The following is a 72,089-nucleotide window of genomic DNA, read 5'->3' on the forward strand; positions in this document are numbered from 1 at the left end:
AATATTACCTAACATCAAAACCAACTTAAATGTTAGTTTTGACAACATATAAACAAGTATAATCAAGTTCCAATATCAAACAATGAAAATAAAAATAAAATTTCCAAAATCATGCCTCCCGCGTGTCGCGGAAGGCGTCCTTTAACCTGTCGCGTGTCGCGCCCCAACTATGGGATCCTGTCGCGTGTCGCAGGGAAACAGGTTTTCCAGCGGGTCCGGTTCCTGGACTTGCATATTTGCCCAGCACTAAATTTTCCAACAATTTCAACTTTAAAAGTTGTTAGTGCACTTACGTCTGTCGACTACGTCTTACATCGAGTCTTAGAGATGAAGAGATCAGACATGGCACGGAAACCTAGAAATACATGTTTGTAATAGGTCCGCTTTTATGTACACTTCTAGGTTCGCTTTTATGTCAGTGTCTTGATTAGGTTCGCTTATTGGTCATGCTGCTAGGTCCGCTTTTATGTCATGATGTAGGTTCGCTTATACGTGCATGTATGTATAAGCGAACCAGGCTTGTCTATATATAGTGGAGCGAACCAAACACATAGTGACGGTGTAATTTTCCGGTTGAGCCACGAAGTGCTGCCGAAGTGCTGTCAAACCTTGTAATCGTGCAATTGATCAATAAAACAGCAATATTAAAGTGAATCAAGCTAGAATAGCACCAAATCATTAGTTTCCGCCTCTTGATTTGGATAGGAATTTCTCTGATCGACTCAAACAGGGCCGAGAACGATCCTACAAGTGGTATCAGAGCTCAAGTTTAGGAGTTCTTGCCATTTTAGCTGCATTTCTTCTGATTTTCTACACTTTCTTCACTTTTTCAAAATTTTTCACGGTAAAATTGGCTCAAAATCACATAGTGCACTCGGAATCATGAACTAATAAACCCTTGAAGTTTTCAGATTTAAAATCAACCTAGAAAGTGAATTTTTAGGAGGTTCGCTCGAACGTACTCGTACAAAAAGTGACGTCAGCAAGTTCACTGGTTCGCTTTTATAGCTTCTTTGGGACAGGTTCGCTAATAAGTTCAAAGGTGGTTCGCTTTTGTGACAGATCTCCATAGGTCCGCTCGAACTGCAATTCTGGTTCGCTCGAAGTCCAATATCTTGTCCGCTTTTAAGTCACATACGAGATCCGCTTTTGTGAACATTACTGGTTCGCTTTTGGGTCACATTAGTTGAAGTTCGCTTTTAGTGACAGTTGAGATCCACTCACATAACAATAGTGTGGTTCGCTTTTAAGACACCTTATTGGTCCGCTTATAGTATCAGCTTGTTTGGTTCGCTTTTGGAACAAGTACAGATTCGCTTTTGTGACAGTTTGCCTATTTGAACAGTGTGCCTAAATTTGAAAGTTGTGAACAATGGATACTGAATTTTATAACGCTTTTGCAACCCCGACCTCGATTACTCAGAATGCTTTGATTGAAAATGAAACCGGAACATCTCAGAAACCACCCAAACTCATGGATATTGATGACTATAACGTGTGGTCTGAACGTTTTGGAAATTGGGTCGAGGCTTATCATCTAGATGCGTGGGAACACACTGAAGAGCCATATGTTAAGCCCACGAAGAACGAGGCTGATAAAAAGAAACATCGGGATGAGAAATTGATGGTGAGTCTGCTTCAGCAAGCTATAAAAGAAGATATTTTGATACTGCTTCAACATGATGGAACTGCACATTCGATTTGGACAGAGCTGGAAGCAAAGTTTACTGGAAGTGACGATATGCTCAGGAATAAGATGTCTCTCATGAAAAAGGAATTTGATTTATTTAGGGGATTGAAAAATGAAAGTACCAACCAAATAATTGATAGATATTGTAACTTGGTGAGAAATACGACGAAACTTGGTGTTAAGAAAGATACTGATGAGTTGATTGAAAAACTTGTAGATGCACTACCATATGAAACATGGGGAACATTTCTGATGATGCTGCGGTCAAACAAAACAAGTTATAAAAACATGACACTGGGAGATTTTATCAAGCATCTGGAAGCTCAGGAGATGGAGCAGAGGAAGATTGCTAGGATGAAGAACTATGATGGAGAACAGGATATCAGTTTGTACTACAAGAGTGGTGCTACTGATTCTACAAAGTATTCTCCAAAGATCGAAACTGCTTACAGTGTTAAAGATTCTTCTGAGAAGAAGGCATCTCAAGGATCAAACAGCACAAGATTTTCATCTTACGATCCTAACATCTCTGTAGCAAAGAATGGTAGAAAACTTCAGTGTAACATTGTGTTAAGCCTTGAAAATGATCAAGACTACACTGAAGAAATTGCAAAAAATCAAATGTCTTTGTTAGGGATGATTTTAGAGTCTTATAGTTGCTTTGTTGCAGGAAAGATCGGAAATCCAATGCTTACGAAAGAGGATTACGATCAAATCGATGCTGAGGAAATGGAATTGATGGATATCAAATGGTGTATGGCGAGTGTGATGAGACGTGCTGAAAAGTTTAAACAAATTACAGGCCGTGATGATTTTCGTGATGCAAACGTTTCAACTTTGGGTTTTGATAAATCTAAAGTTACGTGTTTTCGTTGCAGAGAGAAGGGGCATTTCAAGAGGGAGTGCAAAAACCGTGAAGCTACCGGAGCCCAGAATCCTTTCGGAAACAACGACTATCACAAGAAGGCCATCTATTATCAAATCACACCACCAGTACAGCAACAGGCACAAACAGCTCATGGGAGAGATATGGTTGATAAAAGGGCATGTGTTGTTAGTCAGGGAAAATATGATAATTTTACCTGGGAAAAGTATCTTCCGAAAGACAGCAAAGTGTGTTTGGCTGAACAAGATGATGAGAAGTTGGCTGAAGGTTTTATCTGGGATGATTTTTGTCCGGATCAAGATCTCATGACCAAAGAGATGTCCAAAAACACTTCTCATGCTTTCTTTGCTAATGCTTATGATTTGAAATGTGCAGAAAGGTGCAGAAAAGTCATAGAAGCTGCTGAAGAAAGACGAAGGAAGAACAAAGAAGAGGAAGAAGAGGAAGAGCGATTAAAAGCTGAAGCTAAAGCTAAGAAAAGGAGAAGAGCTGAATTCTTACAACATAACAGGACAGTCAATGAGGTTCCTGAATTTGAAGTGAAAATTGACGCTGAACCAGTCATAGTCCCAGAAAAGTGCATGAACTGTGATTCGCTGATCAAGCAGAACAATGAGTTGTTGCACAATATTCACAAATTGAAAGAATCGTATGATACGATGAACAGAGAAATTAACAAGTATACAGATTCGAGTGGTGAACAAGCTGTGGCGATGAACACACTGAAAGTAGCATATCTTAGACAGCTTGATGATGCGAACTTTCATATTAAGAAATGTGTTGATCTCGAGTTGAAGCTGGAAACACAAAAGATAGAAACTGAGAAAGTTAAGAAATTATTAGATAGTTACTCATGTTCTTCTTTTGTTGTTGACAGGATTTATCCCGTGGTGGAAAATTTGAAGACGTTCGAAGAAGTGAAGACGCCTGAAGAAGAAAAATCTGTGACAGAAGATGAAGAAAAGTTAAAGACTTCTGGTAAGAAATCCAGTGTGGTCTATAACAGATGTCCGCCCCCGGTCGAAAATGGATATTCACCTCGAAATCCAAATTCTGAAAGAGTCAATAAAGTAATCAATTTGCAATGGGAGTCTGGGCCGTCGGATAACTTGCCAGAAAGTATTGATATCACATATACGTCATCAGACACTGATCATGAGTCAAAGTTGATAAAAAGTGTGGTCGATCAGGTGTTAGATAAAGATGACAATGAGGTGTCAAAACTGGAGTCAAAACCCGAGTCAAAGTCTGGGTCAAATGCGTCAAAGCCGACATGCAAAAAGGACAAACGGATTTATGATAAAGAATTTTTACTTTCGAAATCTAATTTGAATGATGAATCGGTCAAAGTGGCATATACTTTGAAAGGTTCTGACAAATTATATTCTGACGAGAGTTTTCCAATAAGAAGTGTCAGAATTGAAATGATTCAAAAGGTTTTCAAAATAACAGAAATAAATATTTCTGAAATTAAAGATTTAAATCTTAATGGAAAACCTAAACCATACACTTCAAGAGATCAACAAAGAATCAACAAGAAAATGGGTTACAATTATGGTTACGGTTTCCCTCAAAAACCAAACCATAATCGTAATTTCAAAAAGAAAGGTCTTGGTTTTGTCCCACCGAAAAACTATAAAAATGAGAAAATGTATAAACCAAAAACTATGTTTGTTTCAGAGAAAACGTCAGAGGCTGAAAAAGAAGAATCATTCAGTAGACAGACAAATCAGGAATTCCTTGCCAAGAAGCAAGAAGAACTGAAGAAGAATGAAGTTCCAAAGAAAATTGAAAAGAGAACCTGTTTTCAATGCAAAATAGCTGGTCATGTGGCAAAGGATTGTCCGAAGACATTCAAGCCAAAACAGGAGGTCTCTGGGAAAATGAAAGAAAAAGTTGTTGAAAAGACTGAATTGTCAACCCGGAAGTTCACTGGCTTTGAAAATTCAACTTTTGAAAAAGGAGAATGTTCAAAGAATGCTTCAAAAAGGAAAGAAAATGTGCCAAATCAGAAATGGGTTGTGAAAGGTTCAGGTAATAGTTCTGGTGATGAATCTGATTCCATAAAATCAGAGGAGCCACGTGTTGAGAAAAAAGTTGAAAAGAAAATTGCGATAGTGGACGATGTGAATTTTCCGCCACTGAATGCTAAAAATTACAAATCTAAAATCGGAAAAGTTGAAATTTCAAATCAATTTTATTCTGACAAGAAGAAATTTGATGTTGAAAAAGCTTTCAATGGAAATGTAAAACGTATCTTTGGAAAAATGGTCAATGGTAAGGCCAAAAGCATCGAAGATTTTTATACTTCCAAAGGACGTGTTTACAAGCCTGTTGATAGTAAAGATAAAGAAGATGTTGTTACACCCATGGAAGGTCAGGCTTGGGTGGATATATTTTTCAAAGAATAAAAACCTGACTTGCCGGAGATCCCAAGTTGATATCGTGGATCATGAATCGGCATCCTTCTAAATCTGTGTTTGAGGTTTTGCAGGACTTGCCGGAACTCCCAGGTTTGTAAGCGAGGAGTAGGAATCGGCACCTTGAGAATTCAACCAAAAGATGGTAATTGGTTGAAAAACAGGTTTGAATAGCTTAATTGCTAAACCTACAAGTGGTTAAATCAAGGTCATTAAATTGAACTTGAGATTAACTATCATTCATAAGATTGGTGAAACAATGTGATGATTTGAACCCCAATTTTACAAGTGGTAAAAACAATCAAACTCATTTTCCGGAAAAACCATTCTGATTAAAATAAACTTAAGTGTTTTGAAATCATTATGGGAAAATAGTTTGTTGTGAGGGGGAGTTCTGATTGTTTAAGCCAAACGGATGGAGAATTGAAGTGTTTCGATATCAGTTGTCATGTTCTGTACAGTTTGTTTTCAATTTTCTTTAGATGTATTTGAATTTTAGGGGGAGTAAGAATTTTTAGAAAATCCAAAAACATGATAAAATTGAAAAATGAGTTTTTGTTGCATAAAAGAGGAAATGATAGTACATCAGTGAACTATCACAGCACGCTAAAGAATTGGAATGTTTAAAAGTTGATAAACAATCTTACTGCGGATGTGTCAGTAGATTTTCGCTCATTTAGTAAATTGAAACGAGATATAAACCTAAGCAAGTTTGAATGAAGCTTAATTTGTGGGTAACTATTCTTGGATATATGGGTAACCCCCGAAATCTTGTTTGAAAGGTCCCGTATTCTGAGATACTAGGTCTTTATACTCAGTGATATCTGGGGTATTATTCCGGGACTTCTGCTGTATGGAAATACTGACCTAGTCTCCGAATAATACTTTCTGCTAAAAGCTTTGAAACATAAGCTCGCCATCAGCAATCTGATTAAACAATAAAATTGATAATCTTTGCTGTTGTAATAAAAGATCCTCTAAAGGGGACCCACCAAAAGTCGAGCCGTCATCTCTCTGCTGAACGGAAGTTCTGACCTGAGCTCTCACGGTTTCGCATCTACCCCTTTACAGATATCATCTGTGGTATACTCACCTGTAAGACTGAATATTTGGGATCTGGATACGGGAGTATATTCAAGTGGAGTGATACACAATTAAGTTTTAGTTTCTAAAACATTAATATCGTATCTCGAATCAGTTGAAATTTGTGTGAAAATTTAAGTGGACAAACATACTGACAATCTAGGTAAATTGTTTAGAACTTAATATGTAATCAAGCTTAACGGTGTTTGTGATCTGTTTTTTAACTGATATGATCCTCTTGCACAATCTCACAAAAATATTGTCTGTAAATAGTTGTTTTCTGCGTTTTTACTTTCATTCAGAAAAATCAAAAAGATTTTTGGTGTGTTTTAGCATAAATTTTGAAAAAGTCAAAAAGATTTTCGACAACTGATGTTGAGATACTGATTTTCGAAATTCAAAGTGCTAAACTTGAAGAATTGGTTTGGGAGAGTGTATGTGAAGATGGTAAATTTGTTTGACATAGTTTATCAACATAGTTCCTGAATTGTTGGAAAGTTTTAATTTTTGAAGAAACTTATGGTTGGATAGAGATTGTGCAGGACTTGAACCAGATATTGATCCTGAGAGAGAATAGAGTCAGGTATTGATCTGGAACTTGATGGGAGCCTGTTAATGATCTTGATTTGAAGAATGAAGATGTGAATTCCAGACTAAGATCCCAGCTATTTGAGAGGGGGAGTCTGAAGACACCGTGTCAACATTCGAGAGAGAGGAGTTTGTTGATGATGAAGAAAGAGAACGAGGATTCTTGAAACGACAGATATTTCAGAGGCAGATTGTCGACTGATGAAGATTGTAGATTGACATGTGCGAAGACTCTATGAAGACTCCGTCAACATCCGAGGGGGAGTCTGTTAGTGCACTTACGTCTGTCGACTACGTCTTACATCGAGTCTTAGAGATGAAGAGATCAGACATGGCACGGAAACCTAGAAATACATGTTTGTAATAGGTCCGCTTTTATGTACACTTCTAGGTTCGCTTTTGTGACACCTGTGTCACTCCAACCATCAAACAAATGCCAAACCAAGGAAATATTGTATTTCATACTTGGGATTTGTATAAATATGTGTATGCTTTGCACATATCAATTCTTGTTCAATTTCATACTCTACAACGCTTTCTGGAGAATTATACGCAAACTGGTGCATAAACGTACTCAGTTTAATGCGAAAAATACTCCGGGAGACCATCATACACTTAACATACCTTAAATAACCTTTACATAACTTAGAAATAAGTTTTGAAGGCTTTGGTATGGCAAAAACAAGTTAATTCGCTTACAGGGACTAAACTTGACAAACTGCGAAAGTATACCAATTTGAACTGTAACGAACATTCCGGAACATGTCCATAAGTTAAACATACCATATATATCCTTTACATAGCTTAGAAATAGGCTTTGAGGGGTTTGGTATGCTAAAACAAACTTTTGGATCATTCAGGGGCTAAAAGTGTCAAAAAGTGCACAAGTTTGCACTTTCGCGCATAACCTACGTTCTGAATACATCCGGACATCCGAAAATTTATGTAAGCATTATAATATTATGCCTTAGTGTTTGGCATGAGAAAAATCCATTCGTCGCGTCATTTGGATCATCTTTCGCGCTTATGCGCATTCCGTCGTAATTAAGCGAACATCGCGATCGTACGGCCAAACGAACCGACATCCGGAATATTTTTGAGCATATTTCAAGTCCCCTACACTTTAACTTCATCTTAGAGCCTTGAAATGAGGTTAACGGGGCTTAAACGTGCCAAAAATGGGCCAAAATACGTGTTTCTGAAGTGCAGGGACCAAAATTGAAAATTCTGGTCTGGGAACCTTAGGCGGGGCGCGTAAGGATTTGCCAAATCCTTAGGCGGGCCGCGTGAACATGTCTGACAGAAAGATTTTGCATTTAATGCAGAATCTGGCCTTTCGTTCGATCAAGGGGCGATGCCTTTTCACTCAACGAAGAGCCAAGGGTCAAGTTCACTGAACTTATCCACTTGGACACATGTACGCACGAGATCAAGGCACGATATTCGATAAAACGATCCTAACGGTTCCACTTTTCCTATAAATACCCCCCCCCCCCTTTAGTGTAAAATTCACAAAATCAGATCTTAGAGCTCTAAGTTGAAACCATTGTTTCATACCTGAGCTATTTGGTCTTGATTAGCACTCGGGGACCCTCCGTAAGTCTTCTTTCGCTCTTTTATTCGCTTTTCGAGTCCGAAAGTCAACGTTTTGTTGACTTTCTGCATTGACCAGCTTTTGGTCAATGTGAAGTTCATGAAACTTCATAACGTGAGCGTGATCACGATGGTTATGGTCCATAGTGACCATACCTACTGATTACCACGTTATCTAGGCTCAGTGACGAGTCGTAGTTTCGGCCAAAATGCGCATTCTTGCGTATTTTGTAACCAAACTACTCGTGGGCATCAAAGCCGTTTGTTTTGATGCCAAACCTGTTTCTAAACTTAGTTAAGCATGTTCTAACATGCTTAGCTCGTCACTTTTAGTTTAGTGCTTATATAGGGTCGTAAGGTAAGCGATTTAAACCATCGCTTATACTTTCGAACCCGACCCATTTGGTCGGTCATTAGGACCCGACCAAACACATTAGGTGACCATAGCTATAACCTTCCGAGGTTATACCTTGTGGTCACGATGTTAGGTGTTCCAAACGCGTTCTACGCGAACGACGCGTAAGGTAGCATAAGCTACCTAAACAGGTCGTAATGGACCGTAAGCACTTAGGAATAGTTTCATTTTAGTATGTAGGCTTTGTTAAACCATGTTACACGAGTCTCCATACTCGTTTGGTTTTCAAACCCGCGTACTGTCCGATCCTTCCGATTTGGTCCGGTATATTAACATAAGCTACCTATTAGGTGCCGTTGATATTCCGTGATTTTTAGCATTATCTGGTTATTATACAAGGAACTCAAAGCAATCTCAGGTGAGTACATTGAACCCCATCTTTTACATGTTTTCGAGGAGTCAATGTGAGTACATTGAACCCCTCTTTTACTGTTTTCAACTGTTTTGGGGTGAAGCATGTGTACCTATCTGTTATTTTCATGATTTCAAAGTATAATTGATTATACATGTTAGTATTTATCTTTTGACAAACAAAATGACTATCTATGGTTTAAACACTGATTTCTCAAGGACTACAAAAGTAATTGTTGGAATAGTACTTATTTTGTTCACCAGACCGATTGGTAGTATGATATAGCGCTATAGGACTAGACACCCCATTCCTGTTGTCATGGAATGTCTGAAACCAATTCGTTTCTCCATCCAAATAGGGATTTCCTTTGTGGTATCCCTATAGTCTCAAAGGTGTAGTTTGATGCACCAGGTCTGAATGAATTCTTAAATCGCACCTTTAAAGTATATTTTGATATACTCCCAAAAAGTATAGTTTGATATACTCTCATGTGTGGTGTTGTACAGAACCAACATATATTTTGTAATCATCCAAAGCATATTGTGATATGTTACTTACATAACTAAAACATAGTTTAATATGTTATTTATCACATCCAAAGCATATACTGATATGTTAGTTACAAAACTAAAACATGGTTTAATATGTTATTTATAAATCCAAGGTATACTTGTAATATACTACTGAAAACTATTATTTTGAACAACTAAAGTATATTTAATATACTATCTATCAAACGATTTGGTTTTGGTTAGTGTTTAGATAACGGAACGAGTGTAATGTGATGAAAACATGGTAGATACGCCGCTGGTACTTCTTATATATAAGTGTTTTCATTGCATTACATACCGTGGCGTTATTTAGCACACTTGAGTTAACAATATTGGAACTGAAATATATTTTAATATATTACTTATTCAACTTTCTTAAAACCAAGGTATATTTTATATATACCATAAACGTTGTATTAAAACATTGTTTTTCAAACAACTTAACTTATACAAACTCATTTTACATGGTTATTCAGTTAACCCTACATTATTCTCTTATTTATACATATCATCTGATCCTATCGTTTTTCAAATGATTTACAAGACAAAGCAAATTTACAAAGTTCATGACTAAACATTTTCTCAAACATAAGTCATGAACTTCGTTTTCACAAAACCTATGTATCTCACAGGCATTTTTATGCTGACGTACCTATTTTTACACATGTTTCAGGTGCTGTCTTGAGATGATTGTTGATGCATGCTACATTTAGGATGGACTCGTGCCTTAGCAACTTTAAAACTTGGAAGATCATAGTTGTACTTATGTGATTGTAATAGAACAACGAGTTCATTTAATCAATAAAAAAATATTTAAATTTCCATGTGTTATGAAACAATGATTCTGTTACAACACTCCCCGACGTTTCCGCCACGTTTTGTTGTACCACGTGGTCGGGGTGTGACAGAAAAGTTGGTATCAGAGCTCATGGTTATAGGGAATTAGGTTATTAGTAATGCTTTGACCTAGTCTATAACCTTCCTAGGACCCTAACGCGAGTTTACTTGCGTTTAGTCATAAAACAACACCGTCACCTATCCTTAGGCGACGACCGCAACAAGAACATAAATTTCAAAACCGCTTTGAAAACTAATCATCTGTTCTAGGATGATTGATTACTAGGTTTTGAACCCTCTGTTATAAGGTTTTGAACCCCTTTGAATTTTCAAAACTCTCGTCAAAGTTGGTCTAAATATTGTGAACACATGCAAACTGGAAGGGTGGGTGCCTGTACCCTGAGTTTTCTGTCTAAGGCTAGAGTGTTCGTACAAATCCACATAATCGGACCAGTCACTCTTACCTGGGAACTCTTGGGGTGAGTGTCCACTTATAGGCGAGCATGTCTTCGCGATACATTATTTTGACCTATTTGCTTTGATTAATCACCAGGTCGTTTGTTGCTTTGTAGTAACAGACAGACGGCCACTATCATTGCTTTCATCAGATTCGTTTCATCTCATTCTTTTCGTCTAATTCTCTCACTCGTTTCCTCTCATGTTTCCTCTTTTAGAATGCCTCCTCGACGTGACAATCAGATGGCGAATGCCGAACTGGCGGAAATCATCGCGCAACAAATGGCTGCTGCCTTCCCAATTCTTTATGCTCAAATAACTCAAGCCATCAACAACAACAACAATGCTCCATGCAATTTCAAGATTTTTAACTCAGCTAAACCGCTCAAGTTCAATGGTTCTGAGGGAGCAACTGGGCTTCTTCAATGGTTCGAGAGCATTGAGAATACTTTCCGTCACGTTCAGTGTCCTGAAAATCGCAAGGTCGAGTTTTCTTCGAGTGTGTTTCAGAAGAGGGCTCTTACATGGTGGAACGGGGTTATGAGAGACCGCGGTGCAGAGGTTGCATTAGCACAGACTTGGGCCGAGCTTAGGGCTCTTATGATGAAGGAGTTCTGTCCTCGTCATGAGCTTAGGGCTCTAGAAAGGGAATTTGATGATTTAAAGCAAGACAGTGGGGAACATCGAGCCTATACTGATCGCTATGAGGAATTGAGCTTGTTATGCCCTACTATGGTTACGCCTCTGGATAAGGCGATTGAGAAATACATTGATGGGCTTCCTGACGTAGTTCAGGACATCGTTACTGGCAGCAACCCTACTACTGTCAGACAAGCCATTGAATTGGCTGCCACTCTGACTGAATCCCAAATCAGGAAGCGCAAGCTGTTTCGGAAGGGCGACTTAAGACCATCTGACAAGACTGCTCATGTGGAAACAAAGGAAGAAAGTGTTGAGGTGCCCAAGAAGAAAAAGCGCAAAGCCTCTCAAAGCTACGCTGTAACTGCTCAAGACAAACAAGTTGCACCAAACCAGCCAACACAACCTCGTAAAAGACAAAACTATGTTGGTACTGCACCGTTGTGCAACAAATGCAACCGTCATCATCTAGAGCAAGAGCAGTGTCACAAATGTACCCACTGTGGGCGGTTGGGACATTTGATCAATGTTTGTCGTTATGCAAATCAAGCTGCTGCAAACCCTGCTGCTGTTCAAGCACGGTTCCCTCCAGGGTCATGTTATAACTGTGGTGACCTTACCCACTACAGGAACAATTGCCCAAGGCTTGTTAACATACCTCCAGCGCATGGACGAGTGTTCAACATCAATGAGGCAAACATGAACAATGATGCAGCAGTGAACAATTAGTGTTTTGTATTACCTTAGTTGCTATCTTTTTACACTTCAAGACAATTCCGTTGTTACATAAATAAAGATTTGTTGTTTTTATTTCTGCAAAATTTATGCGTTTGTGTGAATGCTTGATGCAACTTTATGATGTCAACCCAAAGACAAACTACTCGTATGGTTCTGTCATATTATGATCACTTGTGATCTCCCCAAGAACCTTAAACTCTCGTTTCTTTTAAGAAACAAAGTCAAACACTTATTGAGAATCCCTCTATCTTTATAGATAGATCTTCATAAATCGTTAAAGTGCCAAATGAAATCCATAGGTTGGATTCCTAGTGTGCCTTAATATCCATACCTAAGGATAACAAAATAAAGAATCAAGTTAACTAAATTTGTGCTTATGTATTTTCTTACATGTTTTGTGGTTGTATGTGATCCATCCAAATCCTCATAGAATCTTTCATATCTTCATACGAGAGATTCATAATGGGATATCCAAAGATACTATCTTAAACCCTTAATGGATTTCAACAGTGTAGTTAAGTCCCTCGGGTTATAAAGTATTATTCTATAATTGGACCTCTTGAAAGGTCTGCTTAAACAGATTGATTTTGAAAATCTGATTAGAAATATCATGTGATGATATAAAAATGATCCCTTAAACGGTCTATTTAAAGAGATCGTACGACGGTCTAGTTAAGAAGATCATGTGTTGATCTAGTTAAAAGATCGTTCGTTGATCGAATTAAAAGGATCCTTTGGTGGTCTAGTCAAATCGCTTCATATTTATTCAAGTAATTTTCCTACGGATTATGAAATGGACTGTGCGGACTGTGCAAGGAATTACGTAATTATGGAGGCCTACATAATTATGGAATTCAGTGCACAGGAACCACAGGAAGTTTCATCATGTGTTAAGACCTAGTGACAAGAATAATGATACGGGAGAAGTCTCGGACCTCGACGAATGTCATTTATTCTCACACTCCCCCAATTCTGATCTCAATCACACATCAAGTTTTCCTATGATAAGCCTTCATAAGAAACGTTCGTCAATCAGTAGTTCAAAATTTCATGTTTTACTATTTCAAGGAATTCACTCTGAGGGTTAACAAATTCGCTAATAATCCTAACATGGCCCAGGGTTTTACCTAAGGGTTCAATGGATCTATTATAAGGCGAAACCTTCACAGCTGTCCTCACGAGTTTCCTCTAGAATTAAATTTCGGGACGAAATTTCCTAAAGTAGGGGAGACTGTGACACCTGTGTCACTCCAACCATCAAACAAATGCCAAACCAAGGAAATATTGTATTTCATACTTGGGATTTGTATAAATATGTGTATGCTTTGCACATATCAATTCTTGTTCAATTTCATACTCTACAACGCTTTCTGGAGAATTATACGCAAACTGGTGCATAAACGTACTCAGTTTAATGCGAAAAATACTCCGGGAGACCATCATACACTTAACATACCTTAAATAACCTTTACATAACTTAGAAATAAGTTTTGAAGGCTTTGGTATGGCAAAAACAAGTTAATTCGCTTACAGGGACTAAACTTGACAAACTGCGAAAGTATACCAATTTGAACTGTAACGAACATTCCGGAACATGTCCATAAGTTAAACATACCATATATATCCTTTACATAGCTTAGAAATAGGCTTTGAGGGGTTTGGTATGCTAAAACAAACTTTTGGATCATTCAGGGGCTAAAAGTGTCAAAAAGTGCACAAGTTTGCACTTTCGCGCATAACCTACGTTCTGAATACATCCGGACATCCGAAAATTTATGTAAGCATTATAATATTATGCCTTAGTGTTTGGCATGAGAAAAATCCATTCGTCGCGTCATTTGGATCATCTTTCGCGCTTATGCGCATTCCGTCGTAATTAAGCGAACATCGCGATCGTACGGCCAAACGAACCGACATCCGGAATATTTTTGAGCATATTTCAAGTCCCCTACACTTTAACTTCATCTTAGAGCCTTGAAATGAGGTTAACGGGGCTTAAACGTGCCAAAAATGGGCCAAAATACGTGTTTCTGAAGTGCAGGGACCAAAATTGAAAATTCTGGTCTGGGAACCTTAGGCGGGGCGCGTAAGGATTTGCCAAATCCTTAGGCGGGCCGCGTGAACATGTCTGACAGAAAGATTTTGCATTTAATGCAGAATCTGGCCTTTCGTTCGATCAAGGGGCGATGCCTTTTCACTCAACGAAGAGCCAAGGGTCAAGTTCACTGAACTTATCCACTTGGACACATGTACGCACGAGATCAAGGCACGATATTCGATAAAACGATCCTAACGGTTCCACTTTTCCTATAAATACCCCCCCCTTTAGTGTAAAATTCACAAAATCAGATCTTAGAGCTCTAAGTTGAAACCATTGTTTCATACCTGAGCTATTTGGTCTTGATTAGCACTCGGGGACCCTCCGTAAGTCTTCTTTCGCTCTTTTATTCGCTTTTCGAGTCCGAAAGTCAACGTTTTGTTGACTTTCTGCATTGACCAGCTTTTGGTCAATGTGAAGTTCATGAAACTTCATAACGTGAGCGTGATCACGATGGTTATGGTCCATAGTGACCATACCTACTGATTACCACGTTATCTAGGCTCAGTGACGAGTCGTAGTTTCGGCCAAAATGCGCATTCTTGCGTATTTTGTAACCAAACTACTCGTGGGCATCAAAGCCGTTTGTTTTGATGCCAAACCTGTTTCTAAACTTAGTTAAGCATGTTCTAACATGCTTAGCTCGTCACTTTTAGTTTAGTGCTTATATAGGGTCGTAAGGTAAGCGATTTAAACCATCGCTTATACTTTCGAACCCGACCCATTTGGTCGGTCATTAGGACCCGACCAAACACATTAGGTGACCATAGCTATAACCTTCCGAGGTTATACCTTGTGGTCACGATGTTAGGTGTTCCAAACGCGTTCTACGCGAACGACGCGTAAGGTAGCATAAGCTACCTAAACAGGTCGTAATGGACCGTAAGCACTTAGGAATAGTTTCATTTTAGTATGTAGGCTTTGTTAAACCATGTTACACGAGTCTCCATACTCGTTTGGTTTTCAAACCCGCGTACTGTCCGATCCTTCCGATTTGGTCCGGTATATTAACATAAGCTACCTATTAGGTGCCGTTGATATTCCGTGATTTTTAGCATTATCTGGTTATTATACAAGGAACTCAAAGCAATCTCAGGTGAGTACATTGAACCCCATCTTTTACATGTTTTCGAGGAGTCAATGTGAGTACATTGAACCCCTCTTTTACTGTTTTCAACTGTTTTGGGGTGAAGCATGTGTACCTATCTGTTATTTTCATGATTTCGAAGTATAATTGATTATACATGTTAGTATTTATCTTTTGACAAACAAAATGACTATCTATGGTTTAAACACTGATTTCTCAAGGACTACAAAAGTAATTGTTGGAATAGTACTTATTTTGTTCACCAGACCGATTGGTAGTATGATATAGCGCTATAGGACTAGACACCCCATTCCTGTTGTCATGGAATGTCTGAAACCAATTCGTTTCTCCATCCAAATAGGGATTTCCTTTGTGGTATCCCTATAGTCTCAAAGGTGTAGTTTGATGCACCAGGTCTGAATGAATTCTTAAATCGCACCTTTAAAGTATATTTTGATATACTCCCAAAAAGTATAGTTTGATATACTCTCATGTGTGGTGTTGTACAGAACCAACATATATTTTGTAATCATCCAAAGCATATTGTGATATGTTACTTACATAACTAAAACATAGTTTAATATGTTATTTATCACATCCAAAGCATATACTGATATGTTAGTTACAAAACTAAAACATGGTTTAATATGTTATTTATAAATCCAAGGTATACTTGTAATATACTACTGAAAACTATTATTTTGAACAACTAAAGTATATTTAATATACTATCTATCAAACGATTTGGTTTTGGTTAGTGTTTAGATAACGGAACGAGTGTAATGTGATGAAAACATGGTAGATACGCCGCTGGTACTTCTTATATATAAGTGTTTTCATTGCATTACATACCGTGGCGTTATTTAGCACACTTGAGTTAACAATATTGGAACTGAAATATATTTTAATATATTACTTATTCAACTTTCTTAAAACCAAGGTATATTTTATATATACCATAAACGTTGTATTAAAACATTGTTTTTCAAACAACTTAACTTATACAAACTCATTTTACATGGTTATTCAGTTAACCCTACATTATTCTCTTATTTATACATATCATCTGATCCTATCGTTTTTCAAATGATTTACAAGACAAAGCAAATTTACAAAGTTCATGACTAAACATTTTCTCAAACATAAGTCATGAACTCCGTTTTCACAAAACCTATGTATCTCACAGGCATTTTTATGCTGACGTACCTATTTTTACACATGTTTCAGGTGCTGTCTTGAGATGATTGTTGATGCATGCTACATTTAGGATGGACTCGTGCCTTAGCAACTTTAAAACTTGGAAGATCATAGTTGTACTTATGTGATTGTAATAGAACAACGAGTTCATTTAATCAATAAAAAAATATTTAAATTTCCATGTGTTATGAAACAATGATTCTGTTACAACACTCCCCGACGTTTCCGCCACGTTTTGTTGTACCACGTGGTCGGGGTGTGACAGCTTTTATGTCAGTGTCTTGATTAGGTTCGCTTATAGGTCATGCTGCTAGGTCCGCGTTTATGTCATGATGTAGGTTCGCTTATACGTGCATGTATGTATAAGCGAACCAGGCTTGTCTATATATAGTGGAGCGAACCAAACACATAGTGACGATGTAATTTTCCGGTTGAGCCCCGAAGTGCTGCCGAAGTGCTGTCAAACCTTGTAATCGTGCAATTGATAAATAAAACAACAATATTAAAGTGAATCAAGCTAGAATAGCACCAAATCATTAGTTTCCGCCTCTTGATTTGGATAGGAATTTCTCTGATCGACTCAAACAGGGCTGAGAACGATCCTACAATAGTTCATAACTTTCTATCTAGGCGTCCGTTTTAGGTGATTCTTTTTCCTACACGTCCGTGATTAAATTACCAATGCATCTATCAAGATTATTATATCAAAATTGGATGTACAGGCTGAAAGTCTATAAATGCCTTATGTATTTATTTGACCCGTTTAGCTTTTGCGTTAATTTAACCACTAACAAATTTTATGTCCGTAAGACGTATTTACCAAACATCCGGGGCTTATGATCACCGGAGTTTCATTACCAAATCTATGGTTTCACGCTCTTGTAATCCGTCGTTTGCAAAATGCTATTCTAAACACACATTTACTATTTACTAAACAAATATTCGACCCGTTTGGCTCATCTATGGAATCCTCCATTTCTAATGACTACCAAACGCTTTCTAATCAAATTTTAACTCATTAATCAAGTAGTGAACATTGTCACTTCAACTAATGCCAATCTTTATTCTAAATCACAACTATAAACGATTACAATATCTAATTTGCATAATGTAGCGAAACAAGTTACATACTTGCATAATTCATCAACATTGGTTTCTAACCTTAATACCCATTCCCGGGCTTGTCAACCTTAGCGTATCACGTCCGTTCCATGGTTTACGCTTTTATAACTCAATTTTTAATGAGTGACGTTTTAGTCACTTCAACACTACAAATTCAACCATTGTTCGACCCGTTTGGTTGTTTAATGGAAACCACCATTTTACAACACACCAAACTTATTCTAACCAATATTTGACTCGTTTATTTATCTAGTGATCTTCGTCACTTCAACTAAATACCAACTTCATATATTATGCTAATTTTAAAGTCTACTAACAAAAATACATAATTGAGCATAACGTAACGAAACCATAGTTACGTATCTTCAAAGCGTTCCCTTCAAACGCGTATCGCCACTAGCTCGTCCACTTGACATTCCGATTTCCTTGCCTGTAGAGTTCAACCATAGATGTTTAGAACTCTCTTATAGTATATAACGCATAATTTACCACACTAATCAAATATGCATTTTTAGTCCAAATTCTGAACACTTATCTTCTCTTAGGCATTATATCAAACACCTAATGAGAATGATTTCATACAATTCAAAAATCAAGTTCTTGACTAACTATTTAACCAAGATTTAAACATTATTTCACATGTTCATGACAAATTTTCATATCAACCAATCTGGATTTGCTCCATAGAGCTCAAATACACTAAGTTAACAAAGATAATCCTAGTGTTCAACATAATTCTACAAAACCCACTTATCACCTTTAATGGTGATTATGAATTTCATAAGAAATAGGCGAAATTTCAACAAGTGGTTGACTAGGGTTTATCCCTAGACACTATTTCATTCCAAACAACTAATATGCAACATCAATTCTGAATTTCATGAATTCACTCAGAAATTTAGATGGAGGTTTTCCATGGAAATTACATACCTTATGATCCTTTTTCAGAGGAGATCACTAATTTATGCTTGGAAATCGATTTGGAATAGATTAGAACTTTCAATTTGGAGAAAATTGCATGAACTAGGGTTTGTGAGGGAACCCTGTGTTGTCCCTGTGTTTATTTCGACCAGACACACACATCAGTGTGTGTTTGGGTTTTTTATTTTTGTTTTATAAAAACCAAGTTTTCAACTTAACACCTTTGGCCCTCCTACTAATATCAAGTTAGATTTTCCATGTTTTCAACCAAGTTTCTTTGTTATGACTAGGCTCATGACTAACTAGGTTATTTATTCCTAGTTAGTTTATTTTTTGTTTATTTTATACTTTATAATTTAAATATAAAGTTTTATATTTTCGGGGTGTTACAAGTCCACCCCCTTAAAAGGGTTTCGTCCCCGAAACCTTCTTTAAGTAGTCCTTTGATTTAGACCTAACTATATTTGTCTCGTTTTCCAAGGCATTCTTTCTTTTTCCGGCACAAGGTTTTCATTCGTATTGACATGTGCGTCTTTTAGGCACACGTCCTATTGGACCGTAACCTTTTATCACTTATTTCCTATCTTTGTCGCCTTTTTGACCGGGTTGTCTTTTGATCATCCTATCACTGAGTCCGTCAACATACTTACTTCACGCTAATCTTATATTGACAAGCGCTCTACATAAGTCACAGCATTATTTTGACTACAACTTGTTTTATTGCCTAGACTAATTGGTCACCATTTTACCTCATACCGCGTCATTCGGGTATGCTATATTGCCGTCATCAGCCCTTTGCGTGTTTATCATTTCATATCTAGTAACTCATATTACAGCATGGCTGTATTCTGTACCACTCTTGGGTCCGTGATCACATCACGTCATGTTTAGATTTTCGTCAGTTTTTCATTATTATGAATCTTCTTTTGAATGCATCGTCTTACACCTATCGGCGTTAAGGCTTATGTTCTTTAGTATTAACCATTTTCTAACTTCTCTCATAATATTTATATTTGTTAGAACGTTGTTTCTTTACTAAAACTGAATTTTAGTTTAATGTTTTTCTCTTTAACACATGTCGATTAAATCATATCATGGAATTGACGACAATGATTATTCTTCTGCGTTATCATTTTACGCGAGAAATCATAATTGTTTCCCACGCTTTATATTGTCGATCCGCAGGTTCTTTTACTTAGCCTTGTAGACTATTCTATTAGGTCTTCACCTTTTTAGGGTGAGACCACATAGTTTGTTCCTTTGTATTTGCGACCCAATGGTCATTTTGGTCCCGTAGACCTTTACATTGTTTATAATCTGGAGGTTATGGTGATCCCATGGATCATCTTCTATTCGTTTGACCTTGACCGTAGTCTAAGGCTACACTCATTTTCTTTCGGATTATCTTTCCGACTCTATGACTTCTTATGTCACCTTCGAGTCGGTTTATTTTACTCATACCGTTATTTCGTTTATACCCCTATTTCCTTTCAACCCGTTACCGGGTTCGTTATCTTAATGTTTGTAACACCCCGGTTTTATTGGTTTGCGTTTTCCTTTCCATATTCTTTTACGACCTATCACATTGGTTCAGTAATATTCCGCACTTTCATTATTCGGGTTGCGCTAACTTGGAATATCAAGTATTATACTTTATTCGGTCCGTCCAATATTAAAATAGTTGAACATAACTATCGAAATTTCTGTTTTTGCGAAATTTTATTGTCCTTTAGTCATAACTCTTAATCCAAGTCTTTTGACTTTTAATCTGCACCACCGTCTCTTAGTTTACGTATAGATCCGTATTTCTACCCATCTATCGGGTATTTTACCGAAGTCATTATCAAAGCAGCCATTCCGGCATGTATTAAGGCTTTGTTTTGATTTATTCAGTAGTATTAGTGTATTCTGTTGCCCTTATTCCACCAAGTCTTTTATTCTTTCATCTATCTTGTTTGACTTGTTCGTGTGTACTTCATCGCTTATGATAGTCAAACTTTACCCGTATTCTCTAACATTCTTGTTTATTGGTTATATTTTTATTTACCTTAATTCTTATCCCTTCCCTCGGGCTTATTACCTTAATATAACACGCTCTCGTCATCCGGCTTCCGTTTACCATTATTATCAAGCATTTTGCTTATTTGATCCGAACACCACCTTTCTGTTGTCAGCGACCATTAGGTCTGTTTCTTTTACTAATGTTCCGAAGGCCCATTTCTTAAGTCTTATTTAGTAAAACCACTGTTATGGTTATACGACTTTTGGGGTTTACCCGTTCTTATTCTAACACTTTCATAAAGTTTATTTTACTAGGCTTTTATATAATCACATCCATCACTGCGATCATCTTTCTTCCTCATGAGGATTTGATTAATAATGTATTACTTGGATGGTTACCCATACCCAAGTTTCTAAGTTTTCATTTATTGATACTTTATTATTCATAGTAGCAAATAATACGTATCACCCATTTAACTTCTTTTTCGCAGATATTCTCGGTCCGAGTCTTAATTTCTCATCTTTAACCTTAATCCTATTGTAACAATAACAAAATTAATTCATTTAATTTAATTTTATTACTCCTTATTGTTGCTTGAAATTTATCTACATCGTTTGTTGATGTAAATGATGCTTCTACACGTTTTATTTAGTTTGGCCAAGTCTATAACCTTGTCTTTGCTATTTATTACTATTGCAATTTCCAGGTTCGGGCGTAATTACACTCCTTCCCATTACAACATTTATTCACTTCATTAAGTTCCTGGGTTCGAGTGTACGCGCACTCCTCCCCAATGCAATTTTCATCGGGATTACTTTTTATCTCGGCTTCACATGCTCACCATTATTTATTTTCTTGTCTACATATATATATATATATACACATTTATATAGGTATTTCTTTTACATAATTCACCCAATCCATTACTCATATATGCCCATATGCAACTATCATTCACACTCATATCGAATAAAATTTGTGTTAAATTAAATTTACAAGAAACATACCTGAAATGACATCAGGTTCAGCTTTAGCCTCTGTGGCTGTTATATAAAACAACCTTTTCCTTGACTTCTGGGCATCAGACATTGTGTCGGTTGGATCCTTGGTTCCAAGCCTCTCTAGACATTTAGACTTCTTATGTCTTGGCTTACCACATGTGCCCTTGTGAATTTTTCCACAAAATTTGCACTGATGTAACACACTTTTTGTAACTCCTTTCTTGGGAGCTTTATTAGACTTGGATTTCTTTACGGAATTTGGATTCATATCCAACACCCTCCTTTCTTCTATTTCTTATAATATGTTGTCTTTCAATTTAGCCATCATATCGTCCACCACCGGCACGATTGTGGTTTGTAATCTATCAATATAATGTGATAGACTATTTTCTAGAGCTTTTCCGACTGCCTCGGAAATCTTAGCTTTCATTTGTTCAGTCAATTGAGATGTCGAATCATCTCCGGTTACTCCAGACATTTCTTTAACTGAAACATCCATAATGGTTAATCAATAATTATTTAATTCATTTCCATCTTATTATACGGAAATTTATATCACACTCACTTAATCATAAGTAATGTGTTATTCTTTTTCGGTTTGGTCAAGTACATATCTTGCCTTACCTTTCTTACTTAGTGTATTTCCCAGGTTCGAGCGTATTTATACACTCCTCCCATACACTTTTCACATATTTCATATTGTTTAAAATTATTATTTTTTTGTAATCAAAACTCAATTATAAGTAACTCTTACCGGATGTCTTGAAACTGAAATGTTTACATCAATTATTAAACATCTCATTTATAACATAACTTTGTTTGCTTCGGATTAGCCAAGTTCGTAACTTGCTTTGACCGTTCTCATTTAGTGCACTTTACGGGTTTGAGTGTATTAACGCACTCTTCCCGTGCACATTAATTTCCATCTCTTTTACTTACATAGGATAAGATCTACTGAAATAAATAATTAATCCTTACCGGACGATCAATCAAGCTTGAACCGAACACTTTGTTGACAACCTTAAGCTCTGATTACCAACTTATAACACCCGTATTAATTTAATATGAATTTACTACTAAATACGCATTTAGTTTGCGTAAAATACGGGTTACCAAAAAGTTGTTACGTTCAATAGTCTTACATGATTAGAGTATTTAGGATTAACATCCCTACTAGTTTAAAACATACAAAAGTGATGACAAGAGTTACATGTTGGCATTTAGTTAAAACAAATTATATTAACGCAGAAGCTTCAAAAGTATTGTGTTCGGTTCTTTGAAATATTGCTTGATCGCCATCCGGAGTATCGCCAACATTACCTAACATCAAAACCAACTTAAATGTTAGTTTTGACAACATATAAACAAGTATAATCAAGTTCAAATATCAAACAATGAAAATAAAAATAAAATTTCCAAAATCATGCCTCCCGCGTGTCGCGGAAGGCGTCCTTTAACCTGTCGCGTGTCGCGCCCCAACTATGGGATCCTGTCGCATGTCGCGGGGAAACAGGTTTTCCAGCGGGTCCGGTTCCTGGACCAGCATATTTGCCCAGCACTAAATTTTCCAACAATTTCAACTTTAAAAGTTCATAACTTTCTATCTAGGCGTCCGTTTTAGGTGATTCTTTTTCCTACACGTCCGTGATTAAATTATCAATGCATCTATCAAGATTATTATATCAAAAATTGGATGTACGGGCTGAAAGTCTATAAATGCCTTATGTATTTATTTGACCCGTTTAGCTTTTGCGTTAGTTTAACCACTAACAAATTTTATGTCCGTAAGGCGTATTTACCCAACATCCGGGGCTTATGATCACCGAGTTTAATTACCAAATCTATGGTTTCGCGCTCTTGTAATCCGTCGTTTGCCAAATGCTATTCTAAACACACTTTTACTATTTACTAAACAATTATTCGACCCGTTTGGCTCATTTATGGAATCCTCCATTTCTAATGACTACCAAACGCTTTCTAATCAAATTTTAACTCATTAATCAAGTAGTGAACATTGTCACTTCAACTAATGCCAATCTTTATTCTAAATCACAACTATAAACGATTACAATATCTAATTTGCATAGTGTAGCGAAACAAGTTACATACTTGCATAATTCATCAACATTGGTTTCTAACCATAATACCCATTCCCGGGCTTGTCAACCTTAGCGTATCACGTCCGTTCCATGGTTTACGCTTTTATAACTTAATTTTTAATGAGTGACGTTTTAGTCACTTCAACACTACAAATTCAATCATTGTTCGACCCGTTTGGTTGTTTAATGGAAACCACCATTTTACAACACTCCAAACTTATTCTAACCAATATTTGACTCGTTTATTTATCTAGTGATCTTCGTCACTTCAACTAAATACCAACTTCATATATTATGCTAATTTTAAAGTCTACTAACAAAAATACATAATTTAGCATAACGTACGAAACCGTAGTTACGTACCTTCAAAGCGTTCCCTTCAAACGCGTATCGCTACTAGCTCGTCCACTTGACGTTCCGATTTCCTTGCCTATAGAATTCAACCATAGATGTTTAGAACTCTCTTATAGTATATGACGCATAATTTACCACACTAATCAAATATGCGTTTTTAGTCCAAATTCTCAACACTTATCTTCTCTTAGGCATTATATCAAACACCTAATGAGCATGATTTCATACAATTCAAAAATCAAGTTCTTGACTAACTATTTAACCAAGATTTAAACATTATTTCACATGTTCATGACAAATTTTCATATCAACCAATCTGGATTTGCTCCATAGAGCTCAAATACACTAAGTTAACAAAGATAATCCTAGTGTTTAACATAATTCTACAAAACCCACTTATCACCTTTAATGGTGATTATGATTTTCACAAGAAATAGGCGAAATTTCAACAAGTAGTTGACTAGGGTTTATCCCTAGACACTATTTCATTCCAAATAACTAACATGCAACATCAATTATGAATTTCATGAATTCACTCAGAAACTTAGATGAAGGTTTTCCATGGAAATTACATACCTTCTTATCCTTTTTCATAGGAGATCACTAATTTGTGCTTGGAAATCGATTTGGAACAGATTAGAACTTTCAATTTGGTGAAAATTGCATGAACTAGGGTTTGTGAGGGAACCATGTGTCGCCCCTGTGTTTATTTCGACCAGACACACATCAGTGTGTGTTTGGGTTTTTGATTTTTGTTTTATAAAAACCAAGTTTTCAACTTAGCACCTTTGGCCCTCCTACTAATATCAAGTTAGATTTTCCATGTTTTCAACCAAGTTTCTTTGTTATGACTAGGCTCATGACTAACTTGGTTATTTATTCCTAGTTAGTTTATTTTTTGTTTATTTTATACTTTATAATTTTAATATAAAGTTTTATATTTTCAGGGTGTTACAGTAGGCACAACTCCATGTCCTTCTCCTTCTTTGTTTTTATTTAATGCACTTGTCAGTCAAGATGGTCACACGACCCCGTGTGTCAACGGCACGACCCCGTGGCCCTTGTACTTGCTGTACGAACCCAGATTTACAAATCTGGGAGTTCACGGACAACTTCCGTGAAGTTTGGTTCAGTCGTGTCTTCCTCGGTGTATAACCCAATGTTTACACCGAACTAGGCCATGGATATGCTTTACCACTCACCCCCACACCTAAATTGTACTGCAACAGTTTCAAGCGTATCATAGCACCCTTGTCTTGGGGGTTCTTCGTGCCTCGCCTGCAACACTTCAAACCGATTCTGGTAATCAAGTTCAGAAGTTTTGAATTTTAGAAACTTGTGTGGCGTCATTCCTGCAGGAAAGAACTAGTAAGACAATTGGCGTGACGAAAATTATGCGAAAAATTGAAATCCGGATGTCTGGACACGGCCCCGTGTCTTTTAGACACGACCGCGTGTCTGGGGTTTGGAATGCCCACGGCCTCGTGTTAATTCTTCTGTTAACCCAAAAATTAAGGTTTTCGAGCCGACTTCGAAAAATTCAAAATTTTTGGTCCATCATGTGCGTTTACCCCGAAAATTAAACCCTAACTGTCAATTTTGCATAAAACGCTTGTTTACCCTTTCTATTTTAGATTTTTTCAGTCAAGAACAAGGGTTTATGAAGAACTGCTTGAGCAATCTGATTTTTCTAACAATGTTCGATGATTTACTTCTTAAAACAGTTATGCTAACTACTACTAACAAGATCTAAACAAAAATTTGGGATTGGCACGGGTCTAGTTTAAGAACCCTAGATTTATCCCAAATTTTTGATGTTATACTACATGCAAAGTGCTAATCTAACTAACTATGATGCTAGAATCATACCTCATAGACAAATTTGTACAGAAGATCATCGAAAATCAGCGGAAAAAGGGTAGGAATCGGCTGCTCTAGAGAAACGGGTCGTGGTTTGTGTTGAAAGAGTGAAGAAAAAGGGCTCTTATACCCTGTCTGCAGATTTACCATGGTCCCGTGCTTGGTAAGCACGACCCCGTTGCCGTTTTATTTAATTTTTTGGTGACTGGGTGTTTGGACTCGGGGGGTGGGCACAGTTCCGTGGTCAGAGTGCCAGTAACAAAATTTTTATTGTGCACGTGTGTGTGACCGTTTTTCCGAGGGTTCCCTTTTTGTACTTACCTGTTTCTCATCCAATCTTTAAGGATGATGCTTTCCAAATGTACCTACAAGATAATTAAAAAGAAAAATATGCATATTTACAATTAACGTTTGATTGTTCCCTGTTCACGTATCTACCTCTTGAAGTGTTACTTCAACTTCTTCATCCTCAGTGAAGCCTTTGTAAAGCTTCAACCTTTGTCCGTTCACCTTGAAAGGTTCACCTTTTGGAGGCTTAATTTCTACGGCTCCATGTGGAAAGATTTGGGTAATGGAAGTCTCGAGTTAAACAAGAGCACTTGATCCCCCTCCTGAAATTCTTTAGGTTTGCTTATTTTATCGTGTAAGTTTTTCATGCGTTCCTTATAAATTTCTGAGTTGGAATATGCTTGATTTCTAATTTCATCCAATTAATTTAACTGACAAAATCGGTTTTTACCGGAAGTTTCTTGGTCTAGGTTTACATTTTTTAATGCCTAGTATGATTTGTGTGCAATTTCTACTAGGAGGTGATATTTTTTTTTTTCCAAAGACGAGCTTATATGGGGTAGTGCCTATCAGTGTTTTATAGGCGGTTCGGAAAGCCCATAAAGCATGGTCTAGTTTATCTACCCTATCTTTTTTATTTTGACCTAAAGTTTTTTCTAAAATTCTTTTTAGCCCTCGATTTGTTACTTCAGCTTGATCGTTGGTTTGAGGATGGTAAGCAGTTGAAAGATGGTGATAGACCCCATATTTTGTTAAAATTTTATTTAATTGATAATTGCAAAAATGGGTACCTCTATCACTGATAAGTGCTTTTGGAGTTCCGAAACAAGAGAATAATCGTTTTAGGAATTTTACCACAACTCTCCCATCGTTTGTTGGAAGAGCTTCGGCTTCGGTCCACTTAGACATGTAATCGACTGCGACAAGAATGTATTTGTTCCCTTTTGACGGTGGGAAAGGTCCCATAAATCCATACCCCAAACATCAAAAATTTCACAAATAAGAATGCCATTTTGGGGTATTTCGTTTCTTGATAAGATATTATTTGTTCTTTGGCATGCGTCACATGTTTTGATTAAATTGTATACATCCTTATGGATGGTTGGCCAATAAAATCCTAAATCGAATACTTACGTGCAGTGCTCATGGCTCCATGATGTCCTCCATATGGTCCTTCGTGACAGTGGTGAAGAATCTTTCTTGCTTCTTGACCACCGACGCCCCTTAGGATAAGTTGGTCGGCACATATTTTAAAAAGATATGGATCTTCCCAAAAATAGTGGTGACATCGGCAAAGATATTTTTTCTTTGTTGATGTGACCAACCTTTGACTAAAATGCCGCTAGCGAGATAGTTAGCATAGTCAGCGTACCATGGTTCTTTTTGATATTCAACCATTTCTAAGGATCTGGTGGGGAATTTTTCATTGATGAGCTCTTCCTGAGTTAGCTCCAAAGCGGGATCTTCTAAGCGAGATAAGTGATCGGCGACGGCGTTTTCGGCTCCTCGTTTATCTTTTATCTCAATGTTAAATTCTTGTAGGAGAAGAATCCACCGGATCAGACGTGGTTTGGCTTCTTGTTTTTTTAAAAGGTACCGAATGGCGGCGTGGTACGTATAGACTATTGTTTTAGAAAGAACAAGATAGGAACAAAATTTATCAAAAGCAAATACTACAGCTAGTAGCTCTTTTTCGGTGGTTGTATAATTTTCTTAGGCATCGTTAAGAGTTTTACTTGCATAATATATTGGGTGAAAGTGTTTTTCTTTTCGTTGTCCTAAGACGGCTCCAACTGCAAAGTCGCTCGCGTCGCACATGATTTCAAAAGGTAGTTTCTAATCGGGTGCTATCATGATTGGTGTGTGATATTCCAGGAAACGTCGAGTTTGACGGAGCTTTGTTACCGAGATGATCAGTTCGGTGATAAGAAATGTGTAGAAGATAGAATCGACACCGAACAGTCACTTATAATCTGGTTTCTATTGATATATGAAAGTTACATACCCGTGAAACCAGTTGGACAACATCTCCCCTTTGGGAACCAAAAGCTTGTCCAAATGGGAAACCCATATCCCTATTTATAGGCAACAGCCTATCCGCCCGTATGTACCTATGTCCATCCGTCCGGATGGACTTTACAATATCATTACCTATGGCGGATGGGGTTTGGACTAAACTGATGTTCATCTGGACGTATGGACACCATCCGTCCAGATGGACCTTGACAATACTATACCGTGTCCAACTTTTCACTATTCTATACAATATTTAACACACGCTCTGTCTAGCTATTCGTAGAGGGGCAAACATACGAAATATGCACCAACAGATTCCCCCCTGGCTGTCACTGTCAAATCGTCACAAAACCTTAAGTTGTGTTTGAATATTTTGTAACTTTAACTATTCTGCAACTTCAATCAGGCATCTTGAAATTTTCAATAGATTCCCCCTTGATTGATGATCCAGATTCGCTTTTGACAGTGTTATGCACAAATTCCCCCTGAAATGAATCTTCAGGTCTTTGTTTGCGCAGTTCACTCCTCCTCCTCTGATTTACTAAACTGCAATCTTCACGAATAACGTCCAACTTGAAACTAATCGTTGCAGCTTCTCTGTTTCAGCTTTAACTACATCCGCCTTCAGTTTTTGATATAACATTTCAGCTACACGATCTCGCATTCCGCTTGCTCGATCTAAGTGTTGTACAAAAACCCAACAGACAATTGATAGAAACTTCAAATACCCCACTGGTTAATGTCAAATCTGTGATTACCCCTGAAAATCTGAAATCCCGTTTTCCATGATCAGCTTTAAGCACCTTCAAGAATGATAGATCAGTATAAACGGCAATCTCCACAATCAGGAAATCTTCATCGAATAACACACTATCTGGTAATGCATCCAGATCTAGAAACATTCACCGATGATCAGATTCACATTTTTCCTCTTCAGTCACGATAACAGATGTAGTCTTCTCCGCTAGTTCTGGAAGCAACTTAACCAACAAACATTTCATTCCCCGGCGGTTTGACCGAAAAACAATTCATTTGCTCGAAGATTAACCATTCTGACACTTTAGACTATCATACAAATGTGATATCTTATAAGTATCATCTCCTGAAGCTAATCCTGCTAAGCAGCTTGATAAAGACCCGGGACTCAAACCCTAAGACATCAATCTGACCCTGATCTATAGAGTCTGAACTTCCAATGATCATGAGTTCCCAAATCCAGAATCCTATGCATCTTCAGACAATCCTGAAGTCTGAACCACCCGAATACTGTTGCAATGTCACGAATTTAGAAAATGCTGGAATTTCATCTGAAATTTTTATTCCCCCTCATTTTTTGCAAATTCTGATGTCTTATCACTGAATTACACCTCAAATTAGGCAATCCAGTTCTTTCTGTTCTCTGAAAAACCTAACTATGCTGAAAATGTGACAATTTTTCCCCAAACGTTAGTTTTTCATCATTGCGGATTTTACGTTACGGCCCATTAATAGTCAGATAACCAAATGATAAACATTCTGCACCAGTATCATGACTACCCCACAAATTTCCACAATCTGTGATCGCATCATCAAATTTGTTCGCTGAAGCCCTAGACGGTGTCCCTGAACAATCTGTGATCGCATCACCAAATTTTTTCTAGAGACTCACCTCGTCATTGCGATCAAAAAATGCCTTTTTAGGCATTTGTTCATCCGTCCGAATGGAGTAGTTCCATCGTTCGGATGAACTAATTTTGGAACGAGTTGGCAGTTTATACGGAATGTTCATTCGTCTGGATCGTCGCATGTCTATCCATCCGGATAGGGATGTCCATCTGTTCGGATGTGAATGTCCATCCGTTCGGATGAGTGCATCCATCCAGATGTGTCTGAACCTCTCAAGAAAGTTCCTAATCACATTTTTCGATCCAAAATCTTTATTTCTGCGAATTTCATGATGAAATTTTACAGAATTGTGCGAAAATCAATTCCGAATCCAATGATGTCTTCAATTTCAAATTCTATCCGTGAATTGACCTTCAATTTTGACCTTCAATTTTATGATTTTCTATGTTTTTACGTCAAAACTCAGTACACATCTTAAATTATTGAGCGTAGGTGATTCAATCAACTGTTAGATCGATTGAATTGGTACCTTAGCTCTGATACCACTTGATATTCCAGTAAATGTCGAGTTTGACGGAGCTTTGGTCCCGAGCTGATCGGTTCGGTGATAAGAAATGAGTAGAAGATAGAATCAACACCGAATAGTTACTTATAATCTGGATTCTATTAATATATGAAAGTTACATACCCGTGAAACCAGTTGGACAACATCTCCCCACTGGGAACCAAAAGCTTGTCCAAATGGGAAACCCACATCCCTATTTATAGGCAACAGCCTATCCGCCCGTATGTACCTATGTCCATCCGTCCGGATGGACTTTACAATATCATTACCTATGGCGGATGGGGTTTGGACTAAACTGATGCCCATCCGTCCGGATGGACCTTGACAATACTATACCATGTCCAACTTTTCACTATTCTATACAATATTCAACACACGCTCTGTCTAGCTATTCGCACAGTGGCAGACATACGAAATATGCACCAATAGTGCGTAAACTAGAATTTCTTATATTGCAAGAAAGCCATATTGCATTCCTTGTCGAAGATGAATGGGGGCATCTTTTTCAAGTAATTTTGTTAGAGGTCTAGAGATTTTGGAAAAGTCTGTCATAAATCGCCTATAAATTCCAGCATGTCCTAGGAAACTTCGAATGGCTCAAATGGAGGATAGGGGAGGTAATCAGGAAATAGTTTCTATTTTTGCCTGATCAACTTCCATTCCTTCACTTGAGATTTTATGACCGAGTACTATTCCTTCAGTTACCATGAAATTGCATTTGTTTGACGAGAACTCTTAACTAAGAGATCTCACGAAAAGTGATGTAAGAGTTTAGCCAAGCGTGGTCTTTGTTTGACAAGAACTCTTACGATCGATCTTGGATACCGAGACTACTACACACTATAAAAGATGAAAGATGGATGATGGTGGTGGATGTTGGTGTTGTAGTGGTGGTGGAATGGTGGCAAGTGTGAGAGAAGTGGTTTGCCAAGGGATGAGTTGGAATGAAACCAAGCACCCCTATTTATAGCTGAAATCAGAGCATCCACACGGCCACGTGGCCTTCATTCTCTCTCCCTTCATTAACGGCAGATGTCAGGTCTTGTACTAACACGGCCCCATGTGTCAATGGCACGACCCGTGGTGAATGTACTTGCTGTACTATCTCAGATTCTGCGAATCTTAGAGTTAACCATGGCCCGTGTTGAGTTGGCACGGCCCCGTGTTGGTTTGTCTTTTGTTGTTGTCTTTTTCTGCAGGGAATCTTGTCTAGGCACGCCCCCATGCCTGGTGGGCACGGACCCGTGCCGAAGCTTCTGTTTTTATTATTTTTTTTGGTTTGGATGTGGATGGAGGCTCGACGAGTCGTGTCAATCCTTCTTCTTTGTATTTATGTTGGTTTCCGATGTTAATTTGTTCCTTTTGTTCGTCTAAGCTCTTTTGATCCGGTAAATTAAAAGTAAACAAAGAAACATGCTTTTTCCAACATTAATACCGAAAAAGGGTTGATTTTTCGCCTTGTTTGAGGTAATTTATATGTTGTATTTTACGCACATCAGGCTTCCCTTGGGCGTGCCTAGCCCACATGGCCTTAGGCATGGCCTAAATGACCTAAACAGGTCCAAAACCTAATATAAACTAACCCAATTAATCCCAGTTCGCTACCATAGCCCGCTGCGTATATTTGATGCGTCAATCTCACACTTCTAAGACCCAAATATCTCCCCCTAGACTGATGCATCAAATTGTCTTCATGGCATGAATTCAGCAACGTCTTCAACGAAGTCTATGGTTTTCGCTATTTTTCAGATGTTGTGGAAGTTCTTGACTTCTGAACTCTAAGCACTGGTTCTTTTTCTTCTTCTCTTGCGGTTAGCTTCATATCAGGATCAGCATTCTGCTTGAACATCTTGGTAAAAAGAATGCGAGAGGAGGATTCTCAACAGGTCTTTTCTTCTTCAATCTTTCTCTTTCAAGCAGGTTCATAGGTACTTTTTCAAATGTACTATCATCGTCAGACGACAATTCGTATCTGGTTCTTCTGACTCAGGTACATCTTGCTGTTGTGATGCTTCATGCTTTGTCAGCAACTAACAGCATCTCAAACTTCATCAACCCCTGTTTCTTGATTTAAATCAAGTTCTACACATGCTCAGAAATATATAAGCAAACATTTCTATGCAACAGAGAGAGTACCATATGAACACTTGGTACATCCAAGTACTTGTACTCGAATTTCACAATTCAAATTCTTTCAACTTTTGATGATCAGTCAAATCTTCAAGAACGGTTAAATTTTTAATTTAAAACAAATAAAACACTCTATTTTCTGTTTTAAGAAAACAATAAGCTATTTTTGGATCTTTGATTTTTCTATTTTTTTAATTTTTTTAATAAATGAAACATAAACAGGAATGAAGAAACTAACTCAAACATTTAAATACAGTTGCAATGGGATCAAAATCGTTCTCAGGATGACCAAGGAACATTTTTCAGTACGAACTTATTTAGACTGGTCTAAGTGATTGCCAATATGTTTGTCCTCTTAAACCTAACACCCAACTTTCAATTTTTCAACTTCGTGATATGCTTAAGGTAGTATTATACTATAATACCCGTGTGCCACATACCATGACATATCCCCACGATCAAGGTAAGCACAACGATTCATCGTAGCAGGTGAGTATACTGAGTCCATCTTTTCGTTTTTACAACGTCAAACTATTGGTGAACAACTCAGTACTTTCGTACAGCAGAGTGACCAATATTTGTGTCCGGCGAGGGTTAGGCAAATACCTTATTGGTACGAATTTTGCTTTAAAGCACACGGAATTCTCTCGTTGTGATTCCCTTAAGGTGTGAGAACTCACGTTTCACCTCGTACTATTTTTCCTATAACGTATCACCATGCATGTATTTGTAACTAATATAAGAACTTATATTATTGAAAAGGGATTAAAGTTTTTATAATATTGGGTTGCTATTTAAATATAAATTAAAAGCATTATTTATAGTTCAGCCCCACACTCCCATCCTAGCCGCACAGTACCTGTTGTGGGCTCCTGGTGCACCGAGTCCAGTTCTTATAGGACCGCACAGTCCCTAGTGATTGGGCCACTCTTATGTGTCACACACCCATAAACAAAACCCAGCTACACACACTATGGGAGCATGTATGCGGTATCACAAAAGACAGTTGTTTCCCACACATTAGTGTGCGGTATCCTTTCAGGTGATTATATAAACCCATGACATCCTAAACCCTACACTTTTCCCCAAACATTCCCTTCCCCAGTCGCCGCATACCCTTCTCTCTCTCCCTTTTTAGAAACTTTCCCTCAAAATTAGCAAAACATCCTTCCTCATCATTCTCCGAAGATTCAGGAAGAAGTGTTCATCATCCTTCTATTCTCAAGGCTGCATCTTTTGAAGATTCTTCCTTGTTTCTCGCACACTACCTTCTCTTCTTCTTATTTCTTCATTCAAGGTTAGTAAGATTTTTAGTGTTTGAAGGTTCATGTTTTTGTTGATGATGAATGTTTAAAAGATAAGTTCTTGATTTGATACTTGCTCTTGTTTGCTTTTAAGTGACTCATGAAATGATGTGATACACTATGTTAAATCTGTTAGGATATGAAGGATGTGATCTCATAAATGGTGTTAAGAGTTTAGGATTTTAGTTGTATTTTGATGCTATAATGATGAACTTGATTCCCATGACTAAATGACAACCGATGTGTGAGTTTACTAGTGATAGAAGCATGTTTAGGAAGATATACATGATGCTCATATGAAAAGATGCTTGATTTCTGTGATAATGGTTCATGAATGATTTGTTGAGAATAATTTCATGTGTTCTCTATTTTGACTAAATCTTGGGATGAATGTTTTGTTAATGGATGATGTTAAAAAGGCTAGGGATTTAGACACATCTTGGTGAGTACAAACTGATAAGATGATAATGACGATTTGATCAAATGAATGGATGATAACTGATACATGAATTTGTTGTGCTCGATGACAAGGATGCTAGAATATGGTAGGAATTGTAAACTTGTTTTGACAGATTTGAAAACATGAACAAATGCAACTGTTTGATTAATATTGATCGTACACTGGAAAGGTACACACTATACTGCATGATTTACAACCATACATTACACACCGTACACTTGGGGGTCGCACACTCCCAAGTTTACAACCCCTGATGCATAATGTACAAGAAAAGACTGCAGGGCCGCACACCAGAAACGGCACACTTTGGGAATGTGTAAGTCCCAAAACTACACAATCGGATATCAAAATCACAATCAAAAGCGCAGAATACTAATGAAGGTGATGAACAAGAACGATTTTATTGATTGAATCTCAACGTGCACACGATCTAAAGGATCGTCTGGTACATGGTTACACTCTCTCAAAATATGACTAGAAGAACAGAAAATGTGAACAACCAACCTAATAATGACCTAGGCTCATCCTATTTATAGTTACATAGGGTGACCTAGTTACAAGTTGGGCCAGACCCACACGCATATTACTAACCAAAGAGGCCCAAAACATTTAATTTCCCACATGGCTTATTCTAATATTATCTAACCCACCACAAGGCTAAGCCCAATAGCCTATAAGTGTGTTTGATAAAGATAAGCGTAAACCTACTCAATTATAGGGCCTTACAATATCCCCCTAGGTTTATGCTGTTTTTATCAAACTACTGTCTTTGTCATGTTTCTGTGGGAAGATACTTCATCTTTTCATCTTCAAACTTGGCTCTTTGTTTTTCTTAACCACGATCAGCTTTGCTTGAAAATCTTGTTGAAAAGAATGCAAGAGGAGGATTCTCAGCAACTCTCTTCTTTGTCAATGTCTTCTCTTTCAAGCAGGTTCACATGTACCTCTTTAAATGTACACTATCACTGTAAGATGATGACACGCATCTGGTTCTTCTGACTTAGGTACATCTTGCTATTGTGATGCTTCAAGCTTTGTCAGCAACCAACAGCATATCAACCTTCAACAACCCCTATTTCTTGATTTGAATTTTAAATTCTGCACATACTCAGAAATTTATAAGCAAATGTTTTTGTGCAACAGAGGGAAATACCAATGAACACTCAGTACATCCAAGTATTTGTACTCGGATTTCACAATTCAAATTTCTTTCAACTCATGATGATCAATCAAATCTTGAAGAATGGTTAAATTTTTAATAAAACAAATAAACACTCTATTTTTGGATTTTTGATTTTCTAATTTGAAACACAAATAAACAAAGAAACTAATGTACAATTACAATTGCAATGGGATTAAATCACAGTGTTTCAGGCTATACTACACTTATCAACACTAATTTACTTTGGGTGATCCGAGCGATTGCCAGTATATTTGTCCACTTAAACTTATCTCCCTATGCCTTTTTCAAATGACGGTCTGGAACTGATTTATCATGTTTTTCAATTTAATTATATGAACACTCAATTCAATCATGATCAAATCCCGGAATTTTTAATTTTGAACATGCTATCATGCGTGTAGTTTCCCTACCACATATTTCACAAGCCCGTTCTAGGATTCTGAAACCTTGACTGGGACTGGATTGAGAAAAGAACAGAATAGATCATTTGCAGAGATATATATAATATACAAATTAAATGAGATTTTCTCAGTTTGATATAGGTTTTTATTTTTGGGTTTCTTTTGGGCATTAGAGGGCCTCTTTCGGGTGTATTTGATCCACAGAGCGACAACGTACAACTAGGTCTTTGCTCACGCAAAACAGAAGCCGACGTTGCCTAGCACCTCCAGGTCTTTGCTCACGTAAAACAGAGGAGATACACGAGTTGTTTAGAAAAGATTTCAGAACTAGAACGAAATTGTGTGTATCGGGACATCACACACGCATTCAAATAGCTATGCTCTAATTCCAAGTGAACATTCTTTCCTGCGGTCATAGAATATATTAGTGTTCTACACAGTACTAGTCAAAGAGTCCAGCCATTAGGATAAAGCCTACCAACACATCGCTCTAGAGTCGACCATTTCAATATTAGTCTTACATGAGCTAGCCTTAATCCACATAGGGAAATTATTTCATTTCCCATATATGCAATAAAATTTTTTTGATTTTTCTATTTTTCTAATGTTTTGGTGTTTTCTTTTTTTAAATATATTTACAGACAGATATCACTAGATATCCCCTTAAATTTATGCGTAAATCTTATGCACAAATTTACCTAACAACGAAAACGTATGTGCAAAGAGAAATACGAAAGAAAATAAAAATATTTTTGTTGTTTTTGCCTAACCGTTCCATCATAAGATTTAAGACTAATCAATATCGAAATTAGAATACGAAATTCAAATTTTGTACCTTTTCGGTGATCCTGTCTTACTTACTTCTCTTATCTCCTCAAAAAGAAACATATCAACTGTAAAAGAATATACCTTTTTGCAACAGTGAGACGTTAGCCGTTATGTATCTGGAACAACCGGTATCAATATCCAAGGATTGTTAACAACTCCACCTTGGTATTTTCATTTCTAACTGGGTATTCTTGAAGCATCAATATAAGACACTTCTCGAAAACACATGCCCCCTTTTGATTCAAGGATTGGTGATGTCGCTACATTTTGTTTTGCCTTCCAAACTTGTTTTGGCTTCTCTAATTTCTTAGGTGCCTTGGGAAAAACTGTTTGCTTTTCAACCCTTTTGTTTTTCAAGAGTTGTTTTGGTTTCAAAGCTTGTTTCCCTTTTGCTTTTTTCTTTTACAGCATTCCAATCCACATCAGATGGTTTAACCTGGGGATGCTTATTCATCATTGCCTTAGGCTTTTCAACCTTCATTGGCTTAGAATAAGATCTGTCCCTTGGTGTAACCTTCTGATGCTGTGTATAGTATGGCACATAGGGACGATGTGTGCAATTCCTGGCAATGTGACCGGATATGCCACAGTTGTAGCAGGTTTGCTTCTTCACGTAAGGAGTATATCCCGATCCATTCCATCTAACTGATGCTAGATTTGAGTTATAAGACTTGTTGGATGATTTGTTTGCAGTCTGTTCAATCTTTCTCCCCTGTTTCATTTGTTTGTGTTTACAACAGTTAGCACATTCACTGGATTTAGTATTTACATTTCTAACTGTTGGCTTTGGAGGTACATATTTATTTGACGGGCCTCTCAAAGTTGGCTCAGAAGCAGCCTTTCTCACATAAGGAGGAGCATCAGCAGACAAATTTGATGTTTTTAGACAAACATCGTCAGCTTTTTGACAAACAACATCATCCCCCTCAACCCAACCCAATCCTCTACTATTACCTCATCTGCACATGAGGTAGAAGCATCAGTAACAGTTACACAATTAAAATCAGGGACTGGCCTTGTTGTTTCAATTTCAGATGTTGTAGGCTCAGTCACTGTTTCACTGCTTGATTCAGCTGAACCACTTGAGTTACATTCCGTTTGTAGTGGCTCCGCTGAATCTTCTTCTGCTGATTCAGCTGCTCTAGAAGATTCACAGTTAGATTCACAAGATTCTACTAATTCCAATTTCTCAGAATCAGTTGCTTCAGGTGATTCACATTTGGAATCAGATAGAGCAACTTGCTCAGTTGGTGTATTTGCCGATTCTTCATTTTTCTCAAAACTCAATGTCTCTGTTTGCTTAGACATCATTTGATTTTACAAAGACAGGTGCAGATGCTGGTTCAGTTGTCTTTGTTTCATCTCTTTTAGGTTTTGAGATTTTAACCTTTGTTGATTTTACCGGCTCAACCTTGATATCATTGGGTTTTCCATACCCCATTTTGGGCAGATTATCTATCTCCTCCTCAGTCATAGGAAGAGAGGTGTAATTGTGATTGTATGGTGGAGGTATACATATGAGTCCAAATCCCTTATTCCTCACTTCCCTCTTACTGTATTTTAACTGTTGATTAATCATATTTTCAACTTTTTCACTTGATACATCAAACTTTTTAAAATTAAACTCTGTGTTTTCAAAAGTTGATTTTAGATTATCAAGTTCAACAGTTAGTTTTTTCAGACAATTCCTTAAAGTGGAGATATCTACAATTTACCTCACTCAGATCGCTATGCAACTTATGGATATCAAGCTTCTGTGCCTCCACCATATCCTTGTATCCATTTAATTTCTTTTTAATTTCATAACTATTAGATCTTGTATATTGAAGTTGCATAAGAGCGAGTCTGCCTGCTCTTTGAACCCTTTAACCTTTTCCCTACATTTAGGAGTACAACAGATATCGTCTACACATACCTCAGTAGGAATGGGAGTGAAGTTGGGAATTTGAATACCTATACAACAACTTGATTCTGAATTTTGTGATGAATAAGCAGAAGTGGATGAGCAAACTACAACAGGCAATGGAGTAGTAGGAGTAGGAGTGGGTGAGCAAACTGCATCAGATGTGTTGCCTTGAGTAGACTGCTTGTCAGCATTGTCGTATGATTTGATGAGTGAGATCAGCTCATCCTATTTCATTTTGTAACAATAGCAGTCGGTTGTCAATATTATCTGATTAACATTGCTAAACCAACTACAGTTCGCCCGATCTGGAATCCTTTTTATAGCATCCAGAAGCTTTTTGTTGCTTGTGTGAGTAGACACCACCATCTCTGCCTTCTCCATTTCAGAGAGCAGTTCAGCAAACCGGCCTGTAAGTGCTTCTATAGATTCACCATATGAGTATCTGAATCCTTGGAGTTCCTGCTCAACACCTCTTTCTTAGAAGACATTTTTAAGATGTGATCCCCCGAAAATGTGATCCCCACTATTTCCTCAACACAAGACCAAAACGAGAACCCATGTACTCGCTAACTCAAGTCTTTTGCCACACGCACGAACCAACTTCTTGTACCGTGCCTCGAACCTGTCAAAACTTCTTTACCAAACACAACAAAACCCCCTTTTTTGTTTTAATTATTTACATAGAATAAAAAACTATTATTATTATTATGATTAATAATTTTTTTAATAATTTATGTAAAGGAAAACGTAATTGAATAATATGATTTTAATAATTAATAATGAATTAATGATTACGTAATGATTACTTACTTACTTATTATTATTAATTGATTAAAATATATTAATTAGAAAACAAAAACAACTACTGATTCTCTTCTTCGATAATACTGGACGTCCAAAAAGAAACCCTATCTACAAAAAAATTTCAGCCGCCACACCGTGATGAAGATGCAACACATGGAGAAACGGGGGTGATGAGGATTCGTCCTTGGTCGGACCGTATCATCACTAGACATGGGACCGAGTCTCATATATGTAGGTTGGATACGTCCTCGGTCGGACCACATACCGTAGATGGAACGACCAAATACATTGTTACGCCATAACTAACTGGGCCCTCGGCCATAACTGCCATGACAGCGACTGGTCCGGCCCTAACTAACTTGCCACATCAGCATACCCATAGACTATAAATACCACACTCAAGGCTCCAAAAAGGGGTAATCGCTACTTTCTCTCTCTAAACTCTCCACTCTCTCTCCCTAACCTATTTCCACCTCGCAAATACTTATTCTCACGCCCGAGCTTGGTCACAGAGAGGCCCCCCTCCCTGTGACGAGGCTAACGGTGTGCTTGTTTTCTTGTGATCTTGCAGGTTCTATCTAGGTCATCTAAAGTAAAACTCTGACCAGGTCGAACCAACTGGTTTTTGAGTCTTCAGTGGCGCCATCCCCTCGAATTCACTCAATTTACTTTGATTAATTTCGTTCATTCCAAGTCATGGAATCCACAACAGCTGCTCCTGCAAACACTTTCCCGTCGTTTAACGACATCTAGGAAGGAAACGTTTCCTCCGCAACTACTTCAACAGCAGTTGCCGCAGCGGCTTCAGCAGGATCAGCGTCGGCCCCTCCAGTTGCAAGTTCTGTAATCGCGATCTCTGTCACTACGCTATCGGTTACTGCTCTGGTTGCTACACCACTACCTACTTTTGACAATGCTTTCCTATTGATGAACGCCGACCTGTTACGACATTTACAACAGCAGCAACAGCGAGAAGAAATGCTGCAGAGTCTCCGCACGAATTTGTTTAGCAGTATCTATCCAGGGAATAATCCCGTCTCCGTCGGAGCTTTCACCTCTGGATCTATGGTAAGTTCTACAATCTCCACTCCCATAACATGTGTTGCACAATTCTCTTCGTTTATGAATGCTCCGATGAATAACGGTCTCAATGACTTGTTTCCCCAGGGATCTATGGGTCTGAATCCTCAAGATCAGGAGTTGATCATGCCATATCATCCCACGTCTATGACTTCTCAGTCAAAGTTCACGATGCGGATTGTTAATGCCCCACTCCCGGCTAAGTTAAAGATGCCCCTACACTGAAATTCTATGATGGTACGTCCGACCCGGACGACCACATGTTCGCATTCGCCGGAGCGGCTAAGGTCGAGCAATGGCCCATGCCGGCTTGGTGTCACATGTTCGCTCAAACTCTTACCGGATCAGCAAGAGTATGGTTCGATGGGTTGACAGAGGGATCGATTGATCACTTTGAGGATTTCCGGCGTATGTTTTTGCAAAACTTCTACCAGCAGCATTGCTGCAAGAAAGATATTACCGAGGTTCACCACATAAAACGCCGTGACGGAGAATCCGTAGAAGATTTCATAGACCGGTTTAATCGAGAGAGCATGCAGAAAAGCGGAGCGGTCGATCAGCTCCGAGTCTCCGGATTTTGTCACGGAGTACGGAACAATCAGTTAGTGGAAAAGCTCCATGAAGATCTCCCAAAAACCATGGAGGTACTTATGGAGCAAGCTCGAGCCTTTGTTCGGGGAAAGAGTGCCTACGGTCAGACGAACGAAACAGCAGCAAGAAGTGCCAAGGCTCGAACCACATCATGGAGACGGAACGCGTCACCACCGAAAGATAGAAACAATAACTGGAACGGGAGTCGTGGTCCGTACCAGAAGGCAGATCGAAGCAGTTTTCGAACCGGAAACGTGCGTTTTAACACCTTCTCCGAACTAACAAAGTCGCCAAGTGAAATTCTTAGTACGGAAACCACCCGGTTTCCTACACCGTCAAAGCAGCGACCTACTTCGGATAAACACTCCAAGAAATATTGTGAGTATCACCGAGACAAGGGGCATACAACTGATGAGTGTTGGGCATTAAAACAAGAAATCGAGGAGGCCGTACTATCCGGAAAACTCTCTCATCTCGTAAAAGAGGTAAAGGATGGGAAGAAGTCCGCAACAGCGAATGATAACCCGAACACCGAGGCCGGAATCAATATGATTCGGTCTACCGAGCCAAGAGGGGTAAAACGGTCGAATCAGCATATGGCAGCTTGGATGCACCAGCCCACATATTTTCCTCCGATTGATCCGGAAGATGCTCGAGACGGACCAATCACGATATCAGCTGTAGTCGTAGGACACTTGGTCCGGCGAATTTATGTGGACGGAGGAAGCGCCTTTGAGATAATGTATTTACAGTGTTTCCAACAGCTAAACCCCCAGACGAAGAAGAGGTTGATCGAGGTGTCCACACCCTTAATAAGTTTCTCGCGAGAGGTGGTTCGTCCGATAGGGCAGATTACCCTTCCGACTACATTTAAAATAATGACAGGAGCAGGACTATTCAACTAACCTTTCTGGTTGTTGGAACTCACTCATCACATAACATAATACTCAGACGACCTGGGCTACGAGCTCTCGGAGCTATTAGCTCGACAATACATGGTGCCATTAAATTCCCCACCGAAGCTCGAGTCGCCACTATATTTTTAGAATCAAATTCGTTCGCAGCTGAAGTAAGACACGCAGCAGAAACCGGCTCCAAAAAGTCTGAAGTACCCACAGAACTCTGGGCGATCAACCCGGATTACCCCGAACAGCAAGTGGCTATCGGCGCCCAGCTCCCAAAACGAACGAAGAAGCTCCCGTGGGAATTATTGAGTAACTCGATTGATGTTTTTGCGTGGAAGCACTCCGATATGCAAGGGGTTCCCAGGTCCATGGCATAGCACCACTTGAATCTAATGGAATCGATAAAGCCGATAGCACAGAGAAAGAGGCACATGGCACCGGATCGAGCTAAGGCAATTGCAAAAGATGTGAAGAGTCTCCTAGATGCCGGGATCATTCGAGAAGTCCGGTATCAAACATGGGTGTCGAATCCAGTTATGGTACGAAAAAAGGATAACTCCTAGCGAATGTGCATCGACTTCACCGACCTGAACGATGCATGCCTAAAGGATTGTTTTCCATTACCAGAAATCGATGAGAAGATCGATTCTGTCGCCACGTTCAGGTTGAAATGTTTTCTAGATGCTTACAAGGGATATCACCAGATACAAATGGCAGTCGAAGATGAAGACGAGACAGCCTTTGTCACTAACGAAGGAGTCTATTGCTTCACTAAGATGCCATTCGGGCTAAAGAACGCTGGTGCCACGTACCAACGTTTAATGAGCAAAGCCTTTAAAGACCAGATCGAACGAAACTTAGAAGTGTACGTCGATGATACAGTAATCAAAAGTCACGACGAAGCCACCATGCTGAAAGATATACTCGAAACCTTCACCCGACTCCGAAGCATTAATATGAAGCTAAATCCCAAAAAGTGCACATTCGGGGTAGAAGAAGGAAAGTTCTTGGGAGTCATGGTCGGGTCGAGGGGCTTGCGAGCCGACCCAGACAAGATCGATGTTGTTCTTACAATGAAGGCCCCAACGTCGGTCAAAGGGATTCAGTCCTTAAATGGACGATTAGCCGCCCTCCATCGATTCCTGTCAAAAGCAGCAGACAGATCTCTCCCATTCATGGACGTACTCAGAAAAAGCTTCAGGTCAGAGTTCAAATGGATCGAAGAAGCCGCACAATCCTTTGAAGAACTTAAATCTTATCTCGGCACTTTGCCGACGCTCAACGTACCAGAAAAGGACGAGGCATTGACAGTCTATCTAGCTGCATCACACGGTGCTATCAGTGCAGTGCTCGTCGCTCACCGAACCGGGGCGCAAATCCCCATTTATTATGTGATCTGAACATTGAAGGATTACGAAACAAGATATTCAAGCCTGGAAAAATTAGCTCTGGCGCTAGTTCATGCTTCAAGAAGGCTTCGTCAGTATTTTCAAGCCCACCCAATTGAGGTGCGAACGGATCAAAGAATCCAGCATATTCTTTGACGACCAGAAGTTTAAGGCCGAATGGCAAAATGGGCAATCGAGCTGGGTGCGTTCAATATTACTTTCAGAACCAAAGGGCCTTTGAAATGGCAAGTGATAGCTGATTTTCTTGTAGAAATGCTGGAGGAAAAAGTAGTAGAAGAAACCGAGAAAGCTCCAGACAAACCCTGGACTCTGTACACAGACGGAGCTTTAAGCTCCGAGGGGTCAGGAGCAGGCTTGATTCTTACCGATCAAGATGGTACAGATATGACATATGCACTCCGGCTAGAATTCAGAAGCTCCAATAATGAAGCTGAATATGAGGCACTACTAGCCGGTCTACGCCTGGCACTGAAAGTCGGAGAAAGAAATGTTGTTGCCCATGTAGATTCACTGCTCGTAGCGAATCAAGTGAACGGAGACTATGAAGCAAGGGAAGCCAACATGATTGAATATCTCGAGCAAGTATAGTAGGTCATGGCATTCTTCGAATCATGCAAAGTTGAACACGTTCCCCGTAGCAAAAACAAAAAGGCCGATGCACTGAGCAAGCTAGCGTCCGTATCGTTCAGTCACCTGGCCAAGGAAGTAAGGGTAGAAGTGTTAACCACACCCTCAATTGCTACTCCCCATTTCATGCAAGTAGAAGCTCCGTCTCAGACGTGGATGACACCTATAATCAATTATCTAGTGCACGATGTCTTACCAATCGATAAAGCGGAAGCAAGAAAGATTCAAATCAACTCGCTTCAATATCAGATGCAGGAAGGAGGCCTGTACCGAATGACTTTCCTCGGACCCTTCTTAAAATGCCTCGATCCAGAGCAGGCCAGCTATATTATTAGAGAAATTCATTACAATATCTGCGGTATTCACGCTGGACCAAAGATGATCGTTACGAAGGTGAAAAATGCAGGGTATTATTGGCCCGGGATGCACGAAAGTGCAGTCAAAGAACTCCAGCAGTGTGATGAATGCCAAAAGCACGCACCGATAAGCCTTCGAGCTAAGAATGAAATGATCCCGGTAACCGCAGCATGGCCTTTCCAAAAATGGGGCGTTGACCTAGTCGGTCCTTTTCCACGATCGAGCGGAAGTGCCCAATACTTGTTAGTCGCAGTGGATTATTTCACTAAATGGGTGGAAGCCCGAACATTCACAGTCATCTCCGGCTATAATGTAACGAGGTTCTTCTGGGAACAAATCGTATGTCGTTTCGGTCTTCCACTCTACGTTGTGAGCGACAATGCGAAGCAGTTTGCGGAAAACCCGTTTAAGCGCTGGGCAGATGAGCTACCGAACGTTATGTGGGCTCACCGGACGTTACACAAGACTAGCAATGGGGAGACACCATTCAGTCTTACGTATGGCACTGAGGCTGTAATCCCCGCAGAGATCGGGCTCCCAAACCAAAGGTGCAAAAACTGGGAGGAAAACGAGCAGGAGCTCCGATCTAATCTCGATCTGCTAGAAGAGCGTCGGAACATCGCGGCGATCAAAGAAGCCTGATACAAAAAGAAGATCGAGAAATATTATAACGTTCGTGCCAAGCTCTACAAATTCAAGGTCGGAGATTTCGTGCTCCGAAGTAATGACGCGAGCCGCGTTGAAACCCCAGGAAAGTTGACTCCAAAGTGGGAAGGACCGTACCGAGTCAAAGAAGCAAGCGAAAAGGGCTCGTACGTACTGGAAAAGATCGATGGAACCCCCGTACCCAGAACATGGAATGGGGTACATTTGTAAAAATGTTTTATGTGAACGGCCTGCTACGGCCAAAAAAGATCGCTATCTCCTATTTCTTTATTTTCAATTTCCATGTAAAATTCGGGAGGGTAGTACCCCGAAAGTATTTTCAATTATCTTTGTAAAGCCGTGAGGGTAGTACCCCGGAGTCTTGTGTAAAAAAGACAATGAATAAAGCGATCTATATCTTTACAAATACAAAAACGCAGTATACAGACAATATTTTTGTGAGCTCGTGCAAGAGGATCATATCAGTTTTGAGACATATCACTAACACCGTTAAGCTTTAAACATTCTCAGTTCTAAACAATTTACCTAGATTGTCAGTATGTTTGTCCACTTAAATTTTCACACAAACTTCAATTGATTCGAGATACGATATTAATGTTTTAGAGACTTAAACTTAATTGTGTATCACTCCACTTGAATATACTCCTGTATCCAGATCCCAAATATTCAGTCTTACAGGTGAGTATACCACAGATGATATCTGTAAAGGGGTTATGTGCAAGGGCCGTGAGAGCTCAGGTCGATACTTCCGTATACGCAGAGAGATGACGGCTTCGACTTTTCGGTGTGTCCCCTTTAGAGGATCTTTTGATTACAACAGCAGTGACTATCAATTTTATTGTTTCATCAGCTTGCTGAGGGCGATGCTATGTTTCAAGCATTATGCAGAAAGTATTATCCGGGGACTAGGTCAGTACTTCCATACAACAGAAGTCCCGGGATAATACCCCAGATATCACTGAGTATAAAGACCTAGTATCTCAGAATACGGGACCTTTCAAACAAGATTTCGGGGGTTACCCATATATTCAAGAATAGTTACCCGCGAATCAAGCAAGTTTGATTTAGGTTGGCACTCCTAAAAACCTATACAATCTTCTATTTTCTCGTACTACATGCCCTGATCTAACATTCTAATACTATGACTCGATCCAAGACGAAGTCAACAGATGAAATGCACCAACAGACCCCCCCTCAGATGTTGACGGAGTGCCATCGAACGGAGTGTCATCGAGGCATATCACACTGTCTTCAATCTTCTGTCTTGATCAGCCACTGGGCTTTTCTCTATCTTCGTCGCTTTCTTTTCTCATCAACAGACTCCCCCTCACAATGAGATTGACAACTTTTGAGCTTATCAAGTCCAAACTTGTACTCCCCCTCAAATGTTACATATTCTCCCTCAGATGTTGACTTTCCTGCATAAACTCTACCACAAACATAAGATATATGACAAACATTTACGCATAAAATAATCATGCACCAACTCAGACTCTCTCATCTGTACCAACATTTAACTCCCTCTCAATTCTCTATCTGTATGATGAACCACCTGAAATTATGACATTGTTTTTATCAAAACAAACACAGACACCCAAACCAAATGTTCATCATGTTTAGCACTTTGAATTTTGAAAATCAGCTTTTCAACATCAGTTGTCAAAAATCTTTTTGTGTTTTCAAAAATTATGCTAAAACACATCAAAAATCTTTCTGAAAGAAAATAAAATACAGAAATAAACTATTTACAAACAATATTTTTGTGAGCTCGTGTAAGAGGATCATATCAGTTTATGAGACATATCACCAACACCGTTAAGCTTAATTACATTTTAAGTTCTAAACAATTTACCTAGATTGTCAGTATATTTGTCCACTTAAATTTTCACACAATGTTCAATTGATTCGAGATACGATATTAATGTTTTAGAGACTTAAACTTAATTGTGTATCACTCCACTTGAATATACTCCTGTATCCAGATCCCAAATATTCAGTCTTACAGGTGAGTATACCACAGATGATATCTGTAAAGGGGTAATATGCGAGGGCCGTGAGAGCTCAGGTCGATACTTCCGTATACGCAGAGAGATGACGGCTTCGACTTTAGGTGGGTCCCCTTTAGAGGATCTTTTTTACAACAACAATGACTATCAATTTTATTGTTTCATCGATTTGCTGAGGGCGGCGCTTTTTCAAGCATTTGCAGAAAGTATTATCCGGGGACTAGGTCAGTACTTCCATACAGCAGAAGTCCCGGGATAATATCCCAGATATCACTGAGTTTAAAGACCTAGTATCTCAGAATACGGGACCTTTCAAACAAGATTTCGGGGGTTACCCATATATCCAAGAATAGTTACCCACAAATCAAGCAAGTTTGATTTAGGTTTATATCTCATTTCAATTTACTAAATGTACGAAAATCTACTGACACATCCGCAGTAAGATCGTTTATCACATTTTGACTTTCCAATTCTTTAGCATGTTGTGATAGTCCACTGATGTACTATCATTTCCTCTTTTTCGCAACAAAACTCATTTTTAATTTTATCATGTTTTTGGCTTTTTCAAATTTTCTAATGTTTTTGGATTTTCTGAAATTTTCTTACTCCCCCTAAAATGCAAAAACATTAACGAAAATATGAAAACAAACTGTACAGAAACATGACAACCGATATCAAATCACCTCAATTCGCCATTCACTTGGCATAAACAATCAGAACTCCCCCTATCAACAAACTATTTTCCCATTTAGATTTCAAAACACATATGTTTGTTTTAATCAAAATGGTTTTTCCGGAAAATAAGTTTGATTGATTTTACCACTTGTAGGTTTATCAAACAAATGTTCGGGGATGTGGTTCATCATCTTGTCTTCCAACCAAAAGTAGGAAAATACAAGTACAACCTAATGTCCTTGATTTACCATTTGCAGTTCAGAAACTTCTGTACCACTTGTAAGAAATACACAAACAAACATAAACAAACCTCTTTACCGATTGTATGATTGACGTTACCGAAGAAGATTCAAGAAAGATGCCGATTCATGCTCCACGCTTACCAACCTGGGAGCTCCGGCAAGTCCTAAGACTTATTGTTCATAAACTGTACCATCCCAGTCACAAACCAGGGATGGTTCAACCTTTTCTTTCTCTGTTTTCTTTTCATAAAATTCCTTAACCCCTTTGACTTTTCGATCAATCATCTTGCCAAAGATGTGTTTTACCTTGGGGTTAAAGACCTTCTCAGCATCAAATTCCTGTTCATCATGATAAAATTGATTAGAAATTTCAACTTTACCAATTTTCTTTTTATAATTCTCAGCCCGAAGTAATGGAAACTCCTCATCATTAACAATCGGAACTGATTTTTCAACTTTTACATCAGCTTCACATTTTGAAACAACTTGTGGCTCAACTGACTTTGTGGAATCAATTTAATCGCCCGAAGATAGCTCCTCTGATTTTGAACCATCAGAATCATCGCTAGAGCTTTCACCAACCTTCTTAACAACCCATTTCTGGTTGTCAGATTTTGCTCTTTTCTTGTAAAACTTGTTCGAACTCTCACCAATTTCAAAAATAGAATCTTTGAACAATTTTGTTCTATCAAGTGGTGATTCAAACGCAAACACTTTCTCTTTGATTTTACGAAATACTCCCTGTTTTGATTGTATCGCATTCGAACAATCTTTTGCAATATGTCCCACAGTGTTGCATCGGAAACAGGTTCTTGTATCTTGCTTCTGTTCGTCTTGCTTCTTCGCAAGAAACTCTTTATTTGATTCTCTCCAGAAACTTGTCTTTTCTTCTTCATCAGTTGATGTACCTGAAACAAATGACATTTTGGATTTAAAATCACGAACATATTTTTCATTTTTCTGTTTTTCTGTAGGAGTAAAACCAAGTCCTTTCTTTTTGAAGTTACCGTTATGGTTCGATCTCTTTTGGAAATCTGAACCAGAACTGTAATTCCTTTTCTTGTTTAATCTCTGTTGAACTCTTGAGGTGTAAGGTTTAGGTTTTACATTAAGACATAAGCCTTTTATTTCCGAAATATTAATTTCTGTGAGTATGAAAACCTTTTTAATCAGTTCAGTTTTGACACCTCTTATTGGAAACTCTTTATCAGAATATAATTTGTCAGAATCATTCAAAGTGTACGCCACTTTAAACAATCCATCATCCAAATTAGATTTTGACAATAAAAACTTTCTATCATAAACCAATTTGCCCTGTTTTTCTGTTTGACTCTGTGTGCATGACCCAGACTTTGACTCTTCCACATCATCACTCTCTAACACATGATCCACGACTTTCTTCATTAATTGAGACTGTTGATCAGTGTCAGATGATGTAAACACAACATCAATACTTTCTGGAAGATTGACCAACGACTCTGACTCCCACTGTAAATTTGTGGCCTTTTTGACTCTTTCATCGTTTGGATATCTGGGCAAATATCCATTTTCCAGCGGGGGTGGACACTTATTCTAACTGACACCTTTCTTCTTACCAGATGTAGCCTTTTCAGTGTCCTTTTTCTGATCACCCTTCTTCTTGTCAGCAATCTTTTCACCAGCAACAACTCCAGCTGCTTTTTCTTCAGTTATCTCATCTTCTTCCCATACCTTCATGCTCTCAACCGTAGGATAAATCCTGTCAATCACATAGGAAGTACATGAGTAACTTTTTAATAAACGATTAACTCTTTCCGTTTCAATTCGTTGCAGCTCAAGCTTCTGTTCTAAAGCAGCACACTTTTCAATGTAATTGTTTACAACTTTTTGTTTTGTCATAAACGCTCCCTGAAGTGTCTTCATAGCAATAGCTTGCTCTTCACTAGTTTGATTGTACTGATTCATTGTCTTGTTCAGCACATCATACGACTCCTTCAGACTGTTCAAGTTGTAAATCAAAGTGCTATTCTGCTTCTTCACAGCTTCGCAATTTTCACACTTTACAGGAACTTCTTTTGCATCAACTTGTTCTTCAACTTTAAACTTAGGCACTTCTGTCACCTTTTGCCTTCTCACCACCGGCACTTCTTCATCATCACTACTCACCAGCGTTTTGTCTTCTTTTTCTTCTTCTTGACTTTTTCATCTTCACTATCACTCTTAGCAAGCAGCTTCATCTCTTCTTTATATTTTCTTGCCCAATATTCCGTATCATCATCACTATCATCTACAATCTTTGTTGTAAAAGCAGAGTAAGCTGTAGTTTGATCAGGAATATAATCATCCCAAGTGAAATTTGCCCAGCTAAAACCCTCTGGTAATCTCAAATCTTCTTGATCAATCAAACAAGCTTTCCTATTATCTGGAATATATTTATCCCAGTTAAATGACTGCTTTTGATCTTGATTCACCACACATGCTCTCTTTCCTGAATCTTCAATCACATCCCTTCCATGTGCAGTTTGAGCTTGATGTTTTTTTTGTTGTTGAGATGATTGTTGACCAACTTGGTGATAGATGGCTTTCCTATAGTAATCGTTGTTGTTGTTGAACGGATTTTGAGCTCCACTTGCTTCTCGGTTAGTGCACTCTCTCTTGAAGTGTCCTTTTTCCCTGCACCGAAAACAAGTAACTTTAGATTTGTCAAAACCTAAAGTAGAAACATTCGCATCACGAAGATCATCTCTCCCCGTGATTTGTTTGAACTTCTCAGCTCTCCGTAAAACACTAGCCAGACACCACTTTATATCCATCAGCTCCATTTCTTCAGCATCTATCTGGTCGTAATCTTCTTTGGTTAACATTGGATTTCCGATACGACCTGCAACAAAACAAGTGTAAGATTCCAAAACCATTCCTAACAAAGACATTTGGTTTTTGGCAACTTCCTCAGAATAATCTTGATCATTTTCAAGATTTAATACAATGTTGCACTGTAATTTTCTCCCGTTTTTAGTTGCAGAGATGTTTGGATCATATGATGAAAATGAAGTAAAGCTGGTTTTGCTGTTGGATCCCGATGATGGACTTCCAGATGAGTTCTTGGCGCTGTAGGCAGTCTCAACTTTAGGAGATAGATTTGAAGATTTCTTCTCATTAACCCCAGCCTTATAATACAGCCCGATATCCTGTTCATCATCGAAATCTTTCATTCTGATCACTTTTCTCTGTTCCATCTCCTGAGCCTCTATCTTTTCGATAAACTTACTGAGCGTCAGGTTGCTAAAACCTTTCTTGTTTCTGAGCATCATCAAGTATGTGCCCCATGTCTCATAAGGCAATGCATCAGCAAGCTTCTCAATCAGCTCATCAGTACTCTTTTCTATACTTAACCTTTTCATATTTGCAAGCAGATTACAATAACGTTCAATAATCTCTCTCGTACTCTCATTTTTTAGCCCTCGAAACAAATCGAATTCTTTTTTCAGAAGTGACTTCTTGCTCTTTACCATCTCCTCACTTCCCCTAAACTTCGATCGCAACGCTTTCCAAATCGAGTACGAAGTTCCATTGTGCTGTAGAAGAACCATTATATCCTCTTTCACTGCCTGTTGAAGAAGACTAAGCATCATTTTCTCATCTTTGTACTTCTTCCTAGTATCAGCAGATAAATCTTTGATTGGAACGGGTTCTTCATCATCGTTCAATGGTCAAACATACTTTGTTTCTACGCATTCCCAAGCGTCAAGATAATTCGCTTGCACCCAATTCTCAAACCGACCTTCCCAACCTTTAAATTCTTCGATGTTCATGAGTCTAGGTGGTTTTTGCATTGTGCCTGTTTCGTTCTCGAGCATCGTGTTTTGCGCCAAAGTGATCGGCGTTACTGGTGTAGCGAATGCGTTGAAGAATTCCTCGTCCATTTTCGAATTTTTAAAAAATTTTCACTAACAGCTGTATAAGCGAACCAGTTTGTCTTGAATGATCACAAAAGCGAAACAGAATGTTCTCTGGAGCGGATCTACTAGTTGACAAACGAGCGAACCAGACAAGACTGAATGAGCGAATCAGATAAGACTGAAAGAGCGAACCAATTTACAGAATGACACAAGAGCGAACCAAACTAAACCCTTTGAGCGAATCTGTATCCCAGTGTCACTTCGAGCGAACCTGACAAGAAATTTCGAGCGGACCTCCTGAGGTTTGTATCTAAAAGCGGACCAGACACAACTTTTCGAGCGAACCTGATTGAAACTGTCACTAAGAGCGGATCTACCCTGTTTGTTGGAGCGAACCTATGTTTAAAATGTACCCTCGAGCGGACCAAACGTGTACACAGGAGCGGACCTATTACCTGTCCAGAAAAGCGGACCTACTTCGGACATCATTTTGACCCATTTTTTTCTTTGAGTTTTGACACCAAACTTTCAAGGGTTTGTCTTTGTACTGATGCGCACAATCCCTGAGATTTTGAGCTAATTCTGACCGTTGGAACTGTTTGAAACAGAAAAAGAAGGTGTAGAAGACATAAATTTAGAAGAATCTTAGCTATTCTCTGTAGAACTCCTCCTCCTGAAGCTCTGATACCACTTGTAGGATCGTTTCGCGACCCGAACGAGTCGTTCAGAGGTAATTCTATCAAATACAGGTGCGGAAAACAAGTATTTGACTCAGGAACAGATTCAATATCACTTTAAACACCTTTTCTATTGATATATAACAGATTACAGGCTAATCTCGATCCGGCAGCACCTCGGTACGAGTTTCGGCAAAAACATTACAACTGATTCGCTCCAGGGACCTATTTATAGACAAACAGGTTTGCTCCAAGGTACCGTGTTCACATAAGCGAACCGACCTTGAACAAATGAGCGGACCAAAGTCTTGACACATAAGCGAACCTAACATGTCCCTATAAGCGAACCTCACTCTAAAACTCTATACAATCTCCTATTTTCTCGTACAACGTGCCCTGATTTAACATTCTAATACTATGACTCTATCCAAGACGAAGTCAACAGATGAAATGCACCAACAGACATTGATCATGGGCAAATGCACTATAGTCTCAGTTTCGGTACCACACAATTTAGTAGCTTACATAATGGGGTAGCTCCCCATGACCTGTTTTACATCCGGTAACTTAATAACTAATGTTTTAGGATAAAATAAGCAAAACGTTTTAAACCGTGAACTTGCCAACTTTATGTTGACATACTACTGCATGCTTGCAGGTCTGTAGATGCTGCGCTGGAGCTTTTGCCTGGAGGAGTGTAGTGATCGTCTAGAATCCTTTATTGGATTCCTATTTTGAAGACTTAGGTTTTAAACTTTCCAATGGATTTATGCACTTAACGCTTCCGCCAAATGTTCAACTATGTTTTAAACTTTAATACTTAAAGTATGCTTTAGACATTTAATGTTATGTCACTGATCGTTGGTGAAAGTTTTATGTTATCTATATTAAATGTTCAAAATGATTGGTGGCTTGATCCTGGGTAGTCGCATGCCTCGCGGTAATACTCCGCATGTGGAATTTTAGGGTGTGACATAAGGTTTTTGGCCCTTTTTGGCTCTTTTAAGATATCCTGACTGTCCCTAGGTCTGCAGATAATCTAGATACAACAGAAGCACAGCCCTAATATCCCCGGATGACTCAACAGTATAAAGACCCGAAACCTTAGACGTTGGCTATCTATCAACGCAATATTTAAGACCATAAGATCATACGCTGGTAGTATGTTACCCACATGATGTATAGTTCGTTATCTTTATATCACTCAATATCTTTTATCTTTTGAGCATTAAGCCTATCGATATATCACAATAGATCCTAGTCTTTTCAGCTATAGCACCTTACTTGTATCAGTCAAACCCTTTAACATGAACATTTATTTCATTTCCCATTTGATGCAATAAACAATGCATATGTACATATATGTCCCTCTTCCCCCCTAAATTTGTGCATCACACTTTATGCGCAAATTTACCTAATAATGGAAACTTATGTATAAAGATATAAACGAAAGAAAAAGAAAAATATTTTGTTGTTTTTGCTTAACCATTCTGTCATTAGCTTGAAGACTAATCAATATCAAAATTAAAGCACGAAATTTAAATTCTACCTTTTCGCTGATCTTATCTTACCTCTCTTATCCCCTCCAAAGGAAACATCTCATTTGTAAAAAAAAATTCAACTTTTTGCAATAGTGAGATGTTACCCTTTATATCCTTAGAACAACCGCTATCAACATTCCAGAGATTGTCAACAGCTCCTACTTGGTTGTCCCTAGAAAATAAGGAGATTAGTAAGACATTGGTACCCAGGCCATCGTGGTCCTGGGTTTTCCTGAAGCATCAAAATAAGACACTTCCTTTAAGCACAAGTCCCATTTCGTTTCAAGGATTGGTGAAGTTGTTGCTTTGGATTTTACTTTCCAAATCTCTTTCCGCTTAACAAACATGTTTGTTGCCTTCGGTTGAGAAACTTTAGCTGTTTCAGGTTTATTAGTTTCAGAAACCGATTTTTGTTCTTGAACAGCCTAGCATTTGTTTTTAGAAGTGTTCCAATCCCCATCAGATGGTTTGACCTTGGGATTCACGTTCTTCATTGCCTTAGGTGAAGATACCTTCCTTGGCATAGAATGATAGTTACCCTTTGGTGTAACCCTCTAATTTTGAGCATAGTAGGGTACATAGGGACGATATGTGCAGTTTCGAGCAATATGACCAAGAATGCCGCAATTAAAGCATGTTTGTATATTCACATAGAAACCATTCTGATCAGCTTGATTTACTCTTGCAGGCCCTGAAGGATGAACTGATCCTTTCTGTGCTTAATTTCCTTGCACATTTCTTGCAAACAAGGATGAATTCAGATGTATATACTTGTCGTTTGCAAGGGCATCTTGTTGTGGAGATTTCTTTTGATTCTTCTTGTTTTGCTTAGACTGCAAGTCTTGTCCCGAAATCTCACGAGTCTTTCCAAAAGCTTTGTTAGCACAATCAAATGCATATTTCACACATTTGCCATTACTGACTGGCTTAACAAAAGCATTTTCACATCACGAGCCTTTTGCAGACTATTGTTGCCCATAGATGATCTCGGAGAGTGTGATTGTCTTCGATGTTTAGACTTCTCCTTTCCTCGTCCTTGACCTGCTCGTTTCAGCCTCTTTTGTTTGCTTTGAACCTTTACAGCACTAATAGAAGGTTCAGATTGTTCAGTTTGCGTACTAGGAGCCTTGTTCACGCTAATTTTCACTTCATCTTCCATGTCATCAGCTTTGACAGAGTTGGAGAGTTCTAGTTTATTGGATGAAACACCAGCAACTTCAGCTGAATCATTAGATGAATCATTAGCACAAGATGGTTCTATACATGACACTTTTGCTGCACATGAAATAGAAGCATTAGTATTATTCACACATTTTTTCTTCTTTTTAACATTGACAATTTTGACAGAACCCCGTGTGTCTGATGTATAATCACTAGGTTTGCCATACACTATATGCTCTTCGTTCCCAAGATCTTCCTCGGTGTCAGGTATTCTCGTGTAATTGTGATTATATGGTGGGGCTACCTGATTGTATCCCAAACCCTTTCCTTTGTTCCCCTTGAATGCCAGTTGCACATCACACACATTTTGAATGACCTTGCTGGAAGTATCAAACTTCTTCATATTGATTTCATTTTGTTGATACTTACCAGTCAGTAGTTCTAGCTAAGCTCTCACAGAATCACATTCCATGGTTTTTACATTAAGTTTACTTTTGTAACCATGGACCCAACATTGCTGTTGATTTACGTCTGAGTGGAGCTAAGCTATGTCCTTCTTTTGTGCTTCAACCTTTTCAGTAAGCAACTTGTTGCTTTGTCTAAGGCTGATGCACTGTGTCATTGCACTATTATAATCATTAACCATCTTAGCGTTGAGTGCCCTAAGTTGTGCAACCTTATTCCTGGAATGTTCAGAACATAAAAGATAGTTTATAGTGTCAATGAGTGATTTTGGATTGTCAGTCTGAGTTTGGGCTTGGGGTGCTGGGCTATTGGCTATAGCTTGCTGAGCTTGATGTTTCTGTTTGGCCACTTTATCGGGATGAGATTCTGTTGATTATGCGCATAGATCATGCTTTGATTGTAGATGATCCAAAACCAAGAAACAAAGGAGTCTTTATCATCACCCAAAAAAGTATTCATCTCATTCCTTACTTCCTCTTTTTGCCTCCCACGTTCAAGCAAACGAATCACATATTCCACGACAAGATCAATATTGTAGTTTCCTATAAACTCATTCAACTTTTCCTTTACTCGATCCCGCAACCTTCCAGCTCCATCTCCAGGAAGACTAGTTTCAAAACGCAAATCGTCAGGACTATCCATCACGTTCGGGATTTGATTTTGAGCCTGGGATGTAGTGCTGTTAACGGTAGTTTGAATAGTTGGGCTAAAGACAATGTTCGGATTTGCATTTGGGTTCGGATTACATATTAGGCTGAAAACTATGTTTGAGTACTGAGTTTGGGCCGTAGACATCCTCGAACACTTTGTAATCGAATGAACCCGCTTCTTGTACCGCACCTCAGAAACCCTGTTAAAACATTTATATCAAAATGAACAAACCCCCTTTTCTTTTAAATATATATATTTTTTATGTTATACAAAAAATAAGTTAATAATTTTTTTAATATAATTAATATATAATAATTAATTTTTTAATTAGAAACCTAAAACTAATGATTATTAATATTATTAATGATTAGGTAATGATTAAGATATTATTATTAATGACTGTCTAATGATTATCTAATTATTATTATTATTACTAAAACCAAAACCCTAAATGTTACGTTTAGTCAGCCGTCACAATAAGAACCCGTCTTCTTCGTTCGTTTAAACAATCCAAACCAAAACCGTACAATCAATAGATCAGCTGATTCAACACGTTGTTGGAGGTAGATTGTGTGTGATGATGACGGTGATGTTGCAGTGAACATAGAAGATGATAAGATGATGGCTGATGATATGAGATATGTTGATGAGTTTTGAACAATAATGCTGTGTATTTCGGATAAAAAGGATTTGATGTTTTGTAATTTGGATGATGACAAATGATGATGTTTCGGATAAGAGTATGAATTTCGGATGACTATTTATTTATGATGATGAATGTTGAGATGATGATGTAGAGTTTCGAATAAATGATTTTTCAGAAACAACTCAACTTTTATCTTTTTAACACTTATCAATCAAATCAACGAGCAAAATATAATGATTTTTAAACAAACCGAAGAACACGATGAAGAACGCGAAGAACACAATGAAGGTCTTCAACAAAAACTCAAAATTTCTTGAATATTTGATATCAAAACGAGCCTAGAAACAGTTTTTAATGGCTCTGATACCAATTGTAAGTCCCAAATCAATGGATCTAACAATGATAACAAACAATTACCAAAGATGGGCGGAATCCAAACTTGGTGATATTCAAGAAAAACAAGAAATCATAAGAACACCGAATCACTTTAATACCTTCCACACGATTCTATTACTTGAATAAGCAAAACCGTCTGGTACAAGATAAACACTCAAATCGCCTCCCAAAGCTCTCTCTAGCAATTCTACAACAATGGAGGTCTCCTACACCCTAAAATGATATAACACTAGTGTCACACCCTAAGCGATGGCGGAATCATCGGGGCATGGCACTGAGCGAAACAGATTGTCCAGAAGTTTCCATAACAATTATTATTACTATTCAATTTATATAGTACGTCCCATACCGTACCTTAAATAGCAAACAAATTATTACAGATAACGTCAAGTCAAATATTTTGTTCCGACAACTCAGATTTAAATATAAAAATTGTTCAAATGCTTATAGAGACTCGATCTGCAAGATCTACAGACAACTATGCTCTAGACGCTTATTCTAAGCTCGCTTCCTAGCAGATAAGCATCCTAATTGCCTGTCACATACGTTAAAATAAAGTCAATACATAAAATGTAAAGGTGAGCATACAAGTTTGATAATAGCATATAGAGTTCGAAATAGTTTACGCATAACCAGCACGTACACAGAGGAAAACGAAGCATGTTAATTATCGACATGGATCTATCGATACCAATGACTGCGGGTTGACTGCCCGAGGCAGTTCGCAATACATGATTACCACCGTAATCCATGCAAGTAATTGTCCTTAAACCCCCCGTGTGAACGGGTGCTGAGCCAAACTATAGTACTATCGTCGTTAAGGCAGGTAAACAGCATTCCACGTGTAAACATAACAACAAGCATTCATTTAGTCACGTAATACATGCGGTAACGGTTAGCGTTTAGAGTAATTGAGTAGTGTGTTGAATTGTGATTTAGAATAAGTAACGTATGTAACACCCAAAAGTGCTAAATCAAAAAGGGTTCGAGTATACTCACAATGATTGATGGATTGAAGGGAGCACTTGAGAGTAGGGCTAGCCTGAATAGTTCGATGGCATAACGATAAGCAACGCGTAAAACGTAAACAAGTGTTTGAGGGTCGGTCAGTCTGGTCGATCGGACGGTAGGTCCAATCGGACGGCTTGATCGTTCGGTTAACTAGTCCGTTCGGACAGCCTGTCCTGTCGGTCAGTAGGCCGATCGGATGGACTGTTTGTGTGGATTGTTTCTTCCTTTGAGAAGGATGTGTTTGTGTATGATGGATTGTCCTTTTGAGGTTTTCGTTGTAGTATTTGAAAACACTGAAGTATCCCAACTTTTCAGGTCGATCGATCGAACGGACCGTTCGATCGGTCGGCTTAACCAATCGGTTAGGTTCTTCAACAGCAAGTCCTTATCAGGGTGTCACCTGGTCGGACGACTCCACCGATCGGGTGGCACTCCAACGTGTTGAACAAGCTGAAAATCAATTAAGTGTTGAAGCATAGTATCTCATGATCCGAAGAGTAATTCAAATCAGACCGTAGTCCGATCGATCAGCACTTTGTTCAATACTAGACTTCTTGAAACTGTTGAAGTGTGGGGCCATGTGCTAGCCGATCGGTTGGCCTGGTCGATCGGATGGCTTATCCGTTCGGCTGGGCTGTCCGTTCGGACAGTCAGCCCGATCGGCCAGCTTCCTGACCTGGTCGACTTGTTCGTCTAACACTTGGCTGTTTTGATTGTTTGACGTTATATCGAGGCACTTTGACAACGAGTTGAACCATAGAACCTTCGTTCTTACTTGTTTCTCTTGCTCGGACAGGAATCACCCAAATCCGGCCGGTGAACTATTTGGAACGGAGTTTAATGTTTAACCCGAAATCCGCGAACCTCATGGATAGAACCCGAGTCTTGTACCGCACAACTACTAGGATGGTAAGTGAGTTGGTTCAAACTCTGTTTCTACCGATTTGAAGGCATTGAGTGTAAAAGAGTTGAAAGAGAGTTGGAAAGCATTCTTTCAATCCTTTTCACCGTGTAAATGTTTAGATCTATAATAGATCTTTGTTTATTTATGTGGAAATCGGCTAGATCCAAGTGATTCTTGATAGATTGAAGCCAAAACATGAAGTTCTTCAAGAACACCATGATGACATCATCCTTGAACACTTTAATCTTGATGATTTCACGGTTAAAAAGTAAGATTTGAAAGATAGAAAGGTGTAGGAGTGTGTATAGATCAAGAAAGTACAAGATTTAGGATGAAATCTTACCGAAATTAGAAGAAATCTGAGAAAAAGAGTGGAGCACGAGATGGTCGGTCGGAGGTTTCCAAAAGTAGAAAGTTTGAAAGTGACAAGGGGTATTTATAGGCTTCCAAAAGAGTAAAGGGCCGGCCGATCGGTCAGGCACCCCGATCGGACAACCTGTCCGATCAGACAGCAGTCCGATCGGCTGGGCTGTTCGATCGGCTGAGAGCCTGATCTTTCAGCTGCCTGATTTTGAGCGTTCGGTGAGACGATTTTCGATATTTCGATTTCGATTGCGATTGATGAGAATTACGATAGAGTTTCCTATTCAAATTACTTTTAATCCCAACCACTATATCTAACTGTAGGACCGGTTTTGACGCCGTTCGATTGCGTAACGAACGTTCGACGTGCGGAATCCGTGAACGTACGTGACCGAACACACAATAACGTACTAGAAACGTGAATCTATTGAAAGATATGACAAGTTCGGTACAAGAATCACGTATACAAAGACTTTCTCTCTCTAGACTTTCTCTCTCTAAACTTGAATCACCAAATCCTCAAATGAGAGCTAAAGTCTTCAAAAGTCTTCAAAAAATTCTAAAAATTAATCCTAACTCTCCTATTTATAGCCCTTGTAATTAATGAGAATTCTCATTAATTACCAAAACGCCACCTTACTAATTCTAATTAGTAACATCTTCAAGTCTAGATTTCTTCGGTTTCTTGCTACTGCTCGGATTGACGAAGGCGATAGACATTCGTGCACCAACACTAACACACAATCACCTATGTCTCGCGCTATCTTTTCGCCACCAAATATCATAATTCGATTTGGATTGAGTTTGATTGAGTTTCGAGTTTCGATTCGAGTTTCGATTGATTACCACACATAACATAAAGTAAACATGCACAAGTAACTCATAAGGCACACACACACGTATACTAACACCATAATTCGCGTAATTCGAGTCTCGAGTTCGATTATGATTAGATTAGCTCGATTATTGATTAATTGACTTTATCGCATTGTTACTTCCTACTATTCACAGTCGTTTAGCGTTTCGCATCGATTCGAACATTCGATTACTTTGATTAACAACACTTACTCCACATAATACAACTAACGTAATCGCAAACATAAAATAGACTAGCTATGGTCAAAGGAGTCAATCTTGACTTTTACTTTAACTTTGACTTTGACATTCGGTAACATGGGGTGTTACAGCCTCCCCTTGTTTAGGGAATTTCGTCACGAAATTAGGCTGAAAGCTGTACATCACCGTGAATTACGTTTGAGAATTTTCTCTCTCTAGACTTTCACTTGTTCCAATTACCATCGAAGTCTATGACACACGCACGGAGCATGTCTTCAAGAGTACGGATCGTTCTTTCAGTCTGTCCGTCGGTCTGAGGATGGAATGCGGTACTCAGGTTAAGTGACGTATCGAGTGCTGCTTGAAACGTTTCCCACAATCGCGACGTAAACCGAGCATCACGGTCAGAGATGATGTCACGAGGCATACCATGATTACAAATGATCTCGTCGGTGTAGATTCGGGCTAATCGTTCAACCTTGTAGTCTTCTCGTATTGGTAAAAAGTGGGCTGATTTGGTCAAACGATCAACTATAACCCAAATGCTGTCGTGACCTGATGACGTGGGTGGAAGCTTGGTTATGAAATCCATAGCTATACTCTCCCACTTCCATATAGGGATTGGCGGTTGTTCGAGTAAGCCAGAGGGCCTTTGATGTTCAGCCTTGACCCTTGCACAAGTCAGGCATCTTCCGACATAGAGAGCGATATCCCTTTTCATACCCGGCCACTAGTACTTGTAGCGAAGGTCCTGGTACATTTTATCGGCACCGGGATGTATAGAATACCGAGATTTGTGGGCTTCATCGATTAAAAACTTTCGTAAATCGGTCCGCTTAGGGATCCAAATTCGGTCTAGAAAATAGAAGATTCCATTCGATTTGCTTACAAGCTGAGCTCCATCATGATAGATTCTCTCCTTCTTCAAGGTGCGTTCATTAAAGCAAGCATGTTGGGCTTCGCGGATGAGGGTTTCGAGATCGTGTTGGGCTTGGGTATTACGAATACTGAGCAAATAACTCCGTCTGCTGAGCGCGTCGGCAATGACATTTGCCTTGCCTGGGTGATAACGAATCTCGCAGTCGTAATCGTTGAGGAGTTCTACCCATCGGCGTTGACGCATATTAAGTTCTCTCTGATTAAAGATGTGTTGTAAACTCCTGTGATCGGTGAAGATCGTACACTTGGTACCATACAGATAGTGTCGCCATCTCTTTAATGCAAAGACAACTGCGCCTAGCTCGAGATCATGGGTTGTGTAGTTCTTCTCGTGGATTTTGAGCTGTCGAGAAGCGTAAGCTATAACCTTGTCTCGTTGCATGAGGACACAACCAAGGCCAAGGTTGGAAGCATCACAATAGACAATGAAATCATCGTTCCCATCGGGCAATGAGAGAACAGGAGCATCGCAAAGCTTATGCTTGAGGGTTTGGAAAGCAGATTCTTGTTCGGTTCCTCAAACAAAAGACCTGTCTTTATGCGTAAGAGCGGTAAGCGGCACAACGATCTTAGAGAATCCTTTGATAAATCGTTTATAATAGCCCGCTAATCCGAGAAAAGAACGGACTTCAGAGGGGTTCTTTGGCGTAATCCAACTCTTAACTGCTTCAATCTTCGCAGGGTCAACGTGGATACCTTGACTATTCACGATGTAACCCAGAAACTGAACCTCTTCTAACCAGAATTCGCACTTGGAGAACTTGGCATAGAGTTGGTTCCCCTGGAGTAACTCGAGAACCAAACGTAGATGTTGCGCGTGTTCGGCTTTCGATTTGGAATAAATCAAGACATCGTCAATGAATACGATGACGAAATGGTCAAGATAAGGCTTACACACGTGATTCATCAGATCCATAAAAACCGCGGGTGTGTTAGTTAAACCAAAAGGCATACCAACGAACTCGTAGTGGCCGTAGCGAGTGCGAAAAGCGGTTTTGGGTATATCTTCTTCCTGAATACGTAACTGATGATAGCCCGAGCGTAGATCGATCTTTGAGAAACACGTAGCACCTTGTAGCTGATCAAACAAATCGTCGATGCGAGGTAGAGGGTAACGGTTCTTGATGGTCAACTTATTCAATTCCCGGTAGTCGATACACATCCTGAACGACCTACCCTTCTTTTTGACGAAAAGGACTGGTGCGCCCCAAGGAGAGGTGCTCGGGCAAATAAAGCCTTTCTCAAGTAACTCCTGGAGTTGGTTTGAGAGTTCCCGCATTTCGGATGGCGCGAGTCGATAAGGGGCTTTGGCTACGGGGTTAGCTCCAGGAATGAGGTCGATGCGGAAGTCAGTATCACGACTGGGCGGTAATCCAGGGAGATCGTCAGGGAACACCTGAGGAAATTCACGGACCACTGGGATGTCTCTGATTTATGTCTTCCTTTTCTTTTCCTTCTCTGCTACTACGATGTTGGCCAACAAAGCTCTGTATTCCTTACGGAGATACTTGCTAGCTTGGACACATGTCATGAGCTTGAGACCTTTCGAAGCAGTTTCACCGTACACACATAATAAATCACCATTCGCGAGCGAGAATCGAATCATCTTGTCGAAGCACACAAGTTCAGCATGGTTTTCACGTAGAAAGTGCATGCCTACTATGATGTCGAAACTTCCGAGTTGCATCGGAATGAGGTCGATTGGAAAGATGTGATTGTTGAGCTCGAGAGTACAATCACAAAGAACAGAATTAACGGCAACAGTTCTTCTAGTAGCGACTTCAACCTCGAATGACGAGGGGAGATAAGAACGCTTACGACTAAGGAGCTTCTCGAATTCAAATGACACAAAGCTGTTATCGGCTCCAGTATCAAACAAACATGATGCATAAATACCATTCACAAGGAACGTACCATTAACCACGTTGTTGTCAGCCTGCTTGTTGCTGCTGCTGGGGCTGCTGCTGCTGCTGCTGCTATTGCTGGGGTTCTTGCTTCACCACCCTGTTCGGGCACATGTTTGAAAAGTGGTTAGGGTCACCACATGCAAAGCAGAATCGAGCATTGATCGCGGGTGCTTGAGCTGTGCGTTGGCCCTACGGGGCTGGAAGTAGAGCTTGATGAGCAGTGGCTTGAACTGAGGCTGAACGAGGACCATAGCGACAATTGGCAGTAAAGTGGCCGTACAGATTGCAGTGAGCGCAGAAACGACATGCAAGACCCACCGGATGATGATATGAGCATGTCGGGCAGAGCGGGTGGGGACCTGTGTAAGCACGCTTTGCTGGCGGCGCTTGAGTAACTGGTGCTGGTCGATGATGAGACTGCTGCTGAGCCGGTACGGCTTGTAGAGGAACAGCAGTGGTAGTGACAGCACAGTTCTTGTTGCTGGAGCTGTTGTTGTGCTTCTTCTTGCGGCGTGATGACTTGTATGGTTGAGCAGTGGTGGTGTCGGCGGTAGGTGCAGTGGTAGCTTGATGCAGAGACTTGGAGGGCTTATCCCAAAAACTAGCTTTTACTCGCTTGTCGTTGATCTCGGCGGCAAGCAAGTAAGTCTCCTCAATTGATGATATCTCGGCGGCATGAACAAAATCGGCAACACAATCGGGTAGGGCTCGAATGTACTTCTTGATGGCCATGTCTGACGTCTTGACTTGATCGGGACAAATGATGCTGAGCTGTTTAAAGCGAGCAGTCAAGGCAGCATTATCTCCGTCCTTCTGCTTAATGTTCCAAAACTCGTCCTCCAGCTTTTGGCGTTCATGGGGAGGGCAGAATTCGTCCATCATGATGGCTTTCAGCTCCTTCCATGTCAGCTCATAAGCTGCATCATTCCCGCGTTTGTGTCGTTCGGCTGTCCACCAGTCTTGAGCTCGGGACTGGAAGACGCCGGTTGTGTTTAGGGTACGGAGATTTTCTGGACAGCCGCTTTGGCGCAGAGTGACTTCGATAGAATCGAACCATTGAAACATAGCTGTTGGGCCATCTTCTCCGGTGAATTCCTTTGGTCCACATGCCTTGAACTGTTTAAAGCTGAAAACAGTCTTGGTAGCGTCTTTGGGAGCTTCAGTTCTCGACTCCTCAGAAGATTTGCTGACGTTTTCATAGACATCGCTCACAACTTTTGCTACCTGTTTGGCGATGATAGCAGCGAGACGTCTGTCTCTCTTCTCTTGGCAGGTAAGTGGGGTTCGGTGTCCGGATGACAACATGGTCTGCAACAGACATCATCGTAGGTCTCATACACATCAAAATCGAATCTCACCTCACACGTCTACTACTTACTAAAGCTCAGGAACACGTCGAAACATGTATCACATAAACACATAAGCACATAATCACAAATTCACGTAGTCACAGAAGCACATAAGCACGTAGAGCACATAGACACGTAAACACAGAAGCACATTCCTATTTAATCACAGACGCAGTCAGAATACAGAAACCTATCATTCAAAGCTTCGCGTGTCGTTTGTGTATAGCGATCGCGTATAGCATATCGAGTAGTAGCGACTTCAACCTCGAAGAACAGAATTAACGGCAACAGTTCTTCTAGTAGCGACTTCAACCTCGAATGACGAGGGGAGATAAGAACGCTTACGACTAAGGAGCTTCTCGAATTCAAATGACACAAAGCTGTTATCGGCTCCAGTATCAAACAAACATGATGCATAAATACCATTCACAAGGAACGTACCATTAACCACGTTGTTGTCAGCCTGCTTGTTGCTGCTGCTGGGGCTGCTGCTGCTGCTGCTGCTATTGCTGGGGTTCTTGCTTCACCACCCTGTTCGGGCACATGTTTGAAAAGTGGTTAGGGTCACCACATGCAAAGCAGAATCGAGCATTGATCGCGGGTGCTTGAGCTGTGCGTTGGCCCTACGGGGCTGGAAGTAGAGCTTGATGAGCAGTGGCTTGAACTGAGGCTGAACGAGGACCATAGCGACAATTGGCAGTAAAGTGGCCGTACAGATTGCAGTGAGCGCAGAAACGACATGCAAGACCCACCGGATGATGATATGAGCATGTCGGGCAGAGCGGGTGGGGACCTGTGTAAGCACGCTTTGCTGGCGGCGCTTGAGTAACTGGTGCTGGTCGATGATGAGACTGCTGCTGAGCCGGTACGGCTTGTAGAGGAACAGCAGTGGTAGTGACAGCACAGTTCTTGTTGCTGGAGCTGTTGTTGTGCTTCTTCTTGCGGCGTGATGACTTGTATGGTTGAGCAGTGGTGGTGTCGGCGGTAGGTGCAGTGGTAGCTTGATGCAGAGACTTGGAGGGCTTATCCCAAAAACTAGCTTTTACTCGCTTGTCGTTGATCTCGGCGGCAAGCAAGTAAGTCTCCTCAATTGATGATATCTCGGCGGCATGAACAAAATCGGCAACACAATCGGGTAGGGCTCGAATGTACTTCTTGATGGCCATGTCTGACGTCTTGACTTGATCGGGACAAATGATGCTGAGCTGTTTAAAGCGAGCAGTCAAGGCAGTATTATCTCCGTCCTTCTGCTTAATGTTCCAAAACTCGTCCTCCAGCTTTTGGCGTTCATGGGGAGGGCAGAATTCGTCCATCATGATGGCTTTCAGCTCCTTCCATGTCAGCTCATAAGCTGCATCATTCCCGCGTTTGTGTCGTTCGGCTGTCCACCAGTCTTGAGCTCGGGACTGGAAGACGCCGGTTGTGTTTAGGGTACGGAGATTTTCTGGACAGCCGCTTTGGCGCAGAGTGACTTCGATAGAATCGAACCATTGAAACATAGCTGTTGGGCCATCTTCTCCGGTGAATTCCTTTGGTCCACATGCCTTGAACTGTTTAAAGCTGAAAACAGTCTTGGTAGCGTCTTTGGGAGCTTCAGTTCTCGACTCCTCAGAAGATTTGCTGACGTTTTCATAGACATCGCTCACAACTTTTGCTACCTGTTTGGCGATGATAGCAGCGAGACGTCTGTCTCTCTTCTCTTGGCAGGTAAGTGGGGTTCGGTGTCCGGATGACAACATGGTCTGCAACAGACATCATCGTAGGTCTCATACACATCAAAATCGAATCTCACCTCACACGTCTACTACTTACTAAAGCTCAGGAACACGTCGAAACATGTATCACATAAACACATAAGCACATAATCACAAATTCACGTAGTCACAGAAGCACATAAGCACGTAGAGCACATAGACACGTAAACACAGAAGCACATTCCTATTTAATCACAGACGCAGTCAGAATACAGAAACCTATCATTCAAAGCTTCGCGTGTCGTTTGTGTATAGCGATCGCGTATAGCATATCGAGTAGTATAGTATAATCGTATCATAATGTCGTCCAGATTTGCAGCGACTTGTTAGCGTTTTGAGATAGAAGAGCAATGCGAGTCGTGTGTGTTGATCGAAGTGATAGCAAAAATCAAACAATCCTCCAAAAATTTAAACACATAAATAGGTAATTACACATAAAACACATAAAATCGACGAATTATCATAGTCGGCAGTTGCGGGCTCAGAATCGAAACACATAAAATCGGGAGATTGATTGTCTGCGGCTATTAGACATCGACTACCCAAAGCGATTCGACTATCCTCAATAGACTTGTCGTCACTTTTCGACTTTCGGGGTCGTGGTTCTGCCTCGATTCTTGGGCATTCTGCACGTATCCCCTAGGTCATACTTGTGAGTTCAGGTCGTTGGAGTCCGTCGAGGCTTTGGTGAGATGAGCAAAAGTTGGAATAAGTTGCCAAGGTTAGGGTTTCACCCCTGGCTTAGCAACTTCTTCCTTGTTTTAGTGAAATTGAGGAGATTATTCATCAAAATATGGATCTCACTCCTGATTTGGTATAATTCTCCTCGTTAAACAAGCGTTCATTATTGAAAAATAGTGAAGAAATCATTGATAAAACAACATTGACCTAGCAGCTTAGTCGAGAGTTTGCGGTTTTCACACCTAATCCCGACTGAGTCACTTGTCGTTGTCTGAAAATTCGAGTGCAGTGATGATGAGATTTAGCAGAATATATAGCACATAAGCTTGGTCTGTTGGTTTCTAACTATAGTCTAGGCCTCTAAGACGTCGACCCGGACTAGGTCGAGTCTAGCCTAATTCCCTATAGTTATGGCTCTGATACCAATCTGTCACACCCCAACCGATGGCGGAATCATCGGGGCATGGCACTGAGCGAAACAGATTGTCCAGAAGTTTCCATAACAATTATTATTACTATTCAATTTATATAGTACGTCCCATACCGTACCTTAAATAGCAAACAAATTATTACAGATAACGTCAAGTCAAATATTCTGTTCCGACAACTCAGATTTAAATATAAAAATTGTTCAAATGCTTCTAGAGACTCGATCTGCAAGATCTACAGACAACTATGCTCTAGACGCTTATTCTAAGTTCGCCTTCCTAGCAGATAAGCATCCTAATTGTCTGTCACATACGTTAAAATAAAGTCAATACATACAATGTAAAGGTGAGCATACAAGTTTGATAATAGCATATAGAGTTCGAAATAGTTTACGTATAACCAGCTCGTACACAGAGGAAAACGAAGCATGTTAATTATCGACATGGATCTATCGATACCAATGACTGCGGGTTGACTGACCGAGGCAGTTCGCAATACATGATTACCACCGTAATCCATGCAAGTAATTGTCCTTAATAACCCCCGTGTGAACGGGTGCTGAGTCCAATCTATAGTACTATCGTCGTTAAGGCAGGTAGACGACATTCCACGTGTAAACATAATAACAAGCATTCATTTAGTCACGTAATACATGCGGTAACGGTTAGCGTTTAAAGTAATTGAGTAGTGTGTTCGATTGTGATTTAGAATAAGTAACGTATGTAACACCCAAAAGTGCTAAAGCAAAAAGGGTTCGAGTATACTCACAGTGATTGATGGATTGAAGGGAGCACTTGAGAGTAGGGCTAGCCTGAATAGTTCGATAGCGTAACGATAAGCAACGCATAAAACATAAACAAGTGTTGGAGGGTCGGTCAGCATGGTCGATCGGACGGTAGGTCCGATTGGACGACTTGATCGTTCGGTTAACCAGTCCGTTCGGACAGTCTGTCCGGTCGGTCAGTAGGCCGATCGGATGGACTGTTCGAGTGGATTGTTTCTTCCTTTGAGAAGGATGTGTTTGTGTATGATGGCTTGTCCTTTTGAGGTTTTCGTTGTAGTATTTGAAAACATTGAAGTATCCCTACCTTTCAGGTCGATCGATCGAACGGACCGTTCGATCGGTCGGCTTAACCGATCGGTTAGGTTCTTCAACAGCAAGTCCTTATCAGGGTGTCACCTGGTCGGACGGCTCGACCGATCGGGTGGCACTCCAACGTGTTGAACAAGCTGAAAATCGATTAAGTGTTGAAGCATAGTTTCTCATGATCCGAAGAGTAATTCAAATCAGACCGTAGTCCGATTGATCAGCACTTCGTTCAACACTAGACTTCATGAAACTGTTGAAGTGTGGGGCCATGTGCTAGCCGATCGGTTGGCCTGGTCGATCGGCTGGCTTATCCGTTTGGCTGGGCTGTCCATTCGGACAGTCAGCCCGATCGGTCAACTTCCTGACCTGGTCGACTTTTTCGTCTAACACTTGGCTGTTTTGATTGTTTGACGTTATATCGAGGTACTTTGACAACGAGTTAAACCATAGAACCCTCGTTCTTACTTGTTTCTCCTGCTCGGACAGGAATCACCCAAATTCGGCCGGTGAACTATTCGGAACGGAGTTTAACGTTTAACCCGAAATCGGCGAACCTCGTGGATAGAACCCGAGTCTTGTACCGCACAACTACTAGGATGATAAGTGAGTCGGTTCAAACTCCGTTTCTACCGATTTGAAGGCATTGAGTGTAAAAGAGTTGAAAGAGAGTTGGAAAGCATTCATTCAATCCTTTTCACCGTGTAAATGTTTAGATCTATGATAGATCTTTGTTTATTTATGTGGAAATCGCCTAGATCCAAGGGATTCTTGATGGATTGAAGCCAAAACATGAAGTTCTTCAAGAACACCATGATGACATCATCCTTGAACACTTGAATCCTGATGATTTCACGGATAAAAAGTAAGATTTGAAAGATAGAAAGGTGTAGGAGTGTGTATAGATCAAGAAAGTACAAGATTTATGATGAAATCTTACCGGAATTAGAAGAAATCTGAGAAAAGGAGGGGAGCACGAGCTGGTCGGTCAGAGGTTTCCAAAAGTAGAAAGTTTGAAAGTGACAAGGGGTATTTATAGGCTTCCAAAAGAGGAAAGGGCCGGTCGATCGGTCAGGCACCCCGATCGGACAGCCTGTCCGATCGGACAGCAGTTCGATCGGCTGGGCTGTTCGATCGGCTGAGAGCCTGATCGTTCAGCTGCCTGATTTTGAGCGTTTGGTGCGGCGATTTTTGATATTTCGATTTCAATTGCGATTGATGAGAATTACCATAGAGTTTCCTATTTAAATTACTTTTAATCCAAACCACTATATCTAACATACAATCACCTATGTCTCCCGCTGTCTTTTCGCCACCAAATATCATAATTCGATTTGGATTGAGTTTGATTGAGTTTCGAGTTTCGATTCGAGTTTCGATTGATTACCACACATAACATAAAGTAAACATGCACAAGTAACACATAAGGCACACACACACGTATACTAACACCAGAATTCGCGTAATTCGAGTCTCGAGTTCGATGAAGATTAGATTAGCTCGATTATTGATTAATTGACTTCATCGCATTGTTACTTCCTACTATTCACAGTCGTTTAGCGTTTCGCATCGATTCGAACATTCGATTACTTTGATTAACAACACTTACTCCACATAATACAACTAATGTAATCGCAAACATAAAATAGACTAGCTATGGTCAAAGGAGTCAATCTTGACTTTGACTTTGACATTCGGTAACACGGGGTGATACAACTAGTTTATATACTCTAGGTAATGTCACACCCCAACCGATGGCGGAAACATCGGGGCATGGCACTGAGCGAAACAAATTGTCCATGAGTATCCATAACAACTATTCATTACCAGATAATTAAACATCATGTCCCATACCACAACATATCCAAATAAAAACAGTTATTACAAATAATTGTCCGAATAACGAATACTGCTTCGACGACTCAGATTTAAGCATGACATAACTAGACCCCTAACTTGATTCACCCAAAGCAAGCATCCTAGCAGATAGCATCCTAAACACCTGTCACATACGTTAAAATAAAGGTCCATACACCTTGTGTAAAGGTGAGCATACAAGTTTGATAATAGCATAATGGAGTTCGAAATAGTTTACACATAACCAGCATGTACAACGTATAATGTGAAGCATGTAAGTTATCGACAAAGATTCTATCAATACCAATGACTGCGATTTGACTGCGAGTATCGAGTGCGCATCACATGTTCACCACTGCGAACACGTGAAGTAATATCCTTAACAAACCTTGAGTAAACAGGTGCTGAGTCCAAACTATAGTACTATCGTTGCTAAGGCAGGTAGACAACAATCAATGTGTAAACATAACAAACAGGCATTCATCAAGTCACATATAACATGCAATAGCGGTTAGCGTATAAATAGTGTTTGCGTTGTGTGATTGATGTGATTTGAATATAGATAACGTATGTAACACCCAAAAGTGCGTAGAGCAAAAAGGGTTCGAGTATACTCACAGATTGTGTTTAACAAGTAAACACGCTCTAGGATTGAAGGGAGCACTGAGAAAGATTAGCCTGGACAGTTAACGATAGTAAAACGATGAGCGGCGCGTAAAACGGTGCAATAATACCAAGTGTCGGATGGTAATCCGATCGAATGGCAATCCGATCGGATGGCCAGTCGATCGGATGACAATCCGTTTGGATGGTCATCCGATCGGATGGACATTCGATTGGATTGTCATCTCGTTTGGTGAGGATGTGTTTGTGTATGATGGTTTGTCTTTTGAAGTTTCGTTGTAGCATTTTGAAAACAGAGAAGTATCTCTACCCTTCAGGTCGATCGATCGAACGACGGTTCGATCGGGTGACGATACGTTCAGCGAGGTATTTCTCAGAGAACAAGTTCACAGCAGTGTTTTCACACGATCGGATGGTCTACCGATCGGGTGGCAATCCGTTAGAACTGATAATGCACTGATCATGCTGAAAATTGTTTAAGTGTTGAAGTATCAAACATCACATCGGCAATCCGTTCGACGTTCATAACCTTGAAAAGTTGAAATATAGTTTAAGTGGGGAACCAAGTGCAAGCCGATCGGACGGCTGTCCGATTGGGTGGCAATCCGATCAGATGGCAATCCAACCGGACGGCAATCCGATCGGACGGCAATCCGATCGGACGGCAATCCGTCCG

General features: G+C 39.5%; 1 protein-coding gene across 1 annotated transcript; it reads left to right on the forward strand.

Moving 5' to 3' along the window:
• Positions 1-40,819: 40,819 nt before the first annotated feature.
• LOC110892624 lies at positions 40,820-42,432 on the forward strand. The gene is made up of 2 exons (XM_022139780.1): positions 40,820-41,937; positions 42,036-42,432. The coding sequence occupies exons 1-2, from the start codon at positions 40,820-40,822 to the stop codon at positions 42,430-42,432; spliced, it is 1,515 nt and encodes a 504-aa protein (XP_021995472.1).
• The last annotated feature ends 29,657 nt before the right edge of the window (positions 42,433-72,089 follow it).

Source organism: Helianthus annuus, chromosome 12, assembly GCF_002127325.2.
Source record: "Helianthus annuus cultivar XRQ/B chromosome 12, HanXRQr2.0-SUNRISE, whole genome shotgun sequence".
Lineage (NCBI taxonomy): Eukaryota > Viridiplantae > Streptophyta > Magnoliopsida > Asterales > Asteraceae > Helianthus > Helianthus annuus.

Excerpts from the sequence above, each read along its gene's own strand:
- LOC110892624 (XM_022139780.1), top strand. The coding sequence starts at position 40,820 with ATGTTCGCATTCGCCGGAGCGGCTAAGGTCGAGCAATGGCCCATGCCG. Across the intron at positions 41,938-42,035 it reads AACCCCCAGACGAAGAAGAG|GAGCAGGACTATTCAACTAA; the intron begins GTTGATCGAGGT and ends AAATAATGACAG.